General features: G+C 40.9%; 1 protein-coding gene across 1 annotated transcript; it reads left to right on the plus strand.

Moving 5' to 3' along the window:
- The first annotated feature begins 37,544 nt into the window (after positions 1-37,544).
- LOC124594087 (enhancer of split mbeta protein-like) lies at positions 37,545-52,582 on the plus strand. Its single transcript, XM_047132437.1, has 2 exons — positions 37,545-37,750; positions 48,969-52,582. Exons 1-2 carry the CDS (start codon positions 37,589-37,591, stop codon positions 49,599-49,601), a joined length of 795 nt encoding a protein of 264 aa, XP_046988393.1. The 5' UTR covers positions 37,545-37,588; the 3' UTR covers positions 49,602-52,582.
- Positions 52,583-72,089: the final 19,507 nt, after the last annotated feature.

Raw genomic sequence — 72,089 nt, forward strand, 5'->3', positions numbered from 1 at the left:
GAATAATAAAGTAATGTGGACTAGCGGGGTTGAAAATCGCCAATGTCGTTTAACATTGACAAAGTAGTTAGCGACAGAAGAATGAAAATTACACAAGCTAAGATAAAATAAAAGATAATAATAAAGAACAATGGGACAAAATAAGGAAGACCTAAAACAAAAACCTGGTGTCTAGGTTTGATGAGACCAACCAAGACGTAGACCGAAATGCTTATAGAAAACAGAGGAAAAATAGATTTATAGATTTTCCGAAAATTATGTAGCACACCGTCTGCTGTTATGAAAATTTTTATCAGTTTAAAATTTTACAAATCATTAAGCAGGCGCAAGAAGTTTGTCAATTGCAGCGTGTGTCTGGATACATACAAGACGCTCCATCTCAGTCTACATCTACATCTATATTTACATCTACATCTACATGACAACTCTCCAGTTCACAATTAAGTGCCTGGCAGAGGGCACGTCGAACCACCTTCAACCTATCTCTCTACCGTTTCACTCTCGAACAACGCTTGGGGAAAACGAACACTTACATCTTTCCGTACGATCTCTGATTTCTCTCATTTGATTACGACGATCACTTCTCCCCATGTAGGTAGTGCCAACAAAATATTTTCGTACTTGGATGGGAAATTTGCTGATTAAACTACCCGCTGCAACGAAAACAGCCTGTGTTGTAATGACTGCCACTCCAACTCGCGTATCGTATCGTGACACTCTCTCCTCTATTTTGCGATAACACATAACGAGCTGCCCTTCTTTATATCATAATAGCATATCTACAGTTATATTATATCCCCGGTGTGCTGCTTTCTTTCTGAGATATCATAATTTTTGATAATTTGTATAGTTTTATAGTGAATAATTTATGCAGTTTTACGGTGATGCATCTCGATTCTGTTACATAATGCTATACGATTGTATGATGAAATGGATTGTGGACTCATTAACTTTTGGGAACATAAGTTTGAGATCTAAAGGAATGCAGGAACACGTGAGGTAGTACCGACCCTAAGGCTTATCTTAAAAGACAGACTGAAGAACGGCATTCCTAAGTTTATTATGTTTGTTGTTAGTCTGTAGGAGAATAGGCTTCTGACAATGTTAATAGTTTGTAGGAGAATAGGCTTTCGAAAGTGTTAACGGGAATACACTTCTTGGTATTCTGTAGGTAGCAGGGACAAAATTTAGAGAGAGGAAGGTTAATTACGTTTGTACAGAAACCGACTTCGTTATAAAAGTTAAGCACATGAAAGAAAAGTAGTAGTTGAGAAGCTAGTGAAACAGGTATGTCGCCTACCCCCTATTTAATTCAATCTGTACGTTCGGCAAGTAGCAAAGGAACCAAGGAACATTTTGAAAGAGAATTAAACTTCAGGAAGAGGAAATAAAAACTTTGGGGTTTGCCAGTGACATTGTAATTCTGTATGAGACAGCAAAGAACTTGGAAGATCAGCTGAATGGATTGGATTGTGTCTTGAGAAAAGGCTATAAACCTAGCAGCATCATAAATAAAGCACCACTAATGGAATGTAGTCGAATGAAATCAGATAATGCTAAGGGAATTAGATTAGTAAATCAGACGTTACAAGTGGTAGACAAGTTTAGCTATTCGGGTGGCAAATTAACTGTCGATGGTGATGGCAGAGATGTGAACGACAAGCTGTTCAGACAAGAAGAGAATAGAAGCTTTAAAAATACGGTGTTACAGAACAATGCTGAAGATCAGATCGGTTGATTGAATAACGAATGATAAAATACTGAAACGAAATGTGCAAAAATCGGTAAATAGGATACATCTTGAGGCATCGATTAAACTCCAATCTGTTGGTGGGAGAACACATGGGGGAAGCAAAAACTGTAATGGAAGACCTACGTTAGAATATGTAAGTAGATACAGATGAATACAGGTTGTGGTGGTTATAAGAAGGTGAAGTGGCTTGCACTGGATAGACTGTTGTGGACAGCTGTATACATCCAGTCTTTGACATGAGGTTCACAACATTATTCAAAAATGGTTCAAACGGCTCTGAGCACTATCGGACTTAACTTCTGAGGTCATCAGTCCCCTAGAACTTAGAACTACTTAAACCTACCTAACCTAAGGACATCACACACATCCATGCCCTAGGCAGGATTCGAACCTGCGACCCAACATTACTCCCATTTTACAGCCACATTTTAGGTTATGATAAATGTAATTATCGTAATGTTAATCTCAATTCAAAATTTATTATTATTGTTATCGTTATAATTTCAGTATGGAACTAACATATCACGTAGAAATCTTATGAGTGATGTCTTTGGCATGAGCCTCACCAATTTTTTTATTCGGCCAGTCATTCGCTATTGCACTCAGTTATTCTTGTTAGGGTTGCAATGAAAGGAACGTAATTTTTCTCTCAACTTCACCTGTTACCTTCTCTGCTCATTATTTCTTTTCCGCACCTAACATACAAATGCATCCCGAGGTGTAATTAGGATCAGTATTCGACTTTTTTTTTCTAAGGTGGCTCTTTTTGAAACGCCGCCATGTGTCTTTTTGCTAGCACGTGAGCGCGACAGATAATATTGCAGAAACGAAGCAGAATGAGGTCAGGCAACGTGCTGCCATCGGCCGAGAAACGTGATCTTCCGTGAATGGTTTGTAATTTCGCACGTCGCCAAAGAGGCCGCCGGTATCAAAGTGGAGGGGACCACAGCAAGTCACGCGAACCCCAGAACCGGCGGTTTTCATAGAGGCTGCGATCGCAGATACAGGGCCTGCCATTGTTCGTACATGTTGGATGGCTTCACGCCAGAGCTCCCTTGCCGCTCCACACAAATTGGAAAAGAAACAAGAAAAGGTGGACAAAGAGAAGATATTAACGCAATGTAGGTCTGCTGTTGTTAGGGTACTGACTTGGAAGGAACGGCACTTCTTACTTTTGTCAATGAGTTTATACACTGAAGCGCCAAGGAAACTGGTATAGGTAAGCTTATTCAAATACAAAGGTATGTAAACCGACAGAATTCTGTACTGCGGTCGGCAACGCCTATATAAGACAAGTGTCTACCGTAGTTATTAGATCGGTTACTGGTGCTACAATGGCAGTTTATCAACATTTAACTGAATCTAAGCGTAGTGTTATAGTATGAGCAGGAGAATGGGATACAGCATCTCCGAGGTAGCGATGAAGTGGGGATTTTTCCGTACGACAATTTCACGAGTGTACCGTGAATATCAGGAATATGGTAAAACATCAAATTTTTGACATCGCTGCGGACAGAAAAAGATCCTGCAAGAACGGGACCAACGACGACTGAAGAGAATCGTTCAACGTGACAGAAGTGCAAAACCTCCGTAAATTTCTGCAGATTTCAATTCTGGGCCATCAACAAATGTCAGCTTGCGAATCATTCAACGAAACATCATCGATACAGGTTTTCGGAGTCGATGGAGCACTCGTGTACCCTTGATGACTGCACGACACTAAGCTTAACGCTTCGCCTGGTCCCTCAACACCAAAATTGTGCTGTCGATAACTGGAAACATGTTGCCTGGTCGCACGAGTCTCGTTTGAAATTGCATCGAGCGGGTGGACATGTACGGGTATGGAGACAACCTCATGAATTCATGGACCCTGTATGTCAGCAGGGGACTGTTCAAGTGGGTGAAGGCGATGTAATGGTGTAGGGCGTGTGAAGTTCAAGTGATATGGGACACCCCATACGTCTAGATACGAGACGGACAGGTGACACGTTCTTAACCATCCTGTCTGTTCACCTGCATCCAATCATGTCCATTGTATATTCCGAAAGAATTGGGCAATTCCAGTAGGACAATGCGACACCCCACACGTCCAGAATTACTAAAGAGTGGCTCCAGGAACACTCTTCTGAGTTTAAATACTTCCTCTGGCTACCAAATTCTCCAGACATGGACATTATTGAGCATAACCGGAATGCCTTGCAACGTGCTGTTCAGAGGAGATCTCCACCCCCTCTTACTGTTACGGATTTATGGACAGCCCTGCCAGGATCCATGGTGTCAATTCCCTCGAGCACTACTTTAGATATAGGTTGGCAACAACTTTCTCGTAGTAGGCGCCCAAGAAAGATGGCCTGCTGATGAGCTAACAATGAATAGCGAAATCTACCGCATTTTAAAGGTAAACCGGCTGTTCGATTTCAAACCAGAACCTTTGAATGTTAGGAACATCCTTCGCAGCTCACGACAGCATAACCCGAAATCTGATTGATTCTGAATCCTTCGGTGAAAGACTCTGTTTTAACAGCTAAATGCAATAACAAATACTACGTAATACTCGCCTCCCATGCACCCACAAATGAAGACAAGACGAACAACCGAGACAAAGCAGAAAACTTCTGGGAAGATACGTAAAACAGATTATCGAAAGCATAGAAAAACAGCATAATAATCATGACGAGGGATTTCAGTGCTCAACTGAGGAAGGAGAAATCATTCCGAAGAGTTACAGCAAACTATCCAGTTCACAAGAGAAATAATAAAATGGCTCAAGATTAGTAGATACATATAAGTTCTTCAGTCTTAAAATCATGGCAACGCGCTTCAGAAAATTACTTTAAAAAATATCACTAACCTCCAACTTGGGGCAGTCCAAAATCGGTCGTGTGACCATCTCCAGATACAATTTTCGAGAAATCAAGAACAGCAGCAAGAGACTGACATAAATCGAATGATATCATTACCCAGATGAGATCCACACAATATTTATTCCTAAACACAAAGTCATGAAGTAAACCATTACGACTAAGAGAATTAATAACGAAACTTTGAAGGAGCAGAAATGTGATTTTCAAAAGACGCTGAAGGAAGTGAATACTGATTCCAGAAACTTTACGGAAACGTTAAACGTACTGCACTTCAAATAGCTTCTGAGAACAAGCAAAGAAAGCTCGGAAGTGGAATGATAAGTGTGAAGAAGCACTACACAAAAAAGAAATCTCGGAACAACTGGTATAGCAGGAAAACAAGCAGGAATAAAGAAAATCTGTTTCAGAAGAAGGAAACAGATAAAACTATTTGGACACAAAAAACATGCTCTGAGAAGATGTAGCTTGAAACTAAAGAAGAACATCTTAAAAAAATATAATAGAGGTGACTATTATGACATTCAAGAATTGTATGTCTTGGTGCATTTCGCAATAGCTACGCTTCAGGAAAGGAAATGGAAAACTCATCAACTATGAAGGAAACTTTAAGTTACTGGTCACATGTTTTGAAAAGCTATTGAAATGAGAAAACCCAACCAAACAATAGGAAATCCATGAAAATTCAAAGCCATCAATTAAAAATGACATCGAACAATTAAAATAGAACAAAGCCCCAGATGAAGATGGCTTCAGAGCAGAAATTCCAAAAGCTAGTGGAGATCTAGGTGACGCAATCATTAAAGAAAAATTAGATAAAGTTTGGGGCACTGGAACAGTTCCAGAAAACCCACTTCATAAAAAAGGGGAAAACAGATCAATAACCTGAGCCAACTTTAATTACTATTCTTAGGATATAAAATCTTATCGAAAGCTGTCGTAGACATTTTAAATCCTCAATTAGATAAACAATTTGGAGAAAATGAAGCTGGATTAAGGAGTAACAGATCGTCTTCAGATCAAATTCTATACCTTAAACAAATAATTTGGTATACAAAGAGATTAAATAAAATTTAAAAAAAAATAGTGGTGATATTTGATCATTTTAAAAAGACGTATGATTCAATAGACAGACATTCTCCCCTTAAAACCCTGAAGGCATTTTCAGTACATAGGAAATCTCTCGAACTACGTAAACAAAGTCTTACAGACACAGTACCTTAAGTTAAGTTTCCTGATACAACTTCTAATCCCTTTGGAAATGTATCAGGAGTCGCACAAGGAGACAATTTGACAGAAAACTGTGAACAGAAAAAGTTATAAGAAAACGGAAATAGAAAAAGAGAAACAAGAAGTTAGTAACTACATGAAACTGGATAGAACGAAAGAAGTAATAAATTGTTTAGTCTTTGCAGACGATCTAGTAATAATAGACAGAACGTCAGAGAATGCAAAGAAAAGACTAGATCTTCTGAAAGAAATAGCTGAGAAGACAGGTCCGTAAAAATCATTTGAAAAGACAGATTAGAAGACCAATTAAAGAAGTCACGAATTTTAAAAATTAGGTGTGGCAACATCATGAAAACAGGACGCTTTAAATATCTGGTAGAAAATATAAACTTAATAAGTGAGAAAGAGCAGTAAAAATCGGAACAGAAAAATCAAAAGAACATACATGAGAGTAAAAAATCTATACTATAAAAAAGCTTTTCCAAAGATATTGAATTAAGGAATTATAACACAACTGTAAAACCAGGAGCCCTCTAGGATTGGAAACACTGCTCTTATCTAGATGCAAAATGACATTACAAGATTTGAAAAGGATAGAAAGAACAATCCTGCGAAAAATTTTAGGCACAATCAAGAACAAACGCGGCAATCAAGTTTTAGGATCCAATGAAGAAATATACTCACCCCATCCTAAAATAACAGATGAGATAAAAAACTTCATGAACATCTAGAGAGAGTGGAGGAAGACAGATTAACAAAGAAGATCCAAACATTCTTCCAAAACAGAAGAACAGACAAAGTAAATGGGTGGGAAGTGGAATGGAACTGCTCCACACACTTCGTATTTTTTTCTTTTTGCGAAGCTTTCAAGATTTTCTGTTATCTCGCAAACAGTCGCCTTGTTAGTAAATGCCTATATTTGCAGTTATTTGTTGGTCATTATACAACTGAAGTCAAAATAGCGAGGAGAGCTGGATTAAAGGAAGCAAGATAAAAAATTGGTTAGAAGAAATACAGATTGAACACGAAGATAAAGCAGACAGTAAAACTAGTGCCAAATGATCAAGTGAGAAGAAGAGAACTCATTACGAAAAAGTGAAAGAATTTTGGAAGAGGACGAAGAAAAGATAAATAAATATAGTGGTCCTTACTTGGCCTGTAACGAAATAATAAAAAGAAAAACGGAAAAGAGAATTTACGTAGTATAACCCATCTAACGCACATATTTTGTTTTCATTGTCCACAACCAAAACTTAAGTTGGTCGTGTTAAAATGCAATGGGGTAGCCTACTATGCAATAACATACAAGTAGAGTAAAATAATGGCCGGCATTCATTAGGATATAAACAATATTATATAATAAAATGTATTACTAAATGACCGGTTCGTAAAATGAATTGCAGGCCACCAAGTGTTTCCTGCACAGCTATGGTTGCTTCTTTGGTTGATTTGGGAGAGGGGACCAAACAGCGAGGTCATCGGTCCCATCGGATATGGGAAGGATGGGGAAGGAATCCCGCCGTGCCCTTTAATGAAACCATCCCGGTATTTACCTGATGCGATTTACAGAAATCAGTCAGGTTGGCCGGACACAGGTTTAAACCGTCGTCCTGACGAATGCGAGTCCAGTGTGCTAACAACTGCGCCACCTCTCTCGGTGACATAACATAATACTTGCCAAGTGTAACAGTATACTGATCTAAGTACAGCCACACCTAACAGCCCACTGGTCTGAGATAAATTTGAGTGACAAGATAGCACTACTCTACTCTTCAAACTATATACAGGGTGAGTCACCTAACGTTACCGCTGGATATATTTCGTAAACCACATCAAATACTGACGAACCGATTCCACAGACCGAACGTGAGGAGAGAGGCTAGTGTAATTGTTTAATACAAACCATACAAAAATGCACGGAAGTATGTTTTTTAACACAAACCTACGTTTTTTTAAATGGAACCACGTTAGTTTTGTTAGCACATCTGAACATATAAACAAATACGTAATCAGTGCCGTTTGTTGCATTGTAAAACGTTAATTACATCCGGAGATATTGTAACCTAAAGTTGACGCTTGAAACCTCCGACGTTCAGTTGCGTGTTGTAACCAACACGGGCCACGGTCGGCGAGTAGCATCTGCAGGGACATGTTTACGATGACGACCGTGTTTACGAGTGTGGCTGTAGTGCACTGTTGTGGTTTGGTCTAGCTGTCGCAGTGTCCGCATGTAGCGCTTACTGCTATTGTTGCTCTGCATTCGTCTCCGCACGCAGACCAACTGTAGTACACCGTGTTACCAGACGTCTGTGATAGTGTAGTGTTGTAGGAACTGTGACCATGGTGTATTCGAACTCTGAAAAGGCGGAGATGATACTCATCTATGGCGAGTGTCGACGAAATGCAGCTGAAGCCTGCAGGGTGTATGCAGAACGGTACCCGGACAGAGAGCATCCAACGTGCCGCACATTGCAAAACATCTACCGCCGACTGTATGCAACAGGTATGGCCGTAGCACGCAAACGGGTCCGTAACAGGCCCGTCACAGGAGAAGCGGGTGCAGTTGGTGTGTTAGCTGCTGTTGCCACGAACCCACACATGAGTACACGGGACATTGCGAGAGCCGGTGGACTGAGTCAAAGTAGCGTCATGCGCATACTGCATCGTCACCGCTTTCACCCGTTTCATGTGTCGCTACATCAGCAATTACATGGTGATGACTTTAATCATCGTGTGCAATTCTGTCAATGGGCATTAACAGAGAATACGTTGCAGTTCTACCTGTTTACCGATGAAGCGGGTTTCACAAACCACGGGGCAGTGAATCTACGGAACATGCATTACTGGTCCGTGGACAATCCTCGCTGGCTCAGACAGGTAGAGCGACAGCGACCGTGTACTGTAAATGTATGGTGCGGAAACATTGGCGACCACCTCATTGGTCCCCACTTCATTGCAGAGGCCCAAACAGCTGCAACATACATCGCGTTTCTACAGAATGATCTGCCAACGTTGCTCGAAAATGCCCCACTGGAAACGCGTCGACGTATGTGGTATCAGCATGATGGTGCACCTGCACATTCCGGAATTAACACTAGGCTGACCCTTGACAGGATGTTCGACGGGCGTTTCATAGGACGTGGAGGACGCATAAATTGGCCAGCCCGTTCTCCTGATCTTACACCTCTGGACTTCTTTCTGTGGGGTACGTTAAAGGAGAATGTGTACCGTGATGTGCCTACAACCCCAGAGGATATGAAACAACGTATTGTGGCAGCCGGCGGCGACATTACACCAGATGTGCTGCGGCGTGTACGACCTTCATTACGCCAGAGATTGCAATTGTGTGCAGCAAATGATGGTCACCACATTGAACATCTATTGGCCTGACATGTCGGGACACACTCTATTCCACTCCGTAATTGAAAACGGAAACCACGTGTGTACGTGTACCTCACCCCTCATGGTAATGTACATGTGCGTCTGTGAAAAAGACCAATAAAAAGGTGTTAGCGTGTGGACGTAATGTGCTGTTCCAGTCTCTTCTGTACCTAAGGTCCATCACCGTTCCATTTGGATCCCTACGTAATTCGGTGCTCCCCGATACACACGATCGAACAGCGGAGGAGTGGTACTCAAGCGTCAACTTTAGGTTACAATATCTCCGGATTTATTAACATTTTACAATGCAACAAACGGCACTGATTACGTATTTGTTTATATCTTCAGATGTGCTAACAAAACTAACGGGGTTCCATTTTAAAAAACCTAGGTTTGTGTTAAAAAACATATTTCCGTGCATTTTTTTATGGTTTGTATTAACCAATTACACTAGCCCCTCTCCTCACGTTCGGTCTGTGGAACCGATTCGTCAGTATTTGATGTGGTTTACGAAATATATCCAGCGGTAATGTTAGGGACTCACCCTGTATATATACAGGGTGTTACAAAAAGGTACGGCCAAACTTTGAGGAAACATTCCTCACACACAGAGAAAGAAAATATGTTATGTGAACATGTGTCCGGAAACGCTTACCTTCCATGTTAGAGCTCATTTTATTACTTCTCTTCAAATCACATTAATCATGGAATGGAAACACACAGCAACAGAACGTACCGGCGTGACTTCAAACACTTTGTTACGGGAAATGTTCAAAAGTCCTCCGTTAGCTTTCAAATGCCCCCATAAATGAAAGTCAAGAGGGTTGAGGTCAGGAGAGCGTGGAGACCATGGAATTGGTCCGCCTCTACCAATCCATCGGTCACCGAATCTGTTGTTGAGAAGCGTACGAACACTTCGACTAAAATGTGCAGGAGCCCCATCGTGCATGAACCACATGTTGTGTGGTAAAGGCACATGTTCTAGCAGTACAGGCAGAGTATCCCGTATGAAATCATGATAACGTGCTCCATTGAGCGTAGGTGGAAGAACATGGGGCCCAACAAGACATTACCAACAATGCCTGCCCAAATGTTCACAGAAAATCTGTGTTGATGACGTGATTGCAGAATTGCGTGCGGATTCTCGTCAGCCCATACACATGTTGATTGTGAAAATTTACAATTTGATCACGTTCGATTGAAGCCTCATCCGTAAAGAGAACAATTGTACTGAAATGAGGATTGACACATTGTTGGATGAACCATTCGCAGAAGTGTACCCGTGGAGGCCAATCAGCTGCTGACAGTGCCTGCACACGCTGTACATGGTACGGAAACAACTGGTTCTCCCGTAGCACTCTCCACACAGTGACGTGGTCAACATTGCCTCGTACAGCAGCAACTTCTCTGACGCTGACATTAGGGTTATCATCAACTGCACGAAGAACTGCCTCGTCCATTGCAGGTGTCCTCGTCGTTCTAGGTCTTCCCCAGTCGCGAGTCATAGGCTGGAATGTTCCGTGCTCCCTAAGACGCCGATCAATTGCTTCGAACGTCTTCCTGTCGGGACACCTTCGTTCTGGAAATCTGTCTCGATACAAACGTACCGCGCAACGGCTATTGCCCCGTGCTAATCCATACATCAAATGGGTATCTGCCAACTTCGCATTTGTAAACATTGCACTGACTGCAAAACCACGTTCGTGATGAACACTAACCTGTTGATGCTACATACTGATGTGCTTGATGCTAGTACTGTAGAGCAATGAGTCGCAAGTCAACACAAGCACCGAAGTCAACATTACCTTCCTTCAATTGGGCCAACTGGTGGTGAATCGAGGATGTTCAGTACATACTGACGAAACTAAAATGAGCTCTAACATGGAAATTAAGCGTTTCCGGACACGTGTCCGCATAACATCTTTTCTTTATTTGTGTGTGAGGAATGTTACCTGAAAGTTTGGCCGTACCTTTTTGTAACGCTCTGCATATTCCACTCAACAGATTCAGAGAAGGAAAAACGACAATCTATATGCCTCCGCATGTGCTCTAATTTCTCGTATCTTGTCTTCGTGATCCCTACGTGAAATGTATATTGGCGGCAATAGGATCGCTCTGTAGTCAGCTGCAAATGATGATTCTCTAATCTTTCTCAGTAGTGTTCTTCGAAATGAATGTCTTCTTCCCTCCAGGGATTCCCACTTGAGCTCCCGAAGCATATTCGTAACACTTGCATGCTGATCGGGCCTAGCGGTAACAAATCTAGCAGCTCGGCTCTGAATTGCTTCGATATCTTCTTTCAATCAGACCTGATGCGGATCCCAAACACTTGAGCAGTACTCAAGAACAGGCCGCATTAGCGTGCTTCATGTGGTCTCCTTCACAGATGAACTACACATTCCTAAAATCCTCCCAATAAATCGAAGTCGACCGCTCGCCTTCCCTAACACAATCCTCACAAACTCATTCCATTTCATATCACTTCACGACGTTACGCCCAGATATTTAAACGACGTGACTGTGTCAAGCAGGACACTACTAATACTGTATCCGAACATTAAGAATTGGTTTTTCCTACTCATCCCCATTAATTTATCTTTTGCTACATTAAGAGCTAGCTGCCATTCATCACACCAGTAGAAATTTTGTTTAGTCATCCTGTATCAATCCACAGTTACTTATCTTCCATATCTTCCTGTACACCACAGCATCATCAGCGAATATCCGCAGATTGCTGCCCCTCCTGTTTCCCAGATCATTTATGTATATAGAAAATAGCAACGGTCCTGTCACACTTTCCTGGGGCTCTCCCGATGTTACCCCTGTCTCCGACGAACATCCGTCGTCGAGACAACGCATTGAGTTATTTTACTTAAGAAGTCTTCGAGCCAGTCACATATCTTGGGCCTAATCCGTATGACGTACCTTCGTTAAAAGTCTGAGGTGGGATACCGCCTCGAATGCTTTTCGGAAATTTACATATATGTAATCTACCTGTTGCCCTTCATCTACAGTTAATAATATATCATGTGAGAAAAGAGCAAGCTGGGTTTCGCATGAAAGATGTTTTCTAAAGCTGTGCTGATTCGCTGGTCATGAGCTTTTCTGTCTCTAGGAAATTTATTGTATTCTAACACAGAATAGGCATAGAATTCTGCAGTAAACCGATGTTAAGGATATTGGTCTGTAATTTTGCGGGTCTGTACTTTCACCCTTCTTATATACACGTGTCACCTGCGGTTTTTTCCAGTTGCTTGGCGCTTTGCGCGGGCAAGAGATTCGCGTTAAACGCAAACAAAGTAAGGGGTCAATCACTTAGAGTACTCTTTGTAAAACCAAATTGGGATTCCAACTGGTCGTGGTGGCTTATTTGTTTTCAACTCTTTCTCTTGTTTCTGTACTTCAGGGATGCTTATTACTATGTCATCTATACGGGACTCAGCGCGATGGTCAAACGACGGTATGTTTGTACAATTCTCCTGCGCGATCGATTTCTTAAACGTGGAATTTAATATTTTGACCTTCCTATTGCTAACGAGTGACTGGGTGGAAGCCGTAGACCCACACAGAGATTTTACTTAGGACCAGGATTTTTGATCTTTTTTCTGTATCGTACAAATAACATTAGATGCAAGGAATGGAAAGAAAGATGAGTATTGCTTTAGTCCGTGTGTAGGGTTCGTTGAGGGGTTGAGGGAGGGGGGTATCTGAATTGGTCTTAGTACAGAAGAAACTGATGGCGTTGTAATTACAAGCTGTTATGACAATGATGAAATGTGATAACGTTCTTGTGATAATTTTATTTTACGTAATATACTATAACAAACAAGGCAACTCCATGTACAGTTTCCATCTTCTTCCTTAGAAGAGGCAAAAATGAAGCAATATCCAGATGAAATGATAAACTAGAATAATTAAATGTGACACTTTTCCTAAATATTATTTTTGTACATGCTACAGCAGACAGAAGTGTACGTTAGATCTAATATTTTCTTCATGAACAATATCAACCTTGACAGAAGCTATGGATGAAATTGAAAAGATGGGGCTTATGCTCTTACACACAGCCGAGCACAAAAATTCATTGATCCATATGCAATCCATTCGCCTTTCATGCGTTGCTCACCTCTTCTTTCTTTACGGAAATGACGTCATGTCTCAGGAAACCGTGATCTCACTGGGTATCATAAACGGGAACTATCGCCTGTTTCGATCCGACTAATTGAGCATCTTCAGATTTAGGTGCAGTTTATCAGCAGAGGTATGAAAGTAACGTAAGACCACGTTACTAAGAAACAACGATCCGTACGGTTTCTTTTATTACAGTCTTACATCTTTCAGTCCAGACTGTCTTCCGAACCGTATGTTTAATTTCTTGTTTCTCTCTCCCTCCCTCCATCCCCACCCTCCCCCTATCTCTCTCTCTCGTCCCCCCCCCCCCCACATGTGTATCTTCATTGTTCGATGATAAACATTCATTTTTGGAACTATTTTCGAAGTAAAAGTCCATCTGTTACGAATCAAAACGCCTAGTACACCATTATACTTAATTTTCCGTTTTAGACACACCGGAAGCTGAATTTTGAATTTTTTTTTTTTAGTTTTCAAAAGCTCCTATGCCATTTCTACTCTTCTGAATCTCATGAAATTTATGCTGTGGTTTCATTGGGAATTTCTAATATCATCTTTTATTTTATTCTCATTATTATCACACACGTTACAGGCCTTTATCAGACCACGCGAAGCATTTATGACTACTTGTTCTTCCTGTTCTTGCAGCACTCTTTCATTCGTTCGCTAATGGCCCTCTTATCAATTTTGACTTGAGCCGCCCAAGGTGTAGTGATTTTTTAGTCTCTGTATGTATCTGAGTATTATGTTGGTGAATCTGGTCTAAGTCTGCTGATGTGGCCGTAAAATTGTAGTCCCCTTTTTCTGATGTCCGCTGCGGGATTTGACAGCTCCTCTGCAGTGACTCTGGAGTGAAGCCTGTATCCTTCATCTGTGAGTTTTGATCCAATAATTTTCCTGACAATTTTTCTATCCTCTTTAAGGATCTTCTCTAGGTCGCCCTTGGTATGCAGCGTCAGTGTCTCGCAGGATTATAGCACCTCAGGTTTGATTACAGTGTTATAGTGACGAATTTTGACGGCGATGGAGAGACATTTTTTGTTGTAGATTCCCTGTGTTTTGTATAAGCCTCTCTTCATCTTCAGTAACCTGGTGTTCTGCCTGATATTCTCCTTGCCTGTAGGTTCGAGCACTTCGCCTAGGTATTGAAAATGTGTTACTCCGTTGATCTTGCCATATTTTGTGTTTACGTTCAGTACGTTAAATTTCTTGCAGTAGAACTCTGTTTTTTGGAAGGAAATCTGTAGCCCTACTTTTTGTGCGCACTCTTTGAGTACTTCTACCTGCCTGATTGGTGTGGTTTCGTTGTCTGCAAATAGTGCCAGATCGTTCGCGAATGCTTAACAGCCAACTTCCAGTTCATCCTTGGGTCGTCCTATTCGTAGTGGCTTCCAGTATCCTTGTAATTTCAGCTCTTTCTCCGATTCCTTAATGACTTTATCTAACACTAAGTTGAAGAGGAGTGGTGAGAGACCATCACCTTGACGCCTGTCCTGATCTCAAAGGGTTCAGAGCTTTCCCTCCTATATTTTACTTTTGATGTCGTGTTTATCAGTGTCTGTTTGATCGGTCGCAGTGTCTTGATGTCCAAATTTCGTTCGTTTAGAATTCTGAACAATGACTGTCGGTCAACGGAGTCAAACGCTTTCTTTAAGTCAACGGAAGCGCATATGACTGGCGTATTTCTGAGGGCTTTGATTTTCAGCGTAGTCTTTAAATTGAAGTTTTTTTCTGCGCAGGAGCTACAAGTTTTTATTTTAGTTTTATTAAAATTTATGTTAACGAATACTTCATTTCGAGAACTAATCAGCAAAACGAAATAGATATATTCCGCCAAAAGGTATTGTTTCTTCATTTCTCCGATTAAGGACCTTCAAAGTTCCTTTACTGCTGCTGGGAGTAGTTTTGGTGATACACCTCTCCTTGCCATCTCTTTGCCAGTTCTATATTTTTCAGTCCCTCGTAAGTCCGTGAGGCTTGCTTGGTTCTACAATACATATAATTATACCGTAAGTGCTACAACAACGGAGGGGTATCTGTGGAGGGACCTGACAAACATTTGGTCCCTGGAAAAGGCAGCAGCCATTTCAGTAGTTGCAGAGGTAATACTGGGTAACTGATTTATCCTACTAACTTAAGTCAAAATGGCATCTCCGACATTTTTTTTCTCCGAGGGCATTCACCTCTACTGAAGACTTAATGATGATGGCATTCTCTTGAGTAAAATATTTCGAAGGTAAAGAAGTCCCCCATTCGGATCTCGGCACGGGGACTACTCAGGAGAAAGTTATGTCAAGAATCTCTTAATTTAGTTATGGAAAAAGTATGTGGGGTGCAAATTGTAGAGAGAGACCATGGCTTGAGTAAAGTTAGCAGTAAGCAGGTTCAAATGGGTGTAGGTTGCAGCAGTTATGCGGAGATGTCTAGGTGTCCTCAAAATCTGCCTACCACAGATTAAGTGATAATTCGTTTCGTGAAGCAGTAAATAAAATTCAGCAAAACATTTAGGTAAAACGAAACTTCCTTCGTAACCCCATCCTAGAATTTTTACTCAACAACACACTGCATAACTAGTCATTTTCCAACGGGAAATGTTATGCACTTCTCTTCCCCTGCCCGATAAATTATGTTCCCAAACAAATTGTCGTTTGTGCTGGAGTCCAAACCATAATGCCAACAATTATTTTTACACAAATATGTGCACTTGATAAGTAAGCGTAAAGTAACAGAATAAACACTGTGACTGAAAAGTGACTGCACCCCAGACTCTAGGTTTTGTAGTCTCACACCTACACAGTCAATGGCTAATATGTGCTGTCACATACTGTAAGTATTACTTTTTGGTTGTCACTTACCACTGTTTAAAAACCAAAGAGTATGACGAAGAATTTTACAAATTAAAGTAGATAAACTGATATTTGAAGTCCTGTAAACAGTGATAAGGTACAGTCGATGAGAAACAGGGTTATTGCATGTAAAACATGGTAAGTGACGTGCTTTAATCATACTATAGACAGTTCTGCGATAAACCGAGAGCTGGTAGCTCTGTCTCAGTTTTCACATTCTCGATTATGGTAACTTTGCCAGAATGTGTGCAGGTAAACTTCTGTAAGTACTAAAAACATGGCTGCCAGTAGTAATAATGTATGCGGTGTTTGTGCCAGAAAAATGCTTTCCACGACGATCTGCACAAATCTAAGGGTGATGTGGGTAACTCTTCGCTCAGTGATAGAGGAGCTAGGGTAAGCGAACACGTGTATCAGCTTATCTGTAGATACTAGGCCATTTCTGAGGCAACGACCATCAAAGCTTTCAATGCGCCTTAAATGCCTTTTAGTGGATGATAAGCTCAGCCGAATTGTTGACACAGTGGCTAGTGTTTCGGCTTCTAACATTTTGCGTCCCGTGTTCGAAACCCGATTACTATTTTTATTTGTTCTGTTTTATTTTATTTTTTCATTTATATACCCACGTCCGTAGAAAGTTACTATACGAATGTTTCTTATCAAGTTAAAGGGTACAAGGGCGTTATGTTAACTGTGAAATTACAACTCCGTTTCACAATAAATGTCCTACATTTATTATATAATATATGAGTGTATAGTATTTTGAGGGTTACAATCGGTTTAAATTCTCATACTCTTATATTTCAGTCTTATATCAATTTTTAGGTCTCATATTTTATTCCTGTGTTTATTCTTCAGGAAGATTTGGCCCATTCCCCTGGATGGTACCGTCCGTAGAAATATTTGAAACGTAGAAATTCCGAACACAACGAACATTGCGGGAAGACAAGTTGCCACAGTGGCACTTCTTCACTAGGGAAAGAAACGTCGTTAACATTGCAGAAGATTTCACGCGTTGGCAATAATTTCGCTGAAAATCACACATAACGGTTCACTTTTCCGGCGACTGGGGCTTACAACTGATTATGAATCAATATACACTACAGGAACTTCATCGAAAACAGTTTCAAGTAATTTTTCTATTTATCTTTTCAGATTCGTTCGTCAGACATAGAATTTGTTGATGAATAAGAACAATGTTATTTCTGCATACTCTGGAAAAAATTCGTATGGTAATGTTCTGCGGACATGAGTAGATAAATGATAAACAGGAACAAACATAGTGATTGGGTTTCGAACATCGGGCGCAGAAAGCGTGAAGCTTTGGATCTAGCCACTGTGCAACCGCTTCGGTTGAACCATTTACTTACTAAAAAGCCCATAAAGTATCTCGAAATATTTGACCGTCGTTTTCTGAGGAACGGTCGAATATCTTCTGCTAAGCCGAGACACGTGTTCATCTACTGGGACTCCTATTCCACTGAGCGAAGTTTCTGGAAAAACGGGTTATGCCTCTTGTCTCATGAGATAAAGATCCTAAATATTTTCCTGAACGAAAATGCGCTTTTAAAGTTCTTGCTAATCAGGTATATGTAAATATTTATTTAAGCAAATAAATAATGTTGTGTTCCTCACCATAGTTTACAGGAATTTACATGACACGTTGATGGTAGAGATGTTGGGAACGATCCTTAATGCTGTGTAGTGCTGTAGTGAACTGCTTGCTAAAATTAATTTTGTATTGTGCTGAATAACAGTTTAATTTCTGAGGTTGTTATAGTTTATTCCTGCAAAAATTCTTAATGCAGATCTTAGTATCAAAGAGTGAAGCAGTTCTGACATTTTAAATTTGTCCTTTTGAGACGCTTCGCAGCAAAGCTCCGTTAATTCCTCCAGTAAGCAAACAGTGGTAAGTCAATGCTACCATATGTCAAGCGTACTCAGTTTGCAAGCACAAAATGCTAAGTACCATTGACGAACATTTACAAATAAAATTTTGGGTACAACTTGGCAATTCAAAAAAAAGTCGTTACAGTAAATAATTTGCAAATCACCGTGCGTGTACCCGAAACTATCTTCTTTATGAGATATTATTGAATCTTTACTGGCCGCGCGGTGTAGCCGCGCGGTCTAGGGGCCTTGTCACGGTCCGCGCGGCTCCTCCCGTCGGAGGTTCGACTCCTCCCTCGGGCATGGTTGTGTGTTTTGTCCTTAGCGTATGTTAGTTTAGGTTAGCTTAAGTAGCGTGTAAGATTAGGGACCGATGACCTCAGCAGTTTGGTCCCACAAGACCTTACCACAAATTTCCATATTTCCAAACTCTTTTCTGTGCAGAATCTTAAAACAACCAACTTGTCCTTTAACGTTATTTACAGCCGAGATCTTCATTTTAAAAAGAAACTCTGGGAAATGTAGCTTGAGAAATTGAAATTAAATATCAAAATTCCATCCGAAGTAATTTCTTTCGTTTAAAAGTCGATGTTGGACTATAAGAAATATATACAAACTGCGAAATGCTAGCGAATAGAACAGCAATCCAAAAAGTGTAGAATAAATTTCTTTGTTACCGTCTATGATTACAAAATGTTATGTCCTCAGACAACTGGTTTCGTTCAGCAGTGATCGTCTTTAGATCCGTGTTTAGTTTTTAGTCAAACACCACCACAAAGCCATGTCCTGAAACATTGTTTTGTTTCTCCACTAGACGTAACACACACATGCCCTATTAACACATTCAAATCCAGCTAACGATGATGCCGGCCGGTGTGGCCGTGCGGTTAAAGGCGCTTCAGTCTGGAACCGCGTGACCGCTACGGTCGCAGGTTCGAATCCTGCTTCGGGCATGGATGTGTGTGATGTCCTTAGGTTAGTTAGGTTTAAGTAGTTCTAAGTTCTAGGGGACTGATGACCACAGAAGTTAAGTCCCATACTGCTCAGAGCCATTTGAACCACCTAATGATGGAGGTTTAAATGTTTGAAACGCATTGTGCATACAAATAAAAGGTGAGTGGTAAAAGCAAACGCAAGTGGAATCTAAATTTACGTTAGTTTAGCTGAAGACACAGTAGAGGAATTAAATATTGTACGTTTATTCTATGCTGAAAATAAGATTATACAGTTGTTCGCAAACCTCACATGATGCCATTAGTTACTTTTGTTGGTAGACTTATTTCTGTCAAGCATTCTACAGCTTGACATGTGCAAACAACGAAGCGTTTCCTATTTTTCTGTTTTTCATCTTCTTGAAACTGGAAATCACTGCATTATATAGCATTTTTAGCGGGTTGATTACTTTTCTTATTTGGTTGTCTAGCTTCTCCCGTTTTTAACGTGTCGAAACGCTTATTTCTTTGCGTGTTACAAACAAATTTGATACATTTTGTCAGAAAAACACAATATTTTTGTCACCATACATGTTATAGCTACACGGTGTTTATTGGTTTCATCATAAAAACAGGAAGAAAGATCAGAAGCTAATATCTCGTCGAGAACTAGGCAATTAGAAAAGCTCTTATTAGGGAAGGATGGGAGGGAAAATCGGCGATGCTCTTTGTGAAAAGAACCAGCCCGGTACGTACATTAAGCTGTTTGGAGAATGCAAGTCTTTATGGCCGGACGGGGATTTGACCCGTCGCTCTCCAATATGGGAGTCCAGCGTGCTACCACTGCACCACCTAAGTCACTTCGTTTCGTGGTGTGTTTGGAGAGTGGCTCGCGATTTCAAAGTGTTTTTCACATTTGAGACGTTCAGCTTGTGTGTGTGTGTGTGTGTGTGTGTGTGTGTGTGTGTGTGTGTGTGTGTGTGTGTGTCTGGGGGAGGAGGGACAGACAGAGTGGGAGAGACGGAGAGGGAGAAGGGGGATGAAAAGACTTTGATAAGAGAGGGTGATCATCTGTTATTTGGAATGTAATTTACACAGTAATTTATTGCTTAGTGATGTATTCACTTAGATCATTACTTCATGGGCTACCAATTTTCGTTAATTCTTTTATATTGGTAATTCTTGGTGTAAGGTTTTTTTGGGATTTTTAAATCAATTTTAACGTTTGTTGGGTGGTAACTTGTGCTAATAGATTTTAAAAAAGTTCAGACGGAGCTGTTAAGTTTTGGTACTGTGATATGTTCTTTTATCTTGGTTTAAAACAGAAATTCTTACATGTTTGGCCTTCATATACAGACAACAACTCCAAGCACGAAAAATAAGAATAGCTACGTTATCCAAATGTTGATTAAAAATTACCAGCCGAAGGTGGCGTGGCATTATTTACGTCGAAAGAAATTTGGGTGAAACCCATGAAACGCCATTTTTTTTCAAAATGCCTTTCTTAATAGCTTCTGGTACTTTAATAAGAGTTTGGGGCTCACACATTGGTTAAAAGCAAATACAACAAAGCTAAACATTTTCCGTTTCGAAATGCTACTGAATGTAGCAAATATTCAGTAAACTCCACATCTCCATTTTTCAAGATTCCACAAAACTCAGGTAATCCTTCTTTTCTACTGCGTGGTTAGAACTTAGAACATAAAATTTAAAAAATTAAATTTAAAAGCGTTTACCCTCGGACGGGTTAGTTGTCAGGCAGTCGCACAATAGCCTACAATAAACCAACGATTGGCTAAGGGTTTGTTGGGCAACGATGCCTGCTGTCCACTTAATTCGATTTCACATCCACACATTGTTTCATTGCAAGATTAGTTGCTGTCGTAGTACGCCCTTGTTGCAACACCATTATTAAGATGTTAGAGTATTCAGAATATTCTAAAACGCTACAGGAGATGAAAAGTCTAAGATAAAGTAGGAGTCGTCGGCGTCAAAAGAATGAGAAATCAGTGGGCTAAAGAAGCTATGAGCGCAATTTTGATATAAAAATATATATAAAATTAACTATGCAAATTAATTAGTTGATCGATTAATTACCCCCACTACCACCCCAAGATGATGTCATGCATTTTCCACAGCCGGCACTTAAGTCCCCCTAAGGGACCTCTCAGTCCTCTCCCCTACCCTTCCCTTCCCCACCCATGATGTAATTCAAGTCACGCTCTAGGAAGAAATAGCGGGAAATTCAAATTCATTGGCGGGAATATCAAATTTTGTGTGCACACCTAGAGGTTCAGATGCCAACTGACCTAGTTAACACCACCACCAAAAGAGGGCGCTGATGGCCATGGTCCTCCCTCGCTCCCACTCCCTCTCCCCTCTGTCCTGGAAATTGGCAGGAAAAGGAAATAGTCTGTGCTGGGCTGCTCAATACGACAGACGTGAGTCCTTATTTTATATGCAATGTGCTATATTGTTTATTTAAACAATATGAGTTGCCATTGACTGAGCACTAGACAATGCCTTTAACCAGTTTCGTCAATAACTGCTAAATCTGTAGTGGATATTTTCGCTATTAGTGTAGCACTGGAGAGTTACTCCAGACAGTCTGGTCAAGAGCCCAGTATGGGAAATAATGATGCGATAGCAAGCTATCACTCAAGTTCACGGGAATAGACTTCTGTCGATCTACAAGTGAATGGCTGCAGCTGGGAGGACCATAATGTTAGAAGAGCGTCTACTGTACTTGTAACACCCTACCCCAATACAGGATTCATGTAGCAACATCATTTGAGAATGAAGCATGTTTATACCTGTTTACGAAAAATTTTAGCACCTCATTCTTCTGAGAAGGGTGAGACAACTTTTGCAAGTCTGTAATCATTAACAGCTTTCTGGCGCAGCAAGTGGTGGGTTGTTGGTCAGGAGTGGTACTGCCCTGACGTACAGTCATGACGTGTGGGCAGAGGTTTGCGACCCGGTGGTGGCGGTGGCAGCTGTTCACGTGCTGTCCAGTGGTGGAGGTGTCCCAGAGGGAGAGAAGTAAATGAAACATCCTACTGCCGCCAGGTCTGAGCAGGATTGGTTCGGGAGCAGTATACCGGAATTCTAAGTGATTTACTTCCACCAGTATAACAAGACAACTGAGAGACAGAACGCAATTAGTGTTGAATGTCTTCAGTTATTTGTCAATGGCTACCACCCATTATGAGAAGCCTCCAGAGACGTCACAGAAGCGCCTGTAACAGTTACCTTGCGAATGTATTCCGACTGCTGGAAAAAAATTACTCAGTATGCAAAGGGACTCTCATGATCAAATTAATTAATTGTCCGCCCCCATAGCTGAATGGTCAGCGTCACGGACTGCCATCCTAAGGGGCCCGGGTTTGATTCCCGGCTGAGTCGGGGATTTTCTCAGCTCAGGGACTGGGTGTTGTCTTCATCATCATTTCTTCCCCATCCGGCGCGCAGGTCGCCCAATGTGAAGTCGAATGTAATGAGACCTGCCAAGGCCGCCGGACCTGCCCCGCAAGGGACCTCCCGGCCAATGACGCCAAACGCTCATTTCCATTAATTAATTAGCCCAAAAAATTTGACATCAGTGATGTGCCACCGGGCGGGTGAGAGTACCATGGATGTGATTCAAGAGTTGGATTGGTAATGAGGCTTTTTTTTTATCTGACGAGATCTTTTTTACAGAATTTTAGTCTCCCACCTACACAGGGAGAGATGATCATCGTAATAAAATCAGATGCAATATCAACCTGACATTTACAGCTTCTCTTTGCTAATACCTTACTAGACTTCATATGCGGCGAAGCATTTGCTTACTCTAAGAGAGAGTTCGAAAGTCAGGAGGCATCCTGCGAAAGATGTAGAGTATGCTCTTAGCACTCTGTCATGAGCCAAAATTGAGTTTAATATTCTAGGCCTGTGGTGCAGGACCTGGCAGGTAAGAACAGATTTTTCTACCTGATGTGAGAATTCTTAGAGGAAATATAGCCCACGTCACTGTGTTGTACAGGATTTTCACAAAAAGTAACGATACTTTAGTGACGTGAAAACTCGTTTATGTTCCTGTTTCTTCTGTCTTCGCAAATAACTTGTATAAACGGGAGGAAAGTACATTTCACATGAGAAATTCGAGGTGTATTGGCAAAACAACTTTCCCAAATCGGAATTTTTAATCTGCGGAGGCTACTCGTATGTCAGGGTTGGGGCTGCAATTACCCCAAGTCGCGCCACACTGTGCTACAGCTCGTGGTGGCAGTCGTTGGGGCGGTCGGAAGTTTCAGATTATCCTGGCCTCTGGTGAGTTGCAGTTTCCCAGCTGGCCGGCTCTTCAGGTACACAATACACCTGTTAGATGGCGCTGGACTAAACTGGAAGTGATTGTAGGTGACCGGTCAGTTTTCTTTCTCGTCTTGAGACGCCATGTTCAGGTATGATAATGAACCCTGGATTCGTATAAAAGTATTGTACAATGTATTTCCCATGCTTCTGTTGCCTAGGATGCAACTCGTGGCTTGTAAATAGGTGTAAGTGTGTTTGCTTCTCAAATGAAGTTGCTACATAAGTCCTGTGTTCAGGGCAGGATGTCACAGGTGCAGTGGGACAATGGGTCGCTGTTCTAACGTTATTATTACCCATTCTTATGTTCCTCCCAGCAGCAGGTGTTCACTTGTAGACTGGCAGAAGGTTACTCCCCTGTACTTGAGTGATAGCTTCCTGTTCCATCATTATTTCCCATATACTGGCTAGACTGGCTGGAGAAACTCTTCAGTGCAGACTAATAGTGAAAATGTCTACTCCACACTTATCATATATTGATGAAACTGGATAGAGGTTCAATGAAATTACATTAAAGAATAATCAGTTACCTTTTTTAAATTTGTTTTTAGTTAATTTGCCTTTCTTTCCTTCTGTACGTACGAACTTTGTTGTAGAACCTCTTATTTACGTGTGGTAATAAAAATTCATTTACACAGAATTAAGTACATTTGAAATTACGTGAATTCATATTAACTGATTAAGAATATTTAGTTGAGAATTAAATCCTTTACATAATTGGCCTTGGCACACATTTTCTAAATGCAGTGGTTTTTTTAAAATATTTACTGAATTCTTTCCCGGCGTTAGCTATGGAACACAAGACTGTCTCTATTAGCAGAAAATGGTTAAATATTGCCAAGCCGACGTTTAATTATCATTGATAAAACACACTTCACTATACATTTAAGTTATTTGAAAGAACCAAAATTGTTAAATTTCAACGTTAACTATCCGCCTATGAATGCACAAATGTGAAACTAGTAATAAATTTCGTCAGTCTCAGGATCGCTGTAAAAGAAAAACATTTTCTTAATTCACTGCTAATTTTTATCTGCTCCCGATTTACGGGTTTGGTTAATTTTTCTTAGCGGAACAATTTTTTAAATGTGCCGCCGCTGCAAATCGTTCGGTCGCGGCACAGCCCAGCAACACCGCTAAAAATGCTGAAAATTCTTTAAAGAAATATTATAGATGACATGGGCAAGCTAATTTACATTAGTAATACACACTTTTGTTAAATTATAATGTATTTAGACCACAACAATAATTCAACTTACATTAGTTTGTAATTTCTCCTCTAATGGTGGCTAAATCTAGATACAGACAAAAGAAGTCTACCCATTCATAAAATGCTACGTCACAGGTTCCTCTCACTTTCAGCTCTCCAGGAAGACGACAAAGAATACACAGTACGTGGTGCTTTTTATACTACTGCTGACCATTGACATCTCTTTGTAATCTTACAACATTATTTTCCTCTGTGGCTGAATTTTACATTTTTGTTATCGCAGATATTGACACATTTCGCAATTACATTATGAGTATAGAAATATTACAATCATAAATACATCGAGAATATTGTTACAGAAAATATTTCAATAATAACGAATGTCCTTTACACAAAATTAAATAATATTTTTGTTAAATAATTACACTATATATACAAATTGCTTCATAGCGGCGTATATAGTACAATCAAATTTTAATTTATTAATAGTGTGTGTGCTGCCAGGGAACGTTACATTGCCCCCTGCCAGCATTTGGCAAAGAGTTTCTATACTTTGACACAATGGTGCCAGTAACGTTCTTTACAATTCTGTATTTTTTTATGGAATGGCTCTTTTAATTAGTCCCAGGGTTATATATGTTCATGGCTCCCCCATTTGGGCGAAGGCAGACAGGAAACCTGGGCAAAACTGTGCCGGAGCCCAGCCATCCCAGTTGGTTCATGATTAATCTTGTCTCTTTAACAGTCATTCTTTTGAATTGATTTAGCAGTTTGTCATCAACGGTTACATAATATCACAGTCACATACAGTTCAACGAAAGTTTGTTGTGTGTGATCAACAACTCGTTATTATTATTTTTGCGATATACTGCAAGGTCACTTGTCCTAGGATATATCACTTAGTTTTTTGAAATCATTTAGCACAACGTCACTTTTCATAATGTTCCCACTACCTACGTGTTACAAATCCATCTCCTACACTTGTTAGTGTTCATTTTCTCTTGTCAATTTACGGGTATACATAATAAATGTTCAATGTTTATCAAAAATCGAGTTCATTGACATGTTATGCAGTTTGTGTAAATATTTTGGAATATGTCAATAATGCTGTAGTTGGTGAGCGGTGCGGAGTGATTGTTGAGCGGCGCTCGGCGCGGCGCGTCGGCTCCGTGTAGGTCACCGCCCCCGGTGTTCACAGCTACGGCGCAGAGAGGCGTGTGGCTGTCTGGTCTGCTACGGGCTGCTGCGGCCGCTGCATGACTGAAGTAGCCGTATGCGCGTTGTATATCAGCTCGCCCGTGTGACATCTTCTTGCAGTGCTCCAGCAAACATGCAACAAGTTCACAAACAGTGTACTATCCTTATGGGCATTTTTCCTGTTGTGGGAAAAAACGCACACAGTTATTGGCAGTTATTATTCAGTAGTCCTTCACTAGTCTGGTTTGCACAATGTTTCGTTGACACAGTAACACTTTTTATGGGCACAGAATATTTTTTCACCATGTCATGACTTGTCATTAGTCACACACAAGTTTTCACCTTAGGACAAAATGTATCTCTGTAGTCAATGCGCTTTCCTAGCGTCCCTTGACACACAAAGAGTTATAGTTTGACACTAACTTGGTCCACCGACTGTTATCGGCTCACTGTTCGTGTCGTCCTAGTTCCTTGTCCACTTGCACACACGGCGATGATACAGTTTCTTATTGCTTGTTCAAAACAACCTCGTGACGTATTGCTGCAGGTTTAACAGTCACTGTCTGTCTCTGCCACACAATACTGCACTTTTGTTTAAGTTTTTTCATTTACAATGTCCGTTGTGCAATTTTTGTAAAAGCACATTCGTAACTTCCTTGTTCGCTCTTTACCAAGGTGTGTGATATTTGCGTACATGGTAACAAATATTAAAATTTCGTATTAGTTTTCCCAAAAATCATCTATATTTATGTTCGAGTAGATTTTATTTGTGCATTCCAGCCGGATTCAGGCATATTGTTCAATAACTCCTTTGAAATTATGTCTCACTTTACTTGCAAGGTCCTACGTAACTACAGTGTAGTCTCTGTAGGCTAAAATTGACTTGGACTGTATCAGGCTAGCTCCTTTTTACTGATTGGATCTGCACTTTCTTCAATTGAAGCTTCTTTGTGCGTAACTTTGCGCTACTTAAATTTGCAATAAGTTTGCCTCCCATGGTGCCCTCGGGTCACTACTGGGTGCATTATTCTCTTTGATAACACTGGTTTGAGAATAAAGTTCTCAGGGTCTCATATTATTGATATTATTCTGGGTTCTAATCTGTCAATCTGACAGCTACACATATATACATATAATAGAAAGGATTGTACCAAGAAATATTTCAAGTTTGACACACATATAGAATATTATGCAGTACACAAACTAATCACTACTAAAATGTTCCTCCTGACTGATCTCTGTCACAATTTAACATTATAAATAATTGCACTAATCAGGTTATCTGTGCAGACATTTAGAGCATGCTTAAGCTAACACTAATTAAAAGAAGACATAACACAAATATTCATAAACAAAAGAGAAAGTCAATCATATTCTTATAACTAAATACTTCTACACTAGTACATTATCTCTACAGATCACACATCATTAATGTTCATTCATTTTCAAAAGAATGGTGTCCCTTTTTTTACACATAACACATAGGACTACTAGTCATTTACTGTAGGAATATTTTCACATCCTTACGCGGGTACAGTCCCCGTCCTCTCCCTGATTGGGGATCTGCTAAGAGATGGCTACTATTTCCTTCTTGTACTAAGGAATGGAGTATGAGGCTCGACAGTAGGTTTTGTGAGGCTTCACCTCGATATTGTATTGATATCCCTTAACAATTCCTGGTCGTTCTGAAAATACATCTGCATAGTTAGATAATAACTGTACCAAATCCTGCTGTTGCATTGAGTTCAAATTTTAGGACTGTGATACTTGTTCACAAGTGCGTCCACATTTGCTTTTAACTGATCACTTTGTACGTATGGACAATAGAGATTTTGTCCTAGAGAATGATTGTCTAAATGTAGTATCCACTGATTCCTACATTTTATGTTAATAGCATTACAATTAGGCACAGGTACCTCTTCAGATCTGAGCATGGATAATTCTATCCTCCTACCCGCGTTTATCAAACTTAATTTTCCCCGAGAAAGGTCGATTACTGCGTCCCTTTCTCTCAAAAAATCTACCTCCAAAATGCAGGCTACCTTTAAACCCTTTACTACCAGGAATGAGCAAGCTATGGCTTCTCCCCCTATATACATCTCTACCCGCACTTGGAGTTTAATTATTTGTCGCTGTGCACTGATGGCTCCAGTGACTTTGCAATTGTTCACAGGAAAAGTCAGCATACGCTTTTCTTTCCCCAGTACTTTGAATAAGTTCATACTCATGACACTGACAGTAGCACCTGTATCTACGATTGCTTGCACATCAATATTGTTAATTTTGATCTCTATTATCACTTGTACTTCGTCTTTGTGCTCCTTTGTGCACGTGGGTGGTTCAGTTATTAATTCATGTCCCATCTGTACCCCGTCATTATACCTGAGGATACAGATTCTCGATGTTTTGTTCTGTGTCGGGCTGCTCTCACTCCAAACCTCAGCCGACGATGGAGGGCGTATCTCGGCTGAATCTAGTTTGTTGGATTATTACAGGTGGATGGGTGTGGCTGCTCTGTGTCGCTGACCTCCACTATGTGTAAGTTGTGTTGCGTCGGCCGCCACGGTTGCGCAATTGGCGCATTTTGTGGTGGCGGTCGGTTATTGTCATATCTTTCACTGTTTTGCCGGTCCGGACTGGGCCTCTGGTTCTGTGGCCAAGTTCGGTTTGCATCGTTATAGGTATTAGTGTTCCACGGCCCCCTGGCATTTTTCCATCTACTATTGCTTGGTGGGCCTGTTTCATATCGGTCCTCTGACCTCCTTTTCCGGTTATTATTCACCGGCGGACTATTGCCGTTCCGGTCTCTACCTCTATTCCCGTTTTGTACATAATCTTGTCTCCTATTGTTACCTCCGCCGTTTCCATTATTTGGTGGAGGCGTGTTATTTCGACCATTTCTGTAACCGTTTCCGTTACTTCTAGCCTGTTCAGAGGCTGCCTTAACATCCTCCTGAATCAGGCCAATTGAGTCCAGAACAGACAAGAAATGTTCCATGTCGTTCTCCGGTACGTGTATAAGTTTTTCCTTTACGTGTATCGGCAAGTGTGATTTCAAAAGTCTGATCAGATCCCGGGATGAAAACTGCTCGTTCCAGTAACGGGTCTTATTAATGTATTTCTCAAAATATTTTCGCAAATTGCCTAATCGTGGAGAATACGGCTGTGGATTATATACCTCTTTCCGTAATCTCTCCTGAATACATGTTGACCAATATTTGGCCAAGAATGCCTTTTCAAATTGCTCATATGTGTCGCAACTGTCAGCTGCTTCGGTTGCCCATAATGCAGCATCTCCTTGTATGTATGACATAACGAACTGTATTTTCTGTGTATGACTCCAAACGCTAGGCAAAATGTTTCTAAATCCCTTGATAAATACTACAGGGTGAACAGATTTCTTCTCCGTTGTAAAGATCTGAAACTGTCGGTTTTTAATCAGGCTTTCTTCAATCACTATTTTGGAGTGACATTTGTTTGTTTCGCTAACATTGGTTGCCTGTTCTGTCTCGCGGTCGCAATTTTTTACTGCTGTACTTATATGCCTATCATTGTTAGACCTGGCTGGCACGACACACGCCTGTGCGTTGCCGTGCAGCAAGCTGTTTTCCAGCTCCGCAAGACGACGGTTGACATTCCGCTGCCACAGCGGAATGTCAGTGTGCACCGCCTGTTTCAGGTCCTGCTCTTCCGCATTGGAGCCCACGTCTTTGGCCTCAATCGCGGCGTGCACCTTCTCGTCTATTTTTTTTTATAAATTCGTTTTCAATTTTGTGCACTTGTTCGGACATTTTCTGATCAAATACTTGACTTATGTCAATTTCTAATTGTTCCATCCTGCTAGACAGTACACTAATTTCACCCCTGGCGTTAGCCACTTGGATATTATCTACTCTTTCGCTCAGTTCTTGCACCGCTTTGGGTATGGTTTCATAGTTTTGTTTCAAACTTCGCTTTGCATAGCTTCCAAAGATTGCATTAACTGCAAATCTCCCTCATGCTGGCGTCGATCACGCTCTGCTTGTTCATGCATAAACGTAGCTTGGAAACTGAGCATGCGCTCGAACATAACTCTTAATGATGGCACTTCTGACACCTCACCACTCTCTGGTCCGTGTCTAGTGCTTGTGGGTGGCACAGTATTTCTACTTTCAACTGAATCACTGGCTGGCAGTGGCAACATTTCTTGCCCTTCTGCCCCCAGATTCTCACATTGTACTTCCTGAACTACGCCACTAACATTACTTTGTGCCCCACTTTCTAATTCGGTATCACTGCTTGCTAACTGCTGTTCATTATCCATGTTTATATCTTTCTGACTACGCAATCTAACCATAGTCAACAAAAGAAACAAAATCTGAACTAAATATCCTAACACTCAAGTTTCACTGACATAATCACACAAGAAATGGTCATTTGTTGAAACACACTTATTATATACTACAATGACTAACTACTCAAATGTCCTGTTATTTTTAAAAAAGAACACTAACAACAAGCACACCACTAATGATCCGAGAACACTGCACTGAGGCTACTTTACTACCCACAGGTCAACTACACTGTAGCTTTACCTTATGGTGATCTATCTTGGGTGCAGCTGCCCCCTTGTATTGTGGTAGGTAATTAATTTTTCGATATAATGAGCTCTCTTCTTCAGCTTGCCTCTGGGTATATAGTGTTCTCACGCAAAAAATCATATACAGGTATTACCACACAATATTGGTTAGGCAATACATACAATACATGAAAAAAATATTAGTAGTTCTCCAGCAAAGTTCGACTACAATAATTCCCTAGTTATCTCATGGGTATTTTTTAGCCACTGCATATTCGTGCCCCACGTTGGGCGCCAATTTAATGAAATTACATTAAAGAATAATCAGTTACCTTTTTAAAATTTGTTTTTAGTTAATTTGCCTTTCTTTCCTTCTGTACGTACGAACTTTGTTGTAGAACCTCTTATTTACGTGTGGTAATAAAAATTCATTTACACAGAGTTAAGTACATTTGAAATTACGTGAATTAATATTAAGTGATTAAGAATATTTAGCTGAGAATTAAATCCTTTACATAATTCGGCCTTGGCACACATTTTGTAAATGCAATGGTTTTTTTTAAATATTTACTGAATTCTTTCCCGGCGTTAGCTATGGAACACAAGACTGTCTCTATTAGCAGAAAATGGTTAAATATTGCCAAGCCGACGTTTAATTATCATTGATAAAACACACTTCACTATACATTTAAGTTATTTGAAAGAACCAAAATTGTTAAATTTCAACGTTAACTATCCGCCTATGAATGCACAAATGTGAAACTAGTAATAAATTTCGTCAGTCTCAGGATCGCTGTAAAAGAAAAACATTTTCTTAATTCACTGCTAATTTTTATCTGCTCCCGATTTACGGGTTTGGTTAATTTTTCTTAGCGGAACAATTTTTTAAATGTGCCGCCGCTGCAAATCGTTCGGTCGCGGCACAGCCCAGCAACACCGCTAAAAATGCTGAAAATTCTTTAAAGAAATATTATAGATGACATGGGCAAGCTAATTTACATTAGTAATACACACTTTTGTTAAATTATAATGTATTTAGACCACAACAATAATTCAACTTACATTAGTTTGTAATTTCTCCTCTAATGGCGGCTAAATCTAGATACAGACAAAAGAAGTCTACCCATTCATAAAATGCTACGTCACAGGTTCCTCTCACTTTCAGCTCTCCAGGAAGACGACAAAGAATACACACAACGTGGTGCTTTTTATACTACTGCTGACCATTAACATCTCTTTGTAATCTTACAACATTATTTTCCTCTGTGGCTGAATTTTACATTTTGTTATCGCAGATATTGACACATTTCGCAATTACATTCTGAGAATAGAAATATTACAATCATAAATACATCGAGAATATTACTACAGAAAATATTACAATAATAACGAATGTCCTTTACACAAAATTAAATAATATTTTTGTTAAATAATTACAGTATATACAAATTGCTTCATAGCGGCATATATTGTACAATCAAATTTTAGTTTATTAGTAGTGTGAGTGTTACGTTACAAGCTACTGTCTAGTGCTCAGTCAATGGTGACTAAATTGCTTAAATAAACAATACAGCACACTACATACAAAATAATGAGGACTTACATCTGTCCTATTGAGCAGCCCAGCACAGATTAAGTCCTTTCCCACCAATTTTCGGGGAGGGTAATGGGACTGGGGGAAGGTTAGGGCCACCAGTGCCCTCTGATGGTGGTGTTGTCAACTAGGTCAGTTGGTCGCTGAACGTCAAATATCCAAATTCGGATATTCCCTCCTCTGAAGACATTCAACATTAATTGCGTTCTTTCTCCCTGTTGTCTTGTTATGCTGGTAGAAGTGAATCACTTAGAATTCCAGTATACTGCTACCGAACCAATCCTGCTGAGACCTGTCGGTCTATGGCGGCAGTAGGATATGTCACTCACTTCTCTCCCCCCGTGACACCTCTACCACTGGGTCACACGTGAACAGCTGCCACCAACGCCACCGGGTCGCAAACCTCTGCCCATGCATCAGGCCTGTACCACTCCTGGCCGCAACACACTGCTTGCTGTGCCAGTGATTCCAGTCTTGCAACAATTGTCCTATCCTTCTCAAAACAACTCTTGGCGCGTAAATTTCTCATAAACAGATATAAATATGCTCTGCTTCGTTCTCGAATGATGTTGCTACATGAATCGTGTATATGGGGCAGGATGTTACAGGTACAGTGGTCGCTGTTATAACATTATGGTCCTCCCAGCAGCAGCTATTCACTTGTAGATTGGCAGGAGTCTAGTCTCCGGTACTTGAGTAATAACTTGTTGTCCTATCATTGTTTCCCATATAGGGCACTTGGCTAAACTGTTTGTAGCAACTCTCCAGTGCTGGAATAACAGGGAAAATATCCACACCACATTTAGCAGTTACTGATGAAAGTGAATATGGGTACTGTCTAATGCTCAAACAATGGCAACTCAAATTGTTTAAATAAACAATATAGCACACTGCATACAAAATAATGACTCACATCTGTCCTATTGAGCAGCCCAGCAGAGACTATTTCCTTTTAACATCAATTTCCATATTGGGGAGAACAGGGCAGAGGGGAATGGGACTGGGGGAGGACCAGGGCCAACAACGCTCTCTGGTGGTGGTGTTTTTAACTAGGTCTGTTGGTATCTGAACCTCAAAGTGATCACAAAAATTTGATATTCCCGCCAATAAATTTGAACTTTCCGCTATTTTTCCTATGCCGCAACTTGGATTACGTTAGGGAGGGGAAGGGGAGGGGAGTGGAGGGGACTGGGAGGCCCTGAGGGGGTACATCCTACAGAAAATTCCCAAAACACCAGAATGAAAGAGCATAAAACTTGGCGTAGAATGACCTACTTAAGGGTTAAAATCGTTTCAGCGATTTTCACCCAATCTATCGTCAAATATCGGTAATTTCTACCAGTTTTCCGGAAAAGTGAGTTATGCTATGTTCCAAACCCTGTGATTTCAAAATGGCTGCTGCAAATGAAAAGCGTCAAGCGTGGAAGGTGTAGAACATAAATTTCTGCGTAAAATTCACTCACCTCTTTGCAAAGGCGCAAACGAACAAATGAACGTATTCGTAGGGCTGAAGAAGAAACGCGCGTAGAAATGTGATACACCGAATTTTGTGAAAAATTGACATTTCTAACTTTTTTCTCAATAAAGTAGATTAATAATGAACGTAAGTCATTCCTTCTTCAATCCCTACCTACATGGACGGCCAGTATTATATTTTTGAATTTTTTTTTGAATCCGTGATACTGAGTACGACTGAAAATGTCTCTCCTGTCAAATGTTGTAAATTAGTCCAAAAGAGGCACTTTGTTTACAAAACATGATGTAGAAGATTTTATCTTTTTGTCTTGTGTATATATATGAGAGTATGTAGAATCAAAACCCTCGGAATAACTTTTTGTGGCAAAAAAGGCATTCGAGCTTTGCACTTTTCTCAAATTTTTTGCTATTACTTGGGAACCATACATCCTACTGAAAATGTTACCAAAATCAAAAGGCATTAAATTTTGCCTTAAATGCTAAAACCACCGCAAAGTTCGGTCATTTTTATCAACTTGGCCAAAAAGTCGGCTCCAACGCCCCTAATTCAAAAGCGGCTACTCCAAATGATAAATGCCAAGTTATCAAAGCTGTAGAGCATATTTCATGTTACAAAAGCACCGTAAACGTCGAATCTTCGATCACCCAAGAAGGTATTTCATTTTAATGTACACCATTTTTATTGTAGCGAGGATATTGCCGCTGATTGGGAGAAACTTACCAGACTTCCTATGCAGAGTGAAATATTGTTAATAAAGTGATAAAACTTGATTTGAGAGATACTATTATTGAGGTAGCTGAAAAGCAAGATGAAGAGTGGGCTCACGACGTAATGTAACGTACCTGTAATGGGGACCTTTTGTGCTAAGGACGTTCATGTCATAGGCTTCGTCAGAGGTATGTTTACCAGCCAGTCAGGGGTTGAGGAAAACAAGGAAGTCCTGGATCCACACAGACAGAAGAAGCAATGGAGCAGATTTCGTCCTGCATCGAACTATCATAGGAGTGCCAGTTTACTTTACAGGCGTAAAAGGACCAAATCACGAATGGCTGGGAAGCAGACGAAAAAACAATAAAATCCAGACTCTAATTGAAGTATGTGAACCAGTAATGATCTTTGACAGACGTAAAAAGAACAAAATAGCGTTTTTCGAAAGCAGAGGCTATAAAATACTGTCTGATAATTTCTACCTCAGCAAGCTATCAGATACACGAGAAGAGCGTCTGAGAATTGTACGCGCTCCTGCAGATACACTTCGTGAAGACATCGGTACACAGGTGCTGGCAGATTGCAGTATCCCCCCACCCCCTCCGGTCCACACATGATAATTTCTTGCAAGATGTCCAATCACAGATCCCTGAATCATTGCTCCATTTCTTTGAGTCATTATTTCGAAAAACAAACGAGGAACTCTAGATAAATGGAAGGGAAGTGTGTTGCTTTGTCACATGCAATGATTTCTGCAGTAAGGGCGCGGTAATTTCTGTCTTCACTGTTGATTCGGCTCAGTGCATTCATGCACAAAAGATTCGACGTATTGGCGACGCTCTTAGTACAATTGTATTAGAAGGTCCGTAAGTGGAAGTGTACCTATTTGACATGTCCTCGACTGCACGACTTGAGTATCCTAACGTAACCACTGAAGGGTTCATCCAGTTCATCTTTGATGACATTGATTTTAACATCTGCTCGTTTGATGCGTCGAATACTTTCGATTCCGTGGGATGAATCATGGCAGTCACTCCCTACGCAGCTATGGAGTCCGACAATGACATTGATCAGGAGAGAAGACGTTCAGCTTCCGAATTTTTGTCTACAGTTGGCGTACCTCAGCTGATCACCTATCAAAAAGCAAATGATGTTGGCTTAAACAGCATTATTATAAGAAGTGTCAATTCCGACGACCCTAAGTGATTGAAGGTATCGCTCTCTGGATACGAGATTCTGTGGCTTTATGGAAAGTAGAAGAAATTCATTAATGTGCCAAAGTGGAACAGATTCATGGAAGAAGCCACAAATCACCGACAGTCGGTTCGTTCGAAAATGATGTGCTCTCCATTCATAAATTATCCTCTAACTTTGTACGACACAATATGCCGTATACATCTCTTCTAACAGTATTGAAAAACTGTATAAAAATGGCTCTGAGCACTATGCGACTTAACTGCTGAGGTCATCGGTCTCCTAGAACTTAGAACTAATTAAACCAACTAACCCAAGCCCGAGGCGGGATTCGAACCTGCGACCGTGGTGGTCGCTCGGTTCCAGACTGTAGCGCCTAGAACCGCACGGCCACTCCGGCAGGTAAAAACTGTATAAAACACGTTCAAAGTTGCTGTTTAGTGACTTTTGATCAGGCACATTAGCTGATGGCGATGGGTATTGTAAGAAATGAAGGCAGTGATTTAAAACACGTCATTGAATGATTAGGTGGGTTTCAGGCAGTGATTTAAAACACGTCATTGAATGATTAGGTGGGTTTCACGTTCTGATGTCATTCTTGGGGTGCATCGGTATAATAATGGCAGGAATTGCCTCGAGAGACTTACTGTCCACAATATTTGCTGAAAAAACGTTGGATAATGTTTTGAGGGGGCATGCACACATTCGAGCAGTAAGAGCTCATACACTGATTCACGTGGTATTGTCATGTTACACCTTTCTGGTATTTAAATAGTGTTTTTTTTAAATATTGTAATGCCCTTTTATTGGTTCATTTGTACAAATTTTTATATTACTGTATACTTGGTTTTCATTTTAGCAACCTAGTTGTACCGTTTAAGGTATGCATAGAACTGAATAAAAATACACATTTATAAAAATGCATGTGAACGAAGGAAATTAAGATAATATCCAGAGAAAACACATGTCTTCTCAATGGAAATTTCATTTCACTGAACAACTTCGTAAGGCGCTGCAGTCATGGACTGTGCGGCTGATGCCGGCGTAGGTTCGAGTCCTCCCTCGGGCATGGGTGTGTGTGTTTGTCCTTAGGATAATTTAGATTAAGTAGTGTGTAAGCTTAAGGACTGATGACCTTAGCAGTTAAGTCCCATTAGATTTCACACACATTTGAACATCTGAACAACTTTGACTTTAAAAAAATGGAAATACTTTGGCTTTCAAGTTTATGAACGCTTGATAATGCCTAAAACTGCAAAACTAGATCCTTTTGTTACATGAAACTTCATGCTCTACGACTTTATAACTTGACATTTCTCGTCTGGATTAGCCGAATTTGAGTTACAGGCATTGGAGCTGACTTTTTGACCAAGTTGGTAAAAATGAACGAACTTTGACAACTGACTGTGGACAAATGTCCGCACCGATTTTGACATTTAAGTAGGTCATTCGACGCAAAATTTAACGCTCTTTCTTTTTTTTAATAGCAAAATTTTCAGCATGATGCATCATAGGCAAAACCCTGAAAAATCTTCTACCTAGTTTTCTGTAAGCAAAAAATACGCCATTACGGGGTTAAATGGGTTTGTTGAGCTTTGTTAAAACGGTCTTCAGCTGCAGCCAGCAGACAACCGAGGACGAATATGTAGCTGCCTGGCAGGTTGCAAGAGACGGGCGGCAGGCCACGCGCAAGCAAGGACGCGCGTGTTGGCCACGCCACTGTTTGAGTGAGGAGCATTGCTGGCCGCTGGATGTGGAAAGTGGAGGGGCGGAGGGCAGGGACTGAATACACACGTGGGAGCCGGAGCCGGAGGAAGCGCAACAAGGCGCGCGATGCGTGCGCGTCGTGTGCTGCCAGAGTGCGTGCCCGCGGCCTCTGGGTGGGTGGAAGGGGAGGGAGAGGGGGAGGTCTGTCGGCCTCACGCACGCCGGCGGAATAGGAGCGCCCTTGTCGTGTGCACGAGGAATCCCGTGTAGGGGCGACGCGCTGCCGTTCGCGTGTGCGTAAACGCGCCACAAGGGGCTGGAAAAGGGGGGGGGGGGGAGGAGCGCGGGCACAGGTGGCAGTGTGTGTGGGAACGCGGCGAGCGGCGACTTTCCCACGGCGGCGGCGGCGGCGGCGGCTCTTCCTGGCCTGTGGCTGCACGCCACACCTGGCCGGGGGGCGGGGACGCCGCCTAGCCGCTGCCGTGCAGTGCTGCCCGCCGCGGGCCGACACAGACGCCGGCGGCCGCCCGAGCAGTCAGCACGCCTGCGCTGCCCGCACAGTAGCCGCCATGAGGCCCGACGCCAGCCAAGCCTTCCTGGTCGTGCCCGCAGCCGCCGCCGCCGCCGCCGCGGCGCAGCACCAGCACGGCATGCTGCACCACGCCGCTGCCTCGCCACCCACCTCCGACTACGAGGAGCAGCCCATCTCCAGGACTTACCAGTACAGAAAGGTCAGTGCCAACACCTCTCTGTTGACATGTTCGCCTTCCGTAATGAACTGCGATTCATTAGATATCATATCACAGCTTACGACAATTTTATCTTTATTCTAACATTACTGCGCGTTTCGGTGGTTATGACATCATCATCAGGTAGATTAAGATATATTTAGATCTGCGAATTTGCCTGTGACATACGTCTCAGTCTTCCGTAATGAACTGCGATTCATTAGATATCATATCACAGCTTACGACAATTTTATCTTTATTCTAACATTACTACGCGTTTCGGTGGTTATGACATCATCATCAGGTAGATTAAGATATATTTAGATCTGCGAATTTGCCTGTGACATACGTCTCAGTCTTCCGTAATGAACTGCGATTCATTAGATATCATATCATAGCTTACGACAATTTTATCTTTATTCTAACATTACTACGCGTTTCGGTGGTTATGACATCATCATCAGGTAGATTAAGATTTATTTAGATCTACGAATTTGCCTTTGACATACGTCTCAGTCAACAAAATTCTTCTGGGTATGACAACTGTCCATTATAATTATCCGAGCTGTTATGCCGTGGTCGGTTGATGAATTTTGTCTCAACCGACCACGGCATAACAGCTCGGATAATTATAATGGACATGATATTTCCGGCCGTGAAAGTCTACATTTTAGTATCAGTAACTCCAGCTGCCTGTCAGTGGTGTATACATTTACCACTGTCACCTTATAGCACGACCATCGAAACGCTTGGTGCCGTCAGAAATAAAATAAAGTTGAGTTAGAGTGTGTACTGACGATTTTTTTGCACGCTGTTGACAGTGTTTTTAAATCAGGGGTGTCCACCATTTTAGCTTACCTGGCTCACATTGGAATAAGGCGAGTACTTTTGGCCCGCACTTACCACTAACAATAACCGCTGAGGGAAATAAAAGATCGACCAATGAGAGAAAAGCATCGTGTGGCGCTAGTTACAAATAGAAAATATTCGGTTGATCATAACTTCACATCAACGGAATATTATGGAATTTTTTAATTACATATCGTATGATGCTCACTTCTGCTTGGGCAGCATACGGCCCCCGGGCCGCGGATTTTACACCACTGGTTTAAATACAGGGTTACTCCGAACTCCACCAACCTAATCTCGTGACGGTAGTTCCCCATAGCTCGTAATTATTTCAAAAACGTCACGTTTCAACAGGTAAAATCTGCTAATAAATAATGATACGTCTTTACTTCGACTTGATAAAGATATCAGCTGTGCAGTCGCCAGTATGTCGACTGTTTCCACACGAAAAAGTTAAAGCTGAGTTTAATAAGTATCTATAGACGTTGATTAACAGCTGGCGTAACATGACTTATGTGTTATGTGTTGCCACAGTTTTGATATTGTTGTGCAAGCTGTTAAAAATAATTTTAAGTGAAATACCTGGATATGATCTGTGGGTCACATTGTAAATCAATAATTAGGAATCATCAGCTTTTGGCGATTGAAATACGACTTTTCTTTATTTAAAAAAATGTCAGTTGTTCGGAGATATGTTTCTCGTATTTTGGTATAAGTAAGCCGTAGTCTCCAGTGGCTCGTTCAGAGTAACTGCATTTCGTTTTAAGTTATACGTAAAACATTGTCTTTGCAGCTTTAAAAAAAAGCTGAAGTTTCCACTAGTAGTTACGTTCAATGAGTTTCTTCATGTCAGTCGTATGTATGATCGTACTGAGTGCTTTGATATGCATCAGAACCACTTCAGAGCATGTGGTTTTGCGCCAACGCTCTTGATAGATTAATAATTAGTCACGCTCGAGCACATGACACCGTATAAAAAGACAATATTAGAAAATAACTACCGAAACGTTGCCATAGTAGGAAATCTACATAAATTTGTTTTTGTTATAAGGTCAAATTAATAAAGACATACGCAGTGATAATTCTACACAGTTTGATGGTACTCTGTGTGGAAATATAGTGGAACAACTAGTAACCACTAAATTCATGACTGTTTACAATTACATATTGCTCGACGCCATTGTCGGTTTCAACCAGAATATTCATCATCGGGAGGCTTCAGTATGTTAATAAGACGAGTTGCTGATCATGTGTCTGATGTTTTTAATTACTATGGTACTGTGTAAATCCTGAAATTCCTGGGCATGGAACCAGAATGATCTTAGAGTTTAACAATGCGTTTCAACATGACCTGACTGTTTATGAGTAACTCCTTTAAAGCCTATTCGTATTATACTGTTGATTTCAGTACACCCACTATTGCAGTGATATTTGGGAAGGACCACGAATGTGTGAACAAAAAGTTTTTTTACAGTTCAAAGTTGATAATCAACGATAGCACATTCTCGTCACAATTATCGATATGTGAGCGTCTAATATAAATCGTTAGATACAAACAGCAGCTCACTCCGCACTTCGGCGAAAAGTGCGTTGCAAACACGTTTAAAAGTGGAAGTCTTGAATACAAGAAAAAATTCTGGAAAAGTCATTGTACATTGACAATTAATATAGAACGCTATTTTGAGCATAGTCGATAGATAATACCATTTGATACTGTTTTATTTTGTTGTGTTAAGTTACCCAGAAAGACCACTATGACCACCAAGATATAAATTTATCTATTGATTTATTTCTCTCCTTCAGAAAAATTGAATCTGTGTCTGAAGACAGGTATTTCATAACGAAATTAAGTCAGCAGTCAACCAATAGTCTACTGTGTTTGTTTTAACGAAACGGCACTACACAGTTTGCTAAGAATGACGTCAGTACTAAGCAACTGCGTGGAAGTGGTTACAGGCATGTCTACAGCAAGCTACATATGTAGCAATGTAAACAACGAGGTGTTAAGACGACCTTAAAGGGTCGAAGCTGGTTAAAGGTAAATATTATAAATAATAAGACTGGAATGAGATTTTCACTCTGCAGCGGAGTGTGTGCTGATATGAAACTTCCTGGCAGATTAAAACTGTGTGCCCGACCGAGACTCGAACTCGGGCACACAGTTTTAATCTGCCAGGAAGTTTCAATAATAAGACTGTTAAATAAATTTTCGCAAAACGGAATCGGTTTCCGGTTTGAATAGGTCATCGCCAGGAAATACTAAACGTTTTTTGTGGCTTCTAAATTGTGTTGCTGACATTGGGACCTGAGTATCGTATTGGCTGTGTTGTGTTTATGTGGCATGACTTTGAACTGTTATAATTACTTTTTTTTATCATATCTAATGCAAACATTTTAATATTTCTTTACTAGACCTAGTAAAAAAGTTGAATCTTTTGCTTTGTGATTAATAGTGCTGCTACATTTTTATTCACCGTGAAACTGGAACAACTATTTTATATTCTACGCTCTTTAACGGCATCTGACAGAAATTGCTGGGACAATTCCTATAATTTACTGTTAAACCTTGCACAGAAATAGTGGCAAATTGGTAAATATCAAATTTAAAATTGCTAACAAAACGCAGATTCGACCTGATAGCTCGACATGCTCATTGTAAAGCAATAGGACCTTGGCCGCTTTTGCATTTTTTTCTTTTCTTTTGGGGGGGGGGGAGGGGGGGGGGGAACGTGTAAAGGGACACTTAATCACCATTTACCACCAGTTTACATCTTTTCAGCAACTTTCAATTACCGCTTTAGAAGTACTCTTACATAAAAGAAGTTCGTTGAAGATATCGATGCATAAACAAGTTACCAGCATTAACCATACACCCAGTTCGAAGAAAACAGATACCAAAAACCGTTTAATTTTATTTAATAATTGTATTACGCTTACAGTTTCGGTGCCTCATTGACACCACTTTCGTGCGCCTGTACATATCTACAAAATCATCAAGCTTACAAGAGAGATCTAATCTGTTATCCAACATCAATTGTCTGTATTTAAAATAAATGTAACATACGTATGGATTGATAAAAGGTATAAAAAGCGGGATAAAAAAGACTGTAAAGTAAAACGCATGACACACAAACATTGGTCACGCAGTTGTCATGTACCCAGTCATTGTATTAATTAAAAAACATTAAAAATACAATACTAAGGTAATATTACGAAATGTAGTGAAACTTATGAAAGTTACTGTATTCTAATAACTAAAAAAGTTTTCATTGAGAATTATACTAAGTCATGTCGTAAAAGCATCAAATTATTCCATCCACACACTGCACTGTCACTTGAACAAGACAAGTATACATTATGTATACAGGATCGAAAGGCATGTGGCGTCAAGATAGGCGGTTGTAAGTTGATTTCGCTTGAAACGGATCTTAAAGAAGACTGTAGGCATTTCTCGCATTGCCTTCATGTGTGCCGTGCCGGTAAAAATTCTGTGACACCAGAAGTATCCCATAAAGACCACGAAAATGTTGTTACAGAACACTAACACGTATTTCAGAAGTAATTTCTTAAATACTTGGACGTTTTCATTTTCGGTTTGTGTTTTACATGGAAAATGACGCGTTTCGGGAGTGTAATAAAAGGAACAGCTGTTAAATAACGATAATAAAAAGACGGTTTAGAAACCGGAAGCTATTGTTTCTCGAGGCATACGTGAGGGTATCGTTATCAGATGCCCCATGAAGGTAGTGGTAAGATTGGAACAATTTCTTTAAAAAGCATATCCCACGTAACTAAACTTCCTGAAACGGTTATCTAGGTGGCAACGATTTTGAGCAGCGTATCTTCTACAAAAGCTGCTCTTGACTATAGGTCGTTAAATGCCAGAGCTTTGCCTTTCTTTTGGCGCCATACTTCGTAGTTGTCCAAGACACCCGATCTTGCAGGCAGCCAGTTGTATACTTTTGGTTTCAATTTTCGTTGCACGGTCCTGAATGCATACTCTTACTTGAAAAACCTTCTGATAATGTCAGCTATAATCACGTCATAGTCGTGTACGTGAACAATGTGTTCTGAGAAGTGATTCTTGTTCTTAGTACACCCGAACTCTTAATTCACATCAACGAAATTTTTGTGTTCAAAATTTTAAAAACTCAGTGTTTAAACGATGAAAAGTGTATAAATGAGTGTAAAAGAGTTTAAGCTGTCGTCAACCCGAAGGTTGCTTTGAATACAACAGTGTTTTACTAAGCATAATGTCCGAAGGGACTTGAGCAGCCAATTATAGGGAAATCTGTAAGTTAACGAACGCTCCGAACCACTGAGAAACGCGACATGTTTCATATAATGAACATTGCTAGAGGTGAAAGAAATAAGTGACAGACAAATATTGTGTGACTGATTGAGGATCGAACTCGAGAGCTTTACCACTTTTATTATTTCGTTGTTATTTTCTTCTTCCCATATTAAACTTCGTCGGCGTCAGCTAAATCGACTTTCTGTTTAACAAACCACTTCAATGCAGTTGCTCTCGTTGTCCTCACTGGTTGTGCTTTCATCTTCTTTGATAGAAACAAAAATCGGTATTTTTCTTTAGGCTGAAATCAGAGAAATGTTACGGGGGAAAAACAGACGTATAAATAAATTGTTGCCACAAGCACTCCTCCTCTGCATGGTTTCCCCTTGTCGGTGTAAACTTGCATCTTACTGGTCTCAGTAAAATATGCCGATTAAAATTAGTGAACATTGACAACATTTTATATACATCAACTAACATAAACGACTCTTCGTCTTTAGCATGCATCTGTCTGAAAGGAGAGCAAAACTTCCCTCCTTGTAAGTTGCAAGCATAAGAACGTAAAATCTCAAAATTTGCACAGCCGCACTAATTTTCATCATACCTCCGAGCCACCGAACCACATAAAAGACGAAAAAAACTGGAAGATATATCTTTTTGTTGGTTGACGCAATAACAAAATCTGACTTTACGTAGTAATCTTTGAAAAAATGAGAATGTATGAAACTTATCTGATATATTTTCTTCTGGTACCATTCTCCCCTCTCCTGTTGGTTACTCAGATACTCCCACTGCAAACAAAATAAAATAAAATAGTTCAACTAGGAGAATTCTATACACCTTTAATTCTACAGTTAGCTAGTAGAAGCAAACCAAAGAAATCAAAGAAGATAATTCTTTCACTGCTTAATTTCACATAAATCTTTTTTTCACGGAATTTGCCAAAGGATCAGTTGAAGTCCACTTTCTTTCTGTACCTGCCTAAGTTTCTTCATTTCTGGGCTCTCAGTAATGAGTAAAAAAATGTGCATGGTTTTAACATCACGGTAGAAATCCAAATATATACTTTTCAGATCCTCTGGGTTCTTATATTTACCATACCATTTGACTGGAGCTGTATATTGACCAGATATTGTCTAAAAACACTGTGTGTAAGACTGCGCTTGCTTTGACACGCCAGAGTAGATATATTTTCTAATCCAGTTTATTCATTTACTCGTCTTGTGCTCCCTTACAGTCAGATGAAAAAACAAAAAGAGTCACTTGCGTAGGTAAAAGCGATTGCAGAGTAAAATTTAGAGCTACTAGTCAGCCATTGGAGGTGAGGCATCCAAAATTAATGGTGATATATGGCGGTGAATAATCAAGCTGAAACAATACTTTTCTTCCACCAGTGACAAAGAAATGTCACGAAACACGAGGAAAGTTGCATAGAGTTATGAAATATGTAGGCCTACAATAGGATAGCTTCTACAACATATCGTATATGTTGTTCTCACGCTCATGGTACACTGACTTTATGAAAGTAAAAGTATTACAAAAGAATCTGCAATAACGTAGACGTTCTTGTGGAGCTAGCTGATCAAGCTGCTGTCTGTGATGGCCCAAATTTGGTTAATATTGGACATTAAAATGTTTACTATTACACCTGAACAAGTGCTCATTCGATTACGATCTCTATATCCACGGATTGTTGAACAACAGGCTTCCATTCACACCACTAGAGTCAAAGAGGTGGCATCTACACGCACACCACATTAACACTTTTTGTAAGCGTACAGCAAATGGCTCTGAGCACTACGGGACTTAACTGCTGAGGTCATCAGTCCCCTAGAACTTAGAACTACTTGAACCTAACTAACCTAAGGACATCACACCCATCCACGCCTGAGGCAGGATTCGAACCTGTCACCGTAGCGGTCGCGTGGTTCCAGACCCGATCGCCTAGAATCGCTCGGCCACTTCGGCCGGCAGCGTACAGCACATAGTAATATTTTGTAACATTACCTAATGCTGCATTTAAGTGCAGGTCACACTTGATCATATCTAATCATTTTTGTTCAGCACGTTTACTGTAATGTCTATGGCCATCGAAAACTTAATACACTGAAGTAACCAACCCTTTCTTATATTGAAATTCTTGAGCATAAATATCGATCATTCCGTTGTAGCCTCAACCATCATATTCATGACATATGTCAGAGCTACTTCGGATGATACTTACAGATATTTTGAAAACTCACTCCATCAATAATTTCTCATAACATCTTCTTATTACATCTTCGACGACTTCTCTGTTGCGAAAGAGAGAGACGGTAGTTTCATTCTCAATTGAAATTACCGTAGAGGTAACCACTTCATAGGTATGTGATGCGCACGTGTTAGCTCTTTTCGGCAAAGTATAGACCATAGTACTTGCTGTACTTAATATGTCATGCAAGTCTGAACTCAACAGTGAGGGGATCAGTAAGCTACGTTATCAGCTTACCCACAGAAAACGTTAGATGCAGCAGTAAGCGCTATCTAGTATAAAGCTGACTGAAGACTGGTATAAAAAGGAAGTAAAGAAAAACAAGGAATTCGAAATAATGCGTGGTACAATAAGCACAGGTGACGCATGAACTATGTGGTGGTTATTATAGCACAGACATAAATGTTTTTCTTCTTATCTTTTTGTGCGCTTATAGACGAAAAGTTCATTGTGGTCAACGGGCTTCCAGAAACTTCATAAAAAAATTAACTTCCAGATTTACTGCTGGCGGTCTTAAACGTATTAAGTTTACAGAACGACCAAGTAATTGACCTGGCGATTTTTTGTAGCTACTGGCTGCTCTTAAAAAATGTCAAACTGTCTTCACAATTTTATAATCTGGATGTCCTCTTCTTTCAACAGAGGGAAAATTTAGGTGTTATTTTAATAACTATACTTTAAAAAAGTCTGCAACAACACCTGCAGATGAATAGCTGTTACCTCTTAAACTTTTCGCAGTAATTTTTTCCGCTGTGAAGACATAAATTACGTCATCCCGTAAACACTTTGACAGCTTAATGCCTGCCCCGCAGAATCCGCTTCCCGAGAAGACTTCCAAAGAAATGGTAAACATACAAAGATATTAGCACGTTCCTCATATAAATTGTACGTACGTCTTTATTTCGGTGTAAAATGTAGAATAGGTTGGATTTAAGGTAGTATTTAAGCTATTAGCCGACAATCTGGAAAACTGAAATTCTCTCACTATAAAACAACTTATTCGTGTAAAGCGTGACATGTGATTACAGCTCGACGCCAAAATGTTTGTGTCCAACGACCTGTTGTTGGAGACATTATTTCGGCGTACAACCGCATTTTACGTTAATGAGTATCACGTAAAAGCGATTTATGTGACATTTCCCTGTTTACCCCTATGATAGGCGCTAAATGGGAAATGTTTTGTAATAACACAGCACTTGTCCGATTGTAATACTTTCTCATTTCATTTGCCATGTGTAAGTGGAGATGACGTTACAGGACGCTAGTGAGGTGGGAAAAAAATAAACAAAAAGAAAAAAAAGACGAGATACAAGCTGACGTGGCTAAGGGACATTCAAATAATGGATGAGTCAGTTGGAAGTTTCTATGGACCTATTTTTATGATACATATTCCTCTCACAGTATTCCGACTACTTTTCAGGGTGAGGGGCAAGCATTAACTTACAATCGAACTTGTTGCAGAAATAATGAGAAATTGTTAGTAATCCGTACACGACTAGACGAAAACACTTATTTGAGGAAAAATATATTATTTCTTGCAACTGAGCTGGAATGACAATTTCATGCTTCTGAATAACGTCTTATTGCTGGCATAGTCGTCTTCATCAGGTACTGCAAGCGAACATTTCCACGATATCTTTTGATGTTAATTACGATTAGTTTAAACTGCTACCTTTGTGAGAAACAATTCTCGAAATGTCACCATCCAGACAACTTCGTTTCTAACGGATTATGCGCTGTTTTCCTCTTGCAAGGCCTCACACTGCTTTTACTAGCTATTCATTGCAAATGTACAGTCTGTGAGGAGGTTGCTCTGAATATCTCCAAGCAGGATGTCACCCTGCCCGTTAACAGAAAAGAAACGTTTCATGAAGCAAAACCTGTCATATCATCAACACAATAACATCAAGATACCTCCTGCGGATAAATTTTGTAATGTATTCGCTTCTCAATTCGAAGGTAATCGGCAGTTATGTTAGTAGCCCAGAAAACCTACAGTGATGCTTGGCGTACTGTATAAGGACATCACCACACTACAAAAATCTAAAGAAATTCCCTATGTCCTGATTCAGTTGTACTTTCAGCGCTGTTTCCCACAGGCCACGGCATAAGCAGTAACAGCCCGGCATGAAGCTTTGCATGGCACTTCCTGATGTTCTTTATCGTGTCATCCAAAACGACAAACAACAACGGCGACAGAGTTCTAGTCTGTTGAACTCCACTTTTGATCTGAAATCAGAAAGAATGACTTTTGCCAAATCACACATAGCTTTTCAGTACCTATACAGCATCTGAGTCTTCCCGATGAATTCTTCAGACACGCTTCTATTTCTCAGGCACTTCCAGGTCTTTCCTCTTTTTACCCTGCAATAACCCTCTCGATACCAAAGAACAGTCCGACTAGACCGTCAACTTTCTCCCAGTATCTCTCACCAACAGATGGGCACAAGATTTTTTTTGCTGACTTGCTGACCTTTTTGGCCTGATTTTATGTTGTTCCTTTTCTAATTGTGGCTCCAATTTTCACAGAATGTTGAAACGGGAACAGTTGTTGAATCAGTAATATTTTATTATTTACAACCGGTTTCGGAATGATAGAATTTCATCTTATGGCATACAATATAGATTAAAGGAAGTAAGACTGCCACTCTATGTCATCAGTGGAATGTAAGTTCCGAGTTCCACATCATACAACAGGGAACACAGAAAACCGATAGCAAATGTCCTGTTGTTCGTCTAGCTATAGTAATAGGTCCTGTTCCCTACTTTATGACGTGGAACTCGTGACATCTCTCTCTACCATATTGCCTTTTTTTTATTTTTATTGGAACCTCTGGTCTCTCCTTCTAGCCCAGCCTGCCTCTCTCAAAGATGATGTTTTCTGTGTAGATCCTCAAACTCTTCTACTCACTGTGAAGGCGTGAAGTGTAGCACTCCTCTGCAACGTAACGTAACCACTATGGTTCCACTTCGAAACAAAAGGAAACAACTCATATTCCAAACACAAACATGATACCCTTTCCGAAAACAAAAAATACGTTTCTCTATCAAAGCTAATAAAACTCCTCTTCAAAAAGTAAATAAGTTTCCTCCTCGGAAATGAATGTTTCCTTTTCGGAAATGAACGTGGTTTCTCCTTCTAGCACAAAATTGCTCCTCTTCTAAAACAAACTGGACTTTTTATCTTTGTTAAAAAAAATGTTCAAATGTGTGTGAAATCTTATGGAACTTAACTGCTAAGGTCATCAGTCCCTAAGCTTACACACTACTTAACCTAAATTATCCTAGGGACAAAATGGCTCAAATGGCTCTGAGCACTATGGGACTTAACATCTGAGGTCATCAGTCCCCTAGAACTTAGAACTACTTAAACCTAACCAACCTAAGGACATCACACACGTCCATGCCCGAAGCAGGATTCGAACCTGCGACCGTAGCGGTCACGCTGTTCCCGACTGAAGCGCCTAGAACCTCACGGCCCCACCAGCCGGCTATCCTAAGGACAAACACACACACCCACGCCCGAGGGAGGACTCGACCCTCCGCCGTTTATCTTTGTCTAAAATAATCAATACTGATTTTTCAGTTATAGGAAATGCAAACGCCTTATAATGTTACTCGTATTATGAAATAAAAACCATGTAATTCCGCCATGATTGTTTGTCGATATGTATCTGCTACTTTTATAATATATTCGATACATGTATCCTTCATATATTTTACTACTGCCTTTCTACTGATTTCCACCACTGTCAACAGTAGACATGTGCCACTGTTGTATATGCACGATGTGTTGGCTAACGAACATTGTCGTTTCGCCTTTGCAGGTGATGAAGCCGATGCTGGAGCGAAAGAGGCGCGCTCGCATCAACAGGTGCCTGGACGAGCTGAAGGAGCTGATGGTGGTGGCGCTGCAGGCGGAGGGCGAGAACGTGAGCAAGCTGGAGAAGGCGGACATCTTGGAGCTGACGGTGCGCCACCTGCACAAGCTGCGCCGCCACCACGCCCTCGCGCTCACACCGGAGCTCGCCTACGCCGACAGGTTCCGCGCCGGTTTTACGCGCTGCGCAGCCGAGGTGTCGCAGTACCTGGCGGGGGCGGCGACGGCGGCTGAGACGGAGGGGTCGGGGTCGGCGCCGGGGGCGGGAGAGACGGGCGCCGCGCTGCTGCGCCACCTGGCCGCGTGTGTGCGCCACCTGGAGCAGCGCGGGGGTGGCGGCTCTCCGCCCCCGCCTCTGCCGGTACACCAGCCCGCCAACACACCGCCTCCATCGCCTCCACCCCCACCTCCGGTGACTCAACAGCACCACCACCAGCAGCAGCCGTCTCCTGTCGAGACTCCGGTATTAACCGCCAGGACCACTTCAGTTCCACTGACGCATGACAAACTGGAGAGTATGGACATAACAGAAGAAGAGGTGGAAGACGCACAGGCATCGTCTGTTTGGAGGCCGTGGTGAGCCAGCACAGAAACTGGTTTAGTGGCGCTAGTTGCATATACCAATGGTCTTTCTACGTGACAGAATGTTGTTCAACATTGAACAAGTTTAGAACTAAAAATTACTTAGCTTATACAAATTGACTGAGTAAGTCTTTTTATTTTGATTTATCCATTACAGTATCAAACAAATACAGAGACGAGACTGGAAATTAAAATTCGTACCATCTGGTAGTCTCCACCGTTTGCTGGGTTCTTGTCTGACATAGGACGGTGTACCTATACCGCTTTCGGGTGTTTCTGAAGCCATTTGACTATGTACATGCCCTGTCAGTCAGTGGGGAGTATCCCTGATGACGTACCACATGTCCTGGAATTACATGCCCGTCATCAGCGTGAGGTCATGCTGTTTACATACATGGCTTTAAACGTTGCACAAGACGGACGTAACTCATAGTCAATATGAGCATGAATTCATAAAGTAATGACTGCACCTGTCATTTGTGCATATCAGAAAGTGTATGTCTCATGTAGAATTTAAAAAACTTCTTCTCTTCTGTTTGGTCCAGATGTTCATCCCATAAGAACACATCACTCTCTTTTACGATAATTGTAAAAACTTGGGCAGAGATTTTTGAGGTAATGTCCAGCAGTGGGGTTAATATGAAGAAATGGTTTATAGCTGCATATACATCTGTATTTCACAGGCCCCCTTATCGTACGTGGCGGAGGGTGCTTTGTGTCCTTACCCTCCACCTTTCCACTTCCAGTAACGAATGGCACGTGGGAAGAGAGAGTTCGTGAGAGCTGGAATCTCCCTATTCTTGCTCAGGAGGAAGTAATATATTGATTGACTTTTCTTTGGACGTCCACACTCAGAATTTTAACAGTAAAACAGACTTGATGCACAATGATTCCCTTGTAGCGTCTTCCACTATACTTGGATGAGCCTCTCTGTGACACGAGGTTATCAAACGAATCTTTGACAAAACTAGATTTTCTTCTTCATATCTCCTTTATTTCCTCTGTTCCTGAGATGCCCAAACAACTCAGTAGATTCAAAATCTTAAACATGACTGGAGATCAGCAGCTATATAGATATGAAGAGGTTGAAAAAAATCAGCCAGCCAGTTGCAAAATAAAAGTTTACTAGCCCTTGATCTAGGTTTCGGTATTTCTAAACGTATTGTCTTCAGAGGGAGTGGGTCTTGTTACATAGTCTAATGTACCACCATGTGATGTAACGAGTCCCACTCCCTCTGAAAAAGATATTTTTAGAAATGTCTAAACCTAGGTCAAGGGATAATAAAACTTTGTTTTGCAATTGGTTGCCTCATTATTTTCAAATGACTTAGTAGATTTGTGTGAATGAGCTGAGTTATCAGCATTTAGTACTTAGAATGATACAAGATATGAAAAGAGAAAAATAGATTTGAGGTACATGCAATACAGTTATCCCAGCAAGGGTTGAGCAGTAATATATGACTGGCAGAGTAACACACTTTGTCTGTCAGAAAGTTTTGAGAGGTTTATATATTTTTGTAAGACTGTTGTTTACATTACAAACATGGATACACACTTTTCATTCAAAATTCAAGATTATTCAGTCATAAAAGTGTAAGCTTCATGCTACAGATTTGCCGTCCATACTATTCATCTGTAAAATACCACTCTTATAATCCTACAGCTTCACATCATGTTCAAGCCACATTCGCAGGTCTTTGTTTAGCATTTCAGTGACTTATGGTGCTATGTCATCTGTTTCTGTTATGCAATTTTCCGAAAATACAAGACCTAAGGTATTCCATGTACTACTGATCAAAATTGTTCATATTACTGAATAAGTATTTTAAAATGTGTCATATCAGTGTATACTTTTAAATGTTATAATCTGACTATTTTTGTATTTTACCAAACGTTAGTGAAATAATGTGCATCTCCTGTCAAAGACATGAGTCACTCTGGATTCATACTGCTCCTGCCACATAGAGTAACAGTGATGCCACTGCCTTGTTGTCTTGTGTGTGGACTGTATAGAGTGTTACTGTTATTTGAAGCAGCTGTATATTGGCTTATGAGGTATTATTGGTTGTAGCTTTAAACATATTCATTGTTAAATTTAATTATCAGTTAGAAGCCTTACAGGCTATTTCAATTTTAGTTCATTGTTAACAGTATATTCTGTAATAGTTTAATATTATGCCACACCAATGTTTTTTTAGGAATCCTATTTATTTATTAGACCCTACCAGTAAGGTTACTGCACATTTATTAGAGTTAAGCTTGAATATTGAGGTATTACTATATTTTTAAATGTTTCCCAAAAGAAATATGCCCAATAAGAGCAATATTTTTAATGACATCACCAGCAACACTATATTTCAAAACGTTATTTTATGCATAATGAAAGGATCCTTTACTCAAAAACTCAAATATTTGCTCTTCACTGACCTACATTAAAAATGTTCTAGAAATCTTGTACATGTAATATCTTAACAAGCTGATAGTTTAGGAATTATATCACCTACCTTATGCTGTTAGCAAATTCTATATGAAATTTTTTGCTGTCGAGTTAAAAGTGGAAATGACCATAATTTTAGATATTTTCAGGCAGTGTTAGATTTATATATGTATAATATACTGAACTGATTTTTCAGTCCATAATTTTATTACTGTTATACAGTAACATTAGTTTCAAATGACAGCATCAGTTATAAAATATCAACTTTACTGCAAAGACAATATTATCTTTATTTTACAATGGCTATAGTGAAGTAAGTTGAAGACTGTACTTTATTGCATACTTTTAATCAATGTGGTAATGCAAATATATGCAGTGTACTTAAAACCTACCATGGTATTCGTGAAAAGACTGTGATATCTCCCAAGTACCTGAAAGTTAACTCTGTACTGCATTAGTTCACTTGTAAGTACTCAGAGAATTATGTTTGTAGCAAGAGTGTTTCACCTAAATGTATAACACAAATAAAATATGATAGTAAATTCTGTGTTTTATTGGCAGCCCCATAAAAATCTTTTAAGTAGTATTTATTAAAGTTTATGAGAACTCCTGGACATATGAGGGAGGTGTTACATTGGAGACATACTAGGTGATGCAAAAGAAGACTTCATGTAATTAGATACTACACAATTATAAATATAAAATTTCAGTTGTAATGCATTGTGAAAAAAATTACTTTTTCCTTATCTTACAGTATTAAAGCTACATACATTTTGATCTTCTGCAACTATTGTCATCTTTGTGCCTGTAGCCTGGAGTTTCACTAAAACTGGAGGTCTACAGTCTTGAGTGATTCTCAGTTCTAAGTTCTTTTTTGAAGTTCTTTTATTTTGTCCACAGATTTCACAATAGCTCGTATTCAGATTTAATTTATTGCTGTGATAATGTTACAATATTTGTTTATCAAACAGGTGAGTACTTGTTCAACGAAAGCCTTATTAATAAATAAAAATGAGTAAGTATGGAAGAATTTTGTTTACAATGCTCTTGTCAGATACATGTCAAACCAAAAGGCTGTCATACCATTTTAGTCTTCAGTCAAGGCTAACAATATTCTACAGATCTAATTTCACAACTGGTAAAATATATTGCAATTACAGAGTGAGTGATGCATTTTAAGAGTAAATAATTTTAAGTCACGTTACATTATGTTTGAATTTCTGTATCCAGAAATAGGAAATCTAATTTGTTAAACAGAAGGACTGATTGAGTAAATAAAATTGGCCAACAAGGAGAAATCATAACAAGAAATTTAATACAGAACATAGACTTGCCACAAATCATCATTTCTGACTGTTCCTCCTGTTGTTCTCACCATTTTCACTGTGGAAACAACATTTAACGGGCTAGAGCGGTAGCAGTATTACTCATTTTATTCATGTGTACATTGCTCTTACAAGGATTTTGGACACGTCCTGGTATTACAACTCAAAAATAACATAATTATTATAAATAGGCACATACATACTTGCAGCTATCGTTTGACAAGGATGAAACAGTACTTGGTCATGCCCTTATAGGAAGAACCATCCCAGCGTTTTCCTGGTGTAATTTAGGGAATGCATAGAAAATATAAATGAGGATGGCTGGATTAAGATTGGAGCCTCCACCTTCCCACATATAGGGCCACACTGTTTAAAACGGCTCTACCTCATTTGTTATGTCACTAGTGTACTACACTGTTTTACATACAAGTTATTTAATAATGTAGGCACAGTTCATTTCCAGTCACTGCAAACACCATCCACATAATATTACACTACACTCACTGCTGAAATCAGGACCGTCCACAGGTACTAAAATGCCAAGAGCTGTAACGTAACTGGCGAAAGAGTTCAGTCACATGAACCTGCTATTTGGTAATGCTTTGTACCTGAATGTGGTGAGTTTACGTTTTCAGTTACAGACACGAACAATTACACCATCTAAAAGATCAGAAACACTACAGCCATTATAAACTGTCAGGTTATCATTTGATAAGGCTCACAAGTGAAGAAGATATAGCTCAAACTAAAACTGGAAAAAATCAATATGCCCATGAGACTTTAAGGCTGTGAGATGACACGTGGATACAGGAAAGATTTGGAAATTAAGCTTAGTAAATTCAGTCGGATATGTGGAACAGTTAACTGAACCTTTAAAAACAAAACTGGGATGGATATTCAAAGTAAGTTCTACAAAACTGTTCCAGTCCCCACACTGCTCTATGGAAGCGAGACGTGGGTAATTACCAAAAATCAAGAAAGCAGTATTCAGGCTTAAGATACAAAATTCCTGAAAAGAGTTAAAGGCTACATAATAAAAGAATAGGCCAAGGAATCAAAATATTAGAGAAGGAAAAGAATTAAAAATTGTTAGTCTAAGTAATATAATTTGAGATTAAAAAGAAGAAGAAGAAGAAGGATGAAGAGAAGAAAGAAGAAACACTGACACCTGCAACTTCAGAGTTTTATTTTATTTGGAAATATTGCAGGTACATGTATAGTGAGGGAAAAAATTACAGTACCAAGATGTGTGACATAAACGAAAGTTTGTGGGCGTCTGAAAGACGACATCCATTCAGACTTCAATTGTGTGTGATATCTTATGGGACTTAACTGCTAAGGTCATCAGTCCCTAAGCTTACACACTACTTAACCTAAATTATCCTTAGAACAAACACATACACCCATGCCCCGAGGGAGGACTCGAACCTCCGCCGGAACCAGCATCACAGTCCATGACTGCAGCGCCTGAGACCGTTCGGCTAATCCCGCGCGGCATTCGGATTTCACGCCAGTTGCTGAAGAGTGGCGCTAGTACGCCACTGTAAGAATGCGTATGAGCTTGCTTTAAATCTACGCTGTAACGGTCGTGAGCGTTAGCTGTCTTTGCGATTGGACGTGATGAGTTGACGTTGGACAAGAACGCCTTTAAGGCGACATACATGCCAATGGAAGGAGGTCGTGTAGTATCGCTACAAGAAGCCGAATCATCCTTCTGCGATATTGCAGGAAGACTTGGCACAAATGTGACCATTGTACTTGATTGCTGGCAATAGTGGTCACGAGAACGTACGGCCGCAAGAGGACCAGGCTCCGTACGGCCACGTGGCACTACCGAGAAGGGAAACTATAGTACAAAATTGTTAAGGCTTTCGTGGCCACTTGTTGACAAACTGCCTATTGGCTTCTGTCTCGGGTTCTTCGGCCGACGTTCATCTAATGATTTTTCTGACGTTTCGCCAGCACGAGTGGCTGGCATTGTCAAAGCTTCACCCTCCATTGCCGGTGGTGAACTGGAGGCGAGCTCGCGGCCGCAGACTATATGTACCTGGCGCGCCAACGTCCGAGGGCTTCTCCGCGGTCATTTCCGGTGCGGTTCTCCTCTTGCTACCTGCAACGGTCGTTCCCTGCAGTACGAGCAGCCAGGATCCGTTTACCTTAAGGCTTTCCTCTTTCTTGTTGAAACTGTTCGCGTGTTTTTCGATTTCTACAGCTTCTCTGAACAAGCGCGTGTGATAGTGCTTCTCTACAGCCAGAATTTCCGTGTCGGCGAATTTTATTACGTGGTCGGTCTCATTAAGTGCGTGCTCTGCCACGGCCGATTTCTCCACCTGCCCCAACCTGCAAAGTCGCTTATGCTCTTTGATCCTGGTGTTAATTGATCGTCCAGTCATTCCGACATAACTTTTCCGCATGTGCATGGTATACGGTATATTCCCGACATTGGAAGTGGGTCTCTTTTCTCTTCGCCGATCTAAGACACTCTTTGATCTTCCTTGTCGGTTTGAAAATCGTCTTTACGCCGTGTTTGCGCAATATACGGCCGATTCTGTCCGTCACTCTGGGAATGTATGGCAGAAAGGCCGTACCCGACATTTCTTTTTCTGGTTCCTTACTTCGCCGAGTGTTTGGCTCTGTTACACTTCTAATGTAATTTGTGGAGTACCCATTGCTCCGCAGAACACTTTCCAGGTGTTGCATTTCTCGTTTGAGGTGTTGAGGCTCACATATTCGTCCTGCTCTCGTTACGAGCGTACTAATCATGCCTCTTTTCTGGCTCGGGTGGTGGTTTGACAGATTGTGAAGGTATCGGTCCGTGTGTGTCGGTTTCCGATACACGCTGTGTCCCAGGTTCTCGCCGTCCCTTGTGACCAGCACATCTAGAAATGGCAGTTTCTTGTCCTTTTCTACTTCCATGGTAAATGTTATGTTGGCATGGAGGCTGTTCAAGTGTCTCAGGAATTCACCGAGCTGTTCTTCACCATGGCTCCACACCACGAAAGTATCATCGACGTACCTGTACCACACCTTAGGTTTGCAAGTCGCCGAGTCCAGTGCCTGTGCTTCGAATTGTTCCATGAAGAAGTTGGCCACCACTGGACTGAGAGGACTACCCATGGCGACACCTTCCAGTTGTTCGTAGAAATCGCCATTCCACGTGAAGTAGCTCGTGGTGAGACATGCATGGAAGAACTTTTTGATGTCTTGCGGGAACATGGAACCGATGTGCTGCAGAGCGTCACTGAGTGGCACTTTCGTAAATAGCGAAACAACATCAAAACTGACCAGGATGTCGTTTGGCGCAAGTTTCAGTTTCTTCAGCTTCTCAATGAAATGTCCTGAGTCCTTAATGTATGTGTCGGTCTTTCCCACGTTTGGCTGGAGCAGAGAGGCCAAGTGTTTCGCCAGTTTATACGTTGGTGAGCCAGGAGCGCTAACGATCGGTCTCAGTGGAACGTTGTTCTTATGGATCTTGGGTAATCCATGCAGCCGAGGCGGTAGGACTTCTGTGTTGCGCAGGTTTCTCTGTATGTCCGCCGGCAGAGAAGACGCCTTGATTAATCGATTCGTATTCCGAGTGATACGCTGCGTCGGATCTGCGCTCAGAAAAATCATTAGATGAACGTCGGCCGAAGAACCCGAGACAGAAGCCAATAGGCAGTTTGGAAACTATAGTGTTCGACTCATGGCTCTGGCGCATCGTGCTGCATCTGCAGCAACAATTTGAGCAGCAGTTGGCACCACAGTGACACAACGAACAGTTACAAATCGGTTACTGCAAGGATAACTCCGAGGCAGACGCTCTGTAGCGTGCGTTCCATTGACCGCAAACCACTGCCATTCGGTACTTTACTGCTGTCAAGAGAGAGCTCATTGGAGGGAAGGATGGAAGTCTGTTGTGTTTTCTGATTAAAGCCGGTTCTACATCAGTGCCAGTGATGGCCTTGTGTTGGTTAGAAGAAAAACAGTCGAGGACCTACAACCAACCCGCCTGCGTGCCAGATTCACTGGACCCACAGCTGAAGTTACGGTCGGGGGCGCGATTTTGCATGACGGGGGGAGCACTGTCGTGGTTATCCCACGCACCCTGACTTCAGATGTGTACGTCAGTTTGGTGATTCGACCTGCCCTGTTGCCATTTATGAGCAGCATTCCAGCTGGGTTTTCCGACGGGATGACGTTCGCCCTCGTACCCCTGTTGTAAACCTAACGTGCCCTGCATGGTGTCGAAATGTTGCCTTGGCCTGCTCAGTCATCAAACCTGTTTCCAATAGAATACATATGTACATCGTCAGACGACATCTCCAGCGGCATCCACAAGCATTAACCGTCCATGTATTGACCGATCAAGTGGAACAGGAATGGAAATTCATCCCACAAGCTGACACCTAGCACCTGCGCAACACAACGCATGCTCGTTTGCGAGCTTGCATTCAACATTCTGGCAGTTACCCCGTTGATTAATGTACCAACATTTCGCACATCTCGCGCTTACATGAACTGTGATCTTGCGATGTTAATCACCGTAATATGTTACCTAGATGAATGTATTTCAGACGTTTCATCACTCTACATTAGTCGCCGAAGTGGCGTCAAATCGAAAGCCTCGCACCCGGCGAACGGTCTACCCGATGGGGGGCCCTAGTCACACGACATTTAGATAATTTTTTGGTGTTGCGATTTTTTCAGTTAATGTCTCTTCAACAAGACACAATTATTGGACAACTGTGGAGTACGTATGGTTATCGACGGTGAAACATTTTGTAGCGATTAGTTAACTAGATTGTTTAAATGTTCACTTAAATGTGAAGGGCATTTTGACGCTACGCTTGTTGATATAAAAACAAACGAATGAGGAAACAAATTGGAATCTAATACAATACGGTTCTTTAATTTGGGTAATCCATATCTGCTATCTGCTGTTTCAAATGCGAACATGGATCTTTATGTCTCCAAAAATATAATTACGTACACTAAAAGATTTATAACGAAAACAGAAAAAATGTATTTTACTTTCATCAAAGTATCCTCCCATAGACTTAATGACTCCCTCACAAACTCGAGACAATACGTTTTCGTAGGTTTTGCTAGTCTGTTTGATGCCAGATATCCCAGAGATATTCCTTGCTTATTATAGGAACTTTTCTGATACTTCAATGCACTTCATCTTAGATCATTTCAATGGGATTACACTCCGGGATTTAGGGCGGGCACATTATATCTTCCACTACTTTCTGTTTTACCTTTATTGCAGAGTTATTCTTACAGGACGCCGTCCGAAGTTTTATGTCATTATTCTGTTATAAGGTGAACTCTTTCCCTATTAAGCGCAATTCACATACTGTCGTATTGTACTGAAATATGAGGTGATAGTCCTTCTGGTCTACACACCCTTCTATTTTCACTTTGTCGCCAACTCTGTCTTCTGCAAAATACCCCGAAACCATAACAGAACCCTCACAGGTAGATTCATTGATGGGTCACCCTTTCTCCTTCAGGTCGGCAAACAAATGTCCTCCTGGTAGCCAAAATCTCTTAATATCGATTCATCTGTGAATAACACTTTTTACACCTTTCATACGTTCACTTACCATGTTTAGTAGTCCATTCGTGTCTCTTTCCTTTATTTAAGGACTTCAGAAGCGGTCTCGTCACTGCCACACGTTCTTTCAAGGTCACGTGCATGAGTCACTTTTTTACTGTTGTAGCTATACGTTTTCTGTTGTTCATTATTAAAAATCCTGGGCCAATAATGATGAATGTGTCGTCACTTTTAGTTATTTTACGAGGTCGCCCTGCTCTTGATACGTCCTTATTGACCTGTTGTCTTCTGGCGGTGCCGGATGCTGTGACTGAGCGGTTCTAGGCGCTTCAGTCCGGGACCGCGCTGCTGCTACGGTCGCAGGTTCGAATCCTGCCTCGGGCATGGAAGTGTGTGATGTCCTTAGGTTAATTAGGTACAAGTAGTTCTAAGTCTAGGGTACTGATGACCTCAGATGTTAAGTCCCATAGTTCTCACAGCCATTTGAACAATTTTTTCTTCTAGCGGTGATGGAAGTATTGCACTCTCCAAATGTTCAAATGTGTGTGAATTCCTAAGGGACCAAACTGCTGAGGTCATCGGTCCCTAGACTTTCACACTACTTAAACTAACTTTCGCTAAGGACAACAGACACACCCATGCCCGAGGAAGGACTCGAACCTACCGCGAGAGGGGCCGCGCAGTCTGTGACACGGCGACTCAAACCGCGCGACCACTCCACGCGGCTTTGCACTCTCCCTAACATGTCTACGCTAAATTGCTTCGCAATATGGGGCATAGATAAATCTACTTCTCTGAGAGCACTTCTCTATGAATATCTCCACTCTTAGAGCGGCAAAACCATGTGCACACTGTCAACTGCCACTAAGGAACTGAAGTGCAGTAACCATATGGCTGTATCGTACCACTGCTTGAAGTACACAGCGGACATCACATCACTAGGGGTAACAACAGGGTATTATGGTACGGGCATTCATTTAACACACACTTGAACAAACGTACCAGTTCAGGTAACTATTTTGTACGCTCACAACACTCTTCTGGCTAATATTGCATGTAGATGAAAATAAACACGTAAAGCTAATAAGTTTGCTATAATTTTGCTATTCTTTTGCTTACTCGGCTACAGCCTTGGCATTACACAGGGTGGTTTAAGTACAGATATTGAGATAACTGGTACATCGGTATGTGCCCACTTCAATTTGTTAGTTGCCTTTTTCTGTGCGTAATATGGCTCTGAGCACTATGGGACTTAACATCTATGGTCATCAGTCCCCTAGAACTTAGAACTACTTAAACCTAACTAACCTAAGGACAGTACACAACACCCAGCCATCACGAGGCAGAGAAAATCCCTGACCCCGCCGGGAATCGAACCCGGGAACCCGGGCGTGGGAAGCGAGAACGCTACCGCACGACCACGAGATGCGGGCTGTGCGTAATAGTCTTCCTGCAAACACATTACATAATTTACTACTTGATGATTTCTGCACATCGTAACTGCGCCGTAAAGTGGACTAGGACTGTTAGAATAGTCTATACTTTAGTGTCCACAAGTCCACAGTTCAGCACATGAAATAAGTGGTCCACATAAGTTCCTTTCCGAATTGTAAGAAATAAGAAAACATTGGGATGACCTAATGGAAAACCAATAGACATCATTAGAACACATGGAGAAGACATGTGGCTGCGGCCGGTTGAAGTGGCCGTGCGGTTAAAGGCGCTGCAGTCTGGAACCGCAAGACCGCAACGGTCGCAGGTTCGAATCCTGCCTCGGGCATGGATGTTTGTGATGTCCTTAGGTTAGTTAGGTTTAACTAGTTCTAAGTTCTCGGGGACTAATGACCTCAGCAGTTGAGTCCCATAGTGCTCAGAGCCATTTGAACCATGTGGCTGCGTATGGCCGACTGCATGAAGAACTTGCGGGAACAGCTTTCATCCAACAGTGGGGCGAATGGATAATGGCATATTTTACACACGCTAAATAAGAGATTAGGACTGTAACAGCAAAAGCCTTCCAGGCGTTAATGAGATTGAGAGATATGGCATCGAGGGGATTGTGAATTCTCTAGAAGCCGATTTTCAGTGAACTGGGTGAAGTTTTCGAAAGCTAACTGACTCCACCCTCGCCAGTGTTCTCAGTATTCGACGTAAAAAGTGTGACTCCTATCGACATATACTCAATCCTACAGAAAGTGGAGACCTCCTGAGGTGAGGGACGCCTGGAGAGCATACAACAGTAGCCACTGAAGGCTGCGAAAGGAGGGGGATTGACGAAAATGGGACCGAATTGCCTTCATATCAATAAAAATCGTTGTTTATACTACTCATATCGCCTTCTAAACGACTGGATAGATTTGAACCAACCTTGGTACACGCGTCACTTTCTATCTGGAAGAGAGCATTTGTGAGTGTAAGAAGGACCTGCCTCCCTACAGAATCACAGCTCAGGAAGCCTGGGACAATTTCAACCGAATGTTTGTTGATAAGAGACTCATTACTTGTATTATTTGTGTAAAACTACTGTGTGGATAACATACCCACAGCGAAGATGTTGGGTTTAGGTGGCCACGACAGAGAAAAATATTCTGTGACGGTTGATGACAGTATCGAATACCAAGATGTCTTTCTTTTTTGTCCCTTATATATTACATCTTGAGACTTCATGGTGTTTCAATTGTCCTATAACCTCCTTATACTTTTATTAAAGGATTTTACGTTCAGTGTTCCAATTCTCAGAATATTTTTGTTGTGCTATGTCTTAGAATTGTTTCTAGCCTTGGTCGTGATACATGTAATCCGCCCTTTCCAAGGCACATTAATGGTACTCTAAGCAGTGTTACACCTCCAGTCGGTCGCCGATGTTACTGTTGATAGGTCTGTTTTCAAAAATTTCCTTTCCGTAGGCTGGGCTGGATGGTTTGACCACAGCTTAGGATCCCAACATTTCCCATCAGTCTTTGTTTCAGAGTCTTGAGATCTCCTAGACTCTGGTGGTCCCACGCCGTTAATTGTGCAAGGAAAGAGGAAGTGTAGTTTTATTTTCTTTTTTTAAGGATTTTCTTCACTTCACCTTTGATGAAAGTAGAAAATATAAAAACGCAGTAAATGAAGCAGGCAAAAGGGAATACACACGTCTCAAAAATGAGATCGACAGGAAGTGCAAAATGGCTGAGCAGAGACGGCTGGAGGACAAACGTAAGGATGTAGAGGCATATATCACCAGGGGTAAGATAGATACTGCCTACAGGAAAATTAAAGAGACCATTGGAGAAAAGAGAACCACTTGTATGAATATCAAGAGCTCAGATGGTAAACCAGTTCTAAGCAGAGAAAGGAAGGAAGAAAGGTGGAAGGAGTATATAGAGGGTCTATAAAAGACCGATGTACTTGAAGGCAATATTTCTGAAATGGTAGAGGACGTAGATGAAGATGAGATGGGGGATACGATACTGTGTGAAGAATTTGACAGAGCACTGAAAGACGTAATTCGAAACAAGGCCCCGGGAGTAGACAGCATTCCATTAGAACTACAGATAGCCTTGGGAGAGCCAGCCCTGACAAAACTCTACCATCTGGTGAGCAAGATGTATGAGACAGGCGAAACACCCTCAGACTTCAAGAACAATATATTAATTCCAATCTCAAAGAAAGCAATTGTTGACAGGTGCAAAAATTACCGAACTACCAGTTTAATAAGTCTCAGCAGCAAAATACTAACACGAATTCCTTAGAGACGAGTGGAAAAACTGGTAGAAGCCGACCTCGGGGAAGATCAGTTTGGATTCCGTAGAAATGTTGGAACACGTGAGGCAATACTGACCCTACGACTTTAGAAAATAGATTAAGGAAAGGCAAACCTACGTTATTCAATCTGTATATTGAGCAAGCAGTAAAGGGAACAAAACAAAAATTTTGAGTACTAATTAACATCCAGGTAAAAGAAATTAAAACTCTGAGGTTGTCGAACGACATTCTAATTCTGTCAGAGACAGAGCAATTTAACGGAATGGACAGTGCCTTGAAAGGAGGATATAAGATCAACATCAACAATAGCAAAACGACGATAATACAATGTAGTCGAATTAAATCAGATGATGCTGAGGAAATTAGATTAGGAAATGAGATACTTAAGTACTATATGACTTTTCTTATTTGCGGGGCAAAATAATTGATGATGGTCGACGTAAAGAGGATGTAAAATGTAGAATGTCAATGGAAAGGAAAGCTTTTCTGAAGATAGATATGTCAGGAAGTCGTTTCTGAAAGTATTTGTATGGAGTGTAGCCATGTATGGAAGTGAAACATGGACGATAAATAGTTTGGACAAGAAGAGAATAGAAGCTTTCGAAATGTGGTGCTACAGAAGAATGCTGAAGATTAGATGGGTAGATCACTTAACTATTGAGGAGGTATTGAATAGAATTGGAGAGAAGAGAAATTTGTGGCACAGCTTGACTAGAAGAAGGGATCGGTTGGTAGGGCAAATTCTGAAGCATCAAAAGGTTATTAGTTTAGTATTGGAGGGAAGCTCGGAGGGTAAAAATCGAAGAGGAAGGCCAAGTCATGAATACACTAAAGAGATTCAGAAGGATTTAGGTTTCAGTAGTTACTAGGAAATGAAGAAGATTGCACAGGCTAGAGCAGCACGGAGAGCTGCATCAAACCAGTTTCTGCACTGAAGATCACAACAACAACAACCTTTGATGATCGAACATCCTAGTCTACGATGGCACGTTGTGTTGAAAAGTAATGTCATTGAATTTTTTAATGTGAAAGCTTTTAAGGCCTTTTAAATAAGACTTACTTTATTAACATGCTACATATTGATTCGTCACGTCTACATATTTATTTCTCAAGATAGTCACCCTGGCGACAGAAACATTTATCCCAACGACAGACCGTCCCTGTAGAACGTTTGACAGTTGCCAGAGCCACCACCTCACCTCCGCTTCAGCTTTCTCCACTATCAAAGAGACGTCCTCGAACGTGTTCTTTAAGTTTTGGAAACAAACGAAAATCGAATGGGGTCATTCGGCACTTCATAAAGGATGATGGACGACAGTGAATCCAAGGCGTCAGGTTGCTGCAGATGTCGTAGCGCTCGTGTGTGGTTTGTCACTGTCATGCTGAAGGAGAGGGTGCTCCATGTGTGCACGAACTATTCGAATATGACTTACTCAGCATCTCGCAGTACCCTGCAAATCTTATGTTGGTGCGTTTAGTAACGAATTCGTAATGAACCACACCTCGAACGTCCTAGAATACTGCGAGCATGACTTTGCCTGCTGATGGTGTGGTCTTCAACTTTTTCTGGCGTCGTTGATTGTTTATGGTGGAGCCCCATTGACGCTGTCTTGTTTTCAGGGTGAAAGTGGTGAACGAAGCTTTCATTACCTGTCACAATGTTATTCAGGATCAAACGTCCCCTTAGAAAAATTTATGAATTACTGTGCTGATAAACCTCTTACCAAACAGCTGAGCAAAACTGAACGTACTCAAACATTCACTAAAGTGACACACAATACTTTCAGCGCAACGCAATCTGACTTTCAGTAATCGCTACAAAGAATGGCCCTGACTAACATTAACCTATACCTTTAACAAATCACTTACCTCACAAAAATCTTCGTTACTCGAACTACTGCAATACAGCGAGTGCCACTGCTGCCAGCTAAATAAAAGATTCAAACTACTGAAGGCACTAACTACTGATAGGCATAGTTAGCAAATGAAAGATTTTGATAGAGAACAAACAATGTATTACCTTAATAGTGTTGAAAAATCATAATATACATAGCAGTTCATGACATTCAGTCTTACAAATTTCAAAACTCCGCCATTTCTCTCCTCACATCCACTACAGCTGGCGGCTCACCAACTGCGCAACGCTACGCGCTGTTAACATCCAGCTGCCCAACACTACAGTGGCCAACAACAATGCAAATCAGCCACAGACTGCACACAGCACAGCCTGTGATTTTCAGAGCGCTACGTGGCGTTACCAATATAAGAACCTAAACAGCCTACTTACAAGGAACCCATCACCTTCACGCACAAAACACAAATGAAATTGTTTAGAGATGCTCAGTCTCTTCTGTCTCAGGTCAGAAATGAGTATTCAAGGCACCAGCATTGTATACAGTCTTCCGTACCGTATTTCTACCTGTACACACCCTTATGATATTCCACACTTACCTAAGAGCTGTGTCCCTGTTATTTCACCATTGTCTCTGATGACTTCATCAACCCGATTCCGATGCGTGTCGTCGGTTGTCCCTGGGACCTCGAATCCTAATAATTTTTGAGCCGAAAAATCAAATACTGCTGTACAATATTTCACACAGAAGTCAGTAACCGCTCGTAATCACCCATTCCCAAGTACCTCGCTGAATGCTCGTAGCTTTTTCAGCGTTTCCACTTCTCAGAAAAAGTACCTGCTTTATGCTATAGTTGCACTTTTATTTTGTCTACTGTCCATCGTTTTCGGTATGAAGTACCATTGTAACAACCCACTCTTGAATTAACTATTTATGCTTCATGCATGAACTTGTAGTGAGTGTGACTAAATTTGCATTTGCTGTTTAATGTTCCAAGAGAAGACTTTACGGGAATCGCAACTTTCTGTTAACTCACGATGGTACGGTAAACTTCGGATGACACCGAAACCCCATAGTCCTGGTTTGTTGTACCGTCATCGGGTTATGCGCTGGCACGCAGTCCTCTAACTCGTTTCCCAGGTAGCCCAGTACACAGACTGCTTCTGTTGGCGTACCTTCGACCTATATCAGTTTACGCTGTTAGTTGTCATGATACACCCTGCATATTGTTCAGTTTGACTGTGGTGGTACTCATTCTGCTCGAACTGTTTATTAGCGCTGTCCTGATAACAAACACGTGTAACGCTTGTTTCTCCCTCGCCTGTCCGCCCCGGTAGCTGAGTGGTCAGCGTGACAGACTGTCAATCCTAAGGGCCCGGGTTCGATTCCCGGCTGGGTCGGAGATTTTCCCCGCTCAGGGACTGGGTGTTGTGTTGTCCTAATCACCATCATTTCATCCCGATCGACGCGCAGGTCGCCGAAGTGGCGTCGAATCGAAAGACCTGCACCAGGCGAACGGTCTACCCGACGGGAGGCCCTAGCCACACGACATTTCCATTTCTCCCTCGCCTGGGTGTAAGACAGTCAGTCTACATTACTGAACCAAAAGATGTTCCCTATAACGACGCATGTGGTTTACTGAAAAGGCGTCTTCGAAGAATTACTGTAGTTGAGCAACTGGATAATATCCCTGTCTCGACTGATTATGAAGCTTGACGAGATTGGATTCAGAAAACAGTACTAGTGTGAAACTCAGTTTGCTTTATTTAGACCCATCCTGCGAACAACAGATGGACGTGAGCAGGCAGTTTTCGTCTTTCTAAATTTCCGTAAGGCGTTCGACAATGTGCATAGTCGACTATTCACGTTGATACCATCACACGGAGCAGCTTCTGAAATACTCATTGGGTGGAGGAACTTGCAACTAATCGATTCCTTTAGGGAAGACTGGGACATATTTAAGGAGATTTCTTTTCGGAATTTTTAATTTTTTTTTTGTTGGTTAAAACCGTTTTCTCATTCAAGTGCGCAAAAACAAAGTTTGGATTGTTTTGAAACAATGAAAAGACATACAAAGGATCTCTTTGGGGATTATGACTGATCATACTTTGAACTTTATTTTAGATTTTTAATAAAAAAACCAAAATAGTGCCCATAATTATGGTTTGATCTAGGGTCTGCGAGTGTGAAGTACGCAGACTGCGTGCAGTGTCGGCCCTCAAGAGTTATTTGAAACCAAACATGGATAACATCAGTCGATAATAAATTAAATTTATGGCAGCTTATACCTAACTGCAATGAAATAACCTTAAATTTAACTATATGCTACTAATTCGAACTTTGAGTTATTTTTGGGTATTTTCATTCTTTACAACATTACAAAAAATAGTTGTTATAAACAAATTTCATATATTACAGGTATAAGCTCCCATGAAAAGTGTATACTTTTCGGGGTCAAAGGTAGCAATTATTCCATGCACCGTTTTTATTTTATGCATCAAGCAGTTTTGCAAAATCGTTTCTCGAGAAAAACATGTTTAAGTGTAGGGAATACTTTTATTTGGATTATTACTTCAGTTCGCATAGAAACTGCTGGTTATATTTTCTTGATTTCGTTGAGCACAAATCTGAGATTAGATTGTCAAAATTCAAAATGCCGGATCCAATATGACGGTATAAAAGAACTAGTTTTACGCAGTTTCAACCAAAATTGAGATATAAGGATTTTCGTGATTGCTAAAACCAAACTTTAAGTTAGATTTTCAAAATTAAAAATGGCTAGTCCAATATGGCGGACCAAAAATTATATTTCGCCGAGTCTGACCAGAATTTAACAAAAAAAAGTGTTTTCGTTACTTACTTTTGGTCTGCAGTTCCAAGACCGTATATTATCACTACTACAGTGAAAACAGTCCACTACATTCTCTCAGAGCCTGTACACGTACATACAGCCAATGTAAGTCATTTTGTGAACGTCCGTCACGCAACGACAAATTTCTTCCTGAGCCGGGCGCCCCGGCTGAGAGCGTCCCATGGCGGATGTGACGCTGTATTGAACAACGGGCTATAGGAACTTTTGTAATGCACGGATTAAAAAACGTTTTCGTCCCAACATTCTAGAGGTGTACAGCTTTGCTCCGTTTACCGATAGGTGTCGACAACGGTAAGTAGCGGTCTAAAGAAACAGATCGAAGACGTCAGGCAGTTAGCTTGAACCATGGTCAACATAACCTCATTCAATTATTAATCGATTTGTGTCTGCATCATAAAGTTGTTCTTGATTGAAAATGTCAGTTTACGAGCCTACTTCTCGTCATTTGTGGGAGGTGCTACTGTTTTTTTTTCAGTATGAAGAAAACAGCGGCTAAGACTCATCAAATGCTCTCAAATACGTATGTTAAGGACGCTGTTAGTGAAAGAACGTTTTGTGAGTGGCTTCAACGCTTCGAGAACGGGGATTTTAACGTCGTAGACCGTCATAGTGGTGGAAGAGACAAGGTTTACGAAAATGAATTGGAGACATTGCTTAGTGAAGACTCGTGTCAAACTCAAGAAGAATTGCCACGATTAGTGGGAGCGGCACAGCAAGCCATTTCAAAACTTAGCAAGGCTATGGGCATGATTCAGAAAAAAGGAACTTGGGGTCTCGCGTAAGCTGAAACCAAGAGACGTTGAACGGCGTTTGTGTGTTTGTGAACAGTTGCTTCAGAGGCAAAAATGGAAGGGATTTCTGCATCGCATTGTAACCGGGGACGAAAAATGGATTTATTATGATAACCCTAAACGCAAAAAATCATGGTGATATCCCGGGCATGCTTCCGCGTCGACGGCCAAACCGAATATTCACGGCTCCAAGTTCATGCTCTTCATTTGGTGGGGCCACCCGGCGTCGTGTACTATAAGGAGATAAAACCAAGTGAAACAATCACAGATGCTCGTTATCGAACGCAAGTAATGCGTTTGAGCAGAGCATTAAAAGACGAACGGCCGCAATACAGCTAGAGTCAAAATAAAGTGATTTTGCAGCACGACGACGCTCGACCCCACGTTGCAAAAGAGGTCAAAAGGTACTTGGGAACGTTAAAATGAGATGACCTACCCCACCCTCCGTATTCTTCAGACATTGCTCCCTCTGACTATCACCTGTTTAGATGAATGGCGCATTGCCTGGCTGACCAACACTTCCGATCTCATGAAGAAGTCACAAATTGGATCGATTCGTGGATCGCTTCAAAAGATGAACAATTTTTTCGACGCGGGATTCGTACACTGCCCGAAAGATGGGAGAAAGTAGTGGCCAGCGATGGAAAATACTTTGAATGATACATGTGTAACCAATTTGTTTCATTAAAGCCTCAAATGTTGGGGAAAAAGCAGCGGAACCAAAGTTGTACCTTTAGAAAAATAGAATAAAAATAGAGCACTACAACATTTTGAATGAGAACCTCACCTTAACTTTACTGTCTTTAAAATATTTAATCTTATCACATGGTTATTAAAGTATGACTTGGTAAATACACTTCTGTCAGCTTCAATTGCGTAAGAGTGACAGTCTGTGGGGCACCTTTATGCTTATCACAGTATATAATAATGAGTACTCAAAACACATTATTAAAATTTTCAAAATATGTTTTATTGACAGCAAAAAATAAATTAGAGGATTACTTATGCCAAATACAGTAAAATGCTAAAATACAAAAATTTTATCGTCAGGAAACAATTTTTGTAGGCGAACTTCCACCTTTTAGCATAGTATCACTGAACCGTCAGCGGCTAGCTGCTGGCAAATTGTTTATGAGATGGTTTTTGATGCTGCTTCTACCTCTTTGGTTGGTTCGATTGTTCTCTCGAAACTTCCCTTTTGAGGTTTTCTGGTGTAGAGAGCGGTGGCCTATTTTGACTCGTGCGCGTTACTGTTGGAGAGACTTCGATTGCAGTGCCTCTATTGTGTAGCGGCTGCCCGATAATGACGCGGAGTGTGGTGAAGGCCGGACGGAGAAGCAATCGGCTATATAATATCCAGTGTGGCTGTCACTTGAGTAATAGCGTGGGCTGCTTTGCGATTGCTGGAGGCACGTGTGTCTCGCAGAGCTGTGTCAGCGTGCTGAAGAACAAGTCAAGGTGCTACGCGATTTCTGAAATTTTGTAGCGCAGGGTCTTGTGAAAGTGACTTCTAGGTTTCATGTATGTGGGTTGCTTATGGTAACAAATTTATGCTTATGGTTTTCTATCCAAATTTCCTGCTGTTTTTAATACATTGTAAAGGCTACATTGATGACTGATGTCTTAAAAAACGCACAACCCAGCTATTTTACAGTGGGACTTGTACCTGTGTGTTATTATTTGGAGCTAGGCTATTAATTTATTTGATTTTTTTAAAAATTTTTATCGTGTTGTAATTCTTACTTGGCTATTCAAGTTCTGTGTACATTGAGAGTGTTAGTTATAGAAATTTACTGTTTAGTTCCCAGCTCTCATTACTGTTTTTTGAACTGTCCGATTGAATTGAATGCCTTGTAATACAGTAAATAGGCTCTTAAAGGTAGATACCATTGTGAAAAGGCTGTGTGTCCTTGATTAATGTTATTTCGTATTTGCGTACTCAGGCTTTAAATTTTAAGACTTGTCCACAAATTGAAATTATGTAATTACTGTTATGTTTTTTTTTAAATCTGTTCACTGTATTTTTTTGGCATAACGCCATTTACAAGGTTTAATAATTTACGTTATAATTGCAAGTTCATATTACCTTGATCAGGTTGAAACGTTGTAATTGTTTTACGTCAAAATTTTGTAAGTACAGTTACGTTGCTCAACTCAGGTTTAACTCAACTGCGTTTTCACACCTTCTCTTTTCCTGAGTTATAGTCAGAGTTAAAATTTGTGGTTACAGCTTGGTTTCATGTGTATCACCGTCAGATTGTTAAACTGTTATTTCTTGTAGCATGATGTCATTAGAAATTATAATATGAAGTAAACGGCATGTATTGCTCGTTCCGTGAAAGTTGAAACAATGTTTCTCACAAGGGAACCTCCCCATCGCACCCCCCTCAGATTTAGTTATAAGTTGGCACAGTGGATAGGCCTTGATAAACTGAACACAGATCAATTGAGAAAACGGGAAGAAGTCGTGTGGAACTGTGAAAAAATAAGCATAATATACAAACTGAGCAGTCCATGGGCCACATAAGCAACATCATGGTCGAAGTGTGCTTAGAAGCCCCGTGGTCCCGTGGTAGCGTGAGCAGCTGCTGAACGAGAGATCCATCGTTCAAGTCTTCCCTCGACTGAAAATTTTACTTTCTTTATTTTTGCATAGTTATTATCTGTCCGTTCGTTCATTGACATCTCTGTTCACTGTAATAAGTTTACTGTCTGTGTTTTGCGACCGCACTGCAAAACCGTGCGATTAGTAGACGAAAGGACGTGCCTCTCCAATGGGAACCGAAAACTTTTGATCGTAAGGTCATAGGTCAACCGATTCCTCCACAGGAAAACACGTCTGATATATTCTATACGACACTGGTGACGACATGTGCGTCACATGACAGGAATATGTTGTCGACCCACCTAACTTGTACACTTGGCGAATGGGTAAAAAGATTCTTCTACCTTGCGCGATTTAGGTTTTCTTCTGGATGTGATAATCATTCCCAAAAAAGTGATGAAAACATAAGAGTTTGTCACATAAACTGAAAATAAAAAATTAAAATTTACACTTGAAGGAAGATTTGAACCTAGGACCCTCCGTTCCGCAGTTGCTGACGTTACCACGAGACCACGGCGCTCCTGCGTTACAATTCTCCTTATTGTTGCTTATCTTCCCTTGAACTACTCAGTTTGTATATTTTGCTTATTTTTTCACAGTTCTACGCAACTTCTTCCTGTTTTCTCAATTGATCTATGTTCAGTTTTTCAAGGCCTATCCTCTGTGCCAACTTATAACTAAATCTGAGGGGGGTGCGATGGGGAGGTTCCCTTGTCAGTTTTAATATTGAAGATTGAATTTCTGTGTAGTAAAATATTTTAAGCAAAATGCATAATGTAATTTTTGACCAGAACCTTACCACTGTCTCCTCCCTCCTACCACTTCCATGGCCTACATAGAAATATGAATGTTAATTGAAGGCCTATTCATCGTCGCTGTCCGAGTTGCAATGTTTATGCACGCAAAAAAGTGTGTCACATGGCAGAGCCGTTGTGAGCCCAACTTCTTACATCTAAGGCACTTGACCCATTCTTTATTTCATTTTCACAGGTTGTATCATAGCAAGCAGTAAACATAAAGGCAATTTTTACCTTCTTCGTCAGACTGCTGCTGGTTTTAAGAGAAAGAAAGAAATACTGGATGGGACATTCGTTGAGACAGGAGGGCTTGCTAATAGCCGCTATAGAAGGACCATAACCCGACTGAAGGTACTTGTTGGTTGACACTTCACGCTCTGTAGCTGCTTTCCTACAATCAGAGCGCTCAACATCACGTCCGAACTGTTCGCCGATTCCATACTGCCACAATAATTAGTTCATTTTCTATTGTTTTTATAGCTTTCTTTCTTGATGTTTTTGGATCCCGCATCCTTCG

This window comes from Schistocerca americana, chromosome 2 (genome assembly GCF_021461395.2).
Source record: "Schistocerca americana isolate TAMUIC-IGC-003095 chromosome 2, iqSchAmer2.1, whole genome shotgun sequence".
NCBI classification, from domain to species: domain Eukaryota; kingdom Metazoa; phylum Arthropoda; class Insecta; order Orthoptera; family Acrididae; genus Schistocerca; species Schistocerca americana.

What these genes read in the sequence shown, in the direction of transcription:
- LOC124594087 (XM_047132437.1), top strand. Translation starts at nt 37,589, where the DNA reads ATGAGGCCCGACGCCAGCCAAGCCTTCCTGGTCGTGCCCGCAGCCGCC. An exon ending in GGACTTACCAGTACAGAAAG is followed by an intron (nt 37,751 to 48,968) that starts GTCAGTGCCAAC and finishes TCGCCTTTGCAG; the next exon opens with GTGATGAAGCCGATGCTGGA.